The following is a 60,948-nucleotide window of genomic DNA, read 5'->3' on the forward strand; positions in this document are numbered from 1 at the left end:
AGATAAAGGATCCCCTTGTCTAATCCCTCTACTTGGAACAATACAGCCCCTTGGTTTACCTTTTATCTTTATGGAGTATGACACAGTAGTGACATATCTCATAATCATGGCCCACCACTTTTCATCAAAACCCAATTTCTGCATTATCTTCTCCAAAAAACCCACTCCACCCTATCATATGCCTTACTCATATCTAACTTTAAAGCCATCTCCCCTACCTTTCCACTCTTCTTCTTGCTAATGTGGTGCATAGCCTCAAAAGCTACCAAAACATTATCAGTAATTAACCTTCCGTGCACAAAAGCACTTTGGGTATCACTAATAATGATTGGTAAAATCTTTTTTAGCCTATTAGCAATAGCTTTTGAAGCAATGTTATAAACCACATTACATAGACTAATTGGTCTATATTCTGTGATATTCTTTGGCTCTTTACATTTTGGAATAAGTACAATATGAGTTTCATTAAATTTTGGAGGAGAGATACCTGAATTAAGGAAGTCCAGGACAGTTGCTGTCACTTCTACACCAATCTTTGGCCAAAAATGCTGGAAAAACAGTGGTGGCATTCCATCCGGGCTTGGAGCTTTTAGTGGGTACATCTGCTTTAGAGCCAACTTGACTTCCATTGCTGTGAACTCCCTAGTGAGGTTTTGATTCATGTCTGGACTCACCTTAGGCGTGACTGCCTCCAAAATTGTTGTGAACTCTGTGGGATCATTGGACTTGAATAGACTGTTATAATAATCAACCACTATGTCCTCCACTTTCGTTTATTGAGTGTAAAAATTAAAGAGTCCAAATCTAATTAGATTCTAAATTTGATTTCAATTGAAGTCTAATTTTTTGCCACAGAAAAAATCCAATTAGATTTTTATTGGATTCTTAATTTTGCGCTACGTATCCCATTTAATTTTTAATTTAGAGTCAAGTGAATTATTGAATGTAAAAATCAAAGAGTCCAAGTCCAATTAGATTCTAAATTGGATTTCACCTGAAATCTAATTTTTTGCCACATGTCCATCTAAGTTTTAAATTTTTGTGGTAAGTGAATTATTGAGTGCAAAAACCAAAAAATCTCAAACCAATTAAATTCTAAATCTTTTTTTATAGGAAAAATTAAATTATAAATTATATATATATAATGAGAAACCATTTCATATTTTAGAAATATATGGTTTAAAAAAAGTGTAAGTTAATATTATATATAATTTAAACTTAAAAAAAAAATTTTTGAATCGTATAATTATGACTTTTTTTAATAGTAGTCGTACATATGTACAAGACTACACACTAGTTTATATATATAATAATAGGTAAAACTGAGAGAAATTCAAACTAGAATTCTAAATTAGTGTTCCAATTTTGCGCCATGTGTTCGAAATTATTTATTCTTAAGGAGTTTTATTTTTTAATTTTAGAATTAAATGTGGGACTGCATCATCAATATTCATCTAAATGAGTTATTATGTACAAAAACCAAAGACTCTAGAATAAATGAATCGTAAAAAAAAAAAGTGTTTCATAATAATAAATAAATAAATAAATAAATAACATAGACAATTTACATTTTATACCTAATAATATTCTTACATTTTATCACTTGCTCCATGACACTAACTGTTGCATGCAGTTTTGCTGTTGGCGTATGAGTGTATTCCCTTATCTCATCCCCTTTCCCCTATATGTGTGTGTGTGTGTGTTTCTCAAATAAAAAAATCCTTACAAAATTTTTTAAAGAGTTAAAAAAATATAAAAATGATTACCAATAGTATTTAAATTATATATATAGAAATTATATTATGCATTTTATTGTATATCTTTAAGTATATCCATACATATGCATGAGGGTTATAAGCTAGTTAAATATAATAGATAAGATTTATATCCTTTTGATATCATATTAGAAAAGTATCATACTTAAGTTTGACAATAATATTATTATTAGTAATAAAAAAATTACCATGAATAAGTTTTTTCTATACATTGTTTTGATATCATGTTAGAAGCATCATACATAACTTTTTTTTTAAAAAGCCAAATCATCATAGATATATGGTGGGGGTGAGGGGGGGGGGGGGGGGGAGAGAGAGAGAGAGAGAGATTCAATCTTAGAGACCTTATTTATAAAGGACAACATTTGATAACTACATCTTTACTATTAATTTCTATATATTAAAATGAACACATTGAATGATAATTATAGTAGACCAAATTTTGTGGGTCTAAATTAGTTCAATTGATCAAGTGTTTTGTGGTCAAATAAGATATTTGGGTTCAAATCTTGTTTACATCATAAAGAAACCTATTGATGTCTCAGCTTAATAATAAAGAACATTTATAATAAAGCGGATACCATAGGTTTAAAATTATATTGTGTGTGTATATGTAAAAGTAGACTAAATCCTAAACCATATAGAGACTAACTAAGGATTACAATACTTGCACAATTTTATCGCCTTTGGTAAAAAAAAAAAAAAAAAAAAAACAATACTTGCACAATTAGAAATAGAATTACTGTACTTAGAGCATTCACAATGATGTTGTCAAATTGCCATTTTTAATAACTCACATAACAAAAGTGAAGCTGCGATAAAGGTGCTATTGCTAATTTTTTTAGCAATTGAACTATAGTAAATTGCCATCTATGGCAGTCTACTGTGGCCCAAAGCTAAACATATATATTAGTTATTTTATTCTCCTTCCTCCATATTTTAATTAAAAAACTATGTTCTCTCTCTCTCTCATTATTTTCTCCTTTTCTCTTCCTTGGCTGATTGTGTCCTTCACAGTCCTTCTCTCCCTTTCCTTTTTTTCTATCTTCCTCTAGTCCTTCACCGATTGGGCTTTGCAGCCGGTTGTGGGTGTAGTGGTGATGGGTTTTGCGGCTGGTTGTGGGTGTGGTTGTGATGGATTTTGTGGCCAGTTGTGGGTTGCTTGGTTTAATGTCGTTTTGTGCCTAGTAGTAGCAGTGGCTGGTGGTGTTGGATTTTTGTGGCTGATTGTGTGGGCTTGTTAGGTTTTTGTGGTAGAGAGGAAGAGAGAGGAAGTGAGAAAGAAATTAATAAAAAAATTAATAGTGTTTGGCTTAAATGTAAAAAAAAAAAATATATATATATATATATATATATGAAGAAGAAGAAGAAGAAGAAGAGAATTGACGTAAGGTGAGCTATAAAATGGTGTGTTAAAATAGATAAAGTGAGTTTTTTGAGATGCTAAAAGCTAAACATTTTAGTTTTACCATTATGAATACTCTTACAACTTGAATATGATTAGATACAATAAACTTGCATTTTAATTATGACTAAACTTTGATATCTCCAAGGCTAACCAATCTTTTGAGTTATCATGACTTTTGAGTGGAGTTTGTAGTATACCTTTGTATTAAAACCTCATTTCCTCTCCCTTGAATGCGTGTGCTTTTTCTTTTTCTTTTTTCCTTTTAAATAGTAATGCCGACCAATCTTTTTAATGAAATCTACAACAGTTTGATATTTTTATATATATATATATATATATATATATATATACACACACTTAAATGCTACTAAAAATATATACATTAATAAGGTTGTGGGGAGCACGGGACTTGAATAAAGTTGAATATTTTAACCCCTCCCAAAAAAAAAAAAAAAAGGAAGAAGAAAGTTGAATAATTGTGAGTGACAAGTATTGTAGTCTACTTCATATATGTGTTATAATCAATGGTTGTTTCATTATGATTTAAAACTTCCAAATTGACCTATGTCACAATTTAGAAGTTTTTAAATAAATATATAAGATGTGAAGATATAATATATACATATATATATATATATATATATCTGTGTGTGTGTTAGAATTTTAGGCCCTAGTTGTCACAAATTAATCAACTTTTAACCAATTAATTAATTATTTATGCTTTGGATCAAATTAATTAAAATATCACATAAGTATAAAGCACAAATAACACCATATTAATGATTCGGGAAAATCAATGAAACAACTGTTTCACAATAAAAAAACTTGGGGGATTTAACCTAAACAATCTTCAAGGTAACATATCTACTAGAATATAATTGAAGTTTGTACAATAGATTTAATCCTAAATCTACTGCTATCTCATTCAATACCTATTGGCATGACCTCACCTAACTTCGAGATCACAGACTTTTTCTATTCTAGATTGTTACACTCGAACTCCATTATTCATGACTCCGAGATCCAGTCTCAAAGATTTAACTAGTAACTGCAGTTAACTGATTGCAACAACTTCACTTTATCACCAGATTTTTTGTATGCTAGTAGTCTTTGGTTTATGCTTCAAGAGAGCTTGAAAAATTCCAGATCTGTGTACATAAACACTACCCTCTTGTGTGTGTAAAAATGTGCTCTAGAGTTTGTTTTTTTATATATACTTGAGTTGTACCAAAATCCTAAATCAAATGATTGAGAAAAGGAGTTGAGAATCACTTCTGCCTGAGTATCGATTGGTTGAAACATATAGTTCGATTGGTTGAGATAAATGGAATTCGACCTATTGAGTTGTAGTCAAAATGCAGTAGAAATACAATCCAATTTCTGCAATCTTGAGTCTTTCACTATTTTGTACTTGAGTTATCTTATTAAATATAGTCCGATGTAAATCTAACTAGATAAACTAAGTTCTAAATTGTTATGTTTGTTCATGATTGTCAATCTAAAAATATGGACTTTACGATATATATATATATAAACTTAATAAACTTAAGTGGATCATTTTGGAAGGGCAATTTGGGTTTAAAGGGATAATGCTGGATATAAGAATGTGAAGATGAGAAAAGACTATTTATGTTCACACAGAAACAAGTAAAAAAAAAATGATATATATATATATATATATATATATATAAACTTAAGTGGATAATTTTTGGAAGGGCAATTTGGGCTTAAAGGGGGTAATGCTGGTAGAAAGTTTGCCTTCAAATTTTGTTTCTGTGCAAACTTTGACTACAAATTTTTTTCCCGTGCTGTTCCCGTTCCTTGGTTTGAAGCATTTAATTTATTCCTGATCTCTCTATAGAGCACAAAATCAAAAAGTTTTCAATGAAAATTTTTAGTTAATCATAATTCTTTCTTACTTTTGGGGTCTTTCAATACATGGGGGGGCTTAGTACCCTTAAAAAATATTTAAAGTGAATGCGATAGATTTCAAATCCTATCTTATTTTAAAAAAATGTTTAAAGAATATTAATTGTGATTATATGACTTAAAGAATAATAACATATGACTTAATCAAAGAAAATATTTGTCTTCAATTATATAAACCAACTTGATGGAATTATCTTAAATGCAGGAAATAATACATATAATAAATCATGTTATATTTTTAAATACATCCTTTAATTATATATTATACATATATGTATTTTATTTTTTTATATTAAAAAATTATGGATATTCTAAGCTTGGCCTCCTTGAAAACAAATTCTGAATATATATAAATTTTACATGCAAAGCACATAATTCTTGAAAGTTTCAACAAAAACTAATATTTAAAAAGAAAAGAATTTACCTAATTTAATTATATTTTTTTAGAGAACCTATTTAATCATAATTTTTTAATAAATAATTTAATCATAATTTGTCAGTCTTTGATTATTTTATCTACAGAAAGTTCTATTTTAGTTTAGACTAAACCAGTTAAATGCTATTTGTAATTCTATAAATCAAATTAATATTATATATATATATATATATATATATATATATAGAGGATGAATGACATCCATCTCCCTTGAATTTTCACAAAATGAAAATTCCCTACAAATGTTTCAAAAAGTGACACTTTTTTTTGTGTGTGTAATATATAAGTTCATAACCTCTTATACTGTTACTTTTCTAATGAATTATTCCTTTATTTAAAATAACAACTTGAGAAGGTATGAATTTATTTATTAAATTTATATAAATCTTAATAGATAGAGTGTCATTTTCTTAAACGTACATTTTAAGAAGAAGGGTAAAAGTGTCATTTCATGAAACCTCAAAAGACATTGGTATAATTTGCTCATATATATATAAAAGGAAACTAATTAATAATATGTGAAGAATTTCTATGGTTTGAATCTCACCTGCCTCATCTCTACAAATCTTTTTTGATTCGAATCATAGAAATTCTCCACATATTATTTAAAAATACGTAGATGAACAATTAATAGTAGATAGGTATGCTACATACAAAAAAGAAAAAAGAAAAAAGTTTCATAATCGTTAAGATAAAATTATATATTAAGAACTTTTATTTTCTAGAGTTTTAAAGTTAACTTGAGGCCAAAAGTCTTGTAAATCAGTTGATACTTTTTGATGCCTCCCACAGATAAAGTTTAAATCTCCTCTTCCCAATTATAGAATTATAAAAATAGAAAAGAAAAAAAAAAAAAAAAAAGGAAAAAAGAAGAAGAAGAAGGATAAAAAGAAGAAGGAATTAACTTAGTTAAGGAATCCTTAAAACATTAACCAGAAAAAAACTTGATTATTAGTATTTAAGTAACATAATTGACATACTCTCGAAAAAAAAGAAAAAAGAAAAACTTATTGACTATCATTTTTTTCCCATCTACTTAGGTTATTGGTAAAATGATATAAGGGAGTTAAAAAATATCTCAAACCGGGATTGGAATTCCAAAAGATATAACTAATAAGTTTTTGGTGAAAAGGGGATTTCATTCAACTAAAAACCAGAAACATTTGAGCAGTAAATAACTAATAAGTTTCACTTCATGGTTAAAGACATTTGATAGCATCGAACTAAAAGGGAAGTAAGAATAATTATTTAAATTACAATAACTAATAAAGATTACCTATAATAATTATAAACACACCAGGAAGAGAAAAGTTGTGGCCTGTAATGTACGTAGCTTTATCATCAACAACAACTCTCAGGTAAAAAGCTCATCAATCAACTCAACTCAGGGAAAGGAAAAGCTTATCATTCAACTCATCTCAGGAAAATCTCACAGTAGCTCCAGTTGCTTTTATCAAGCAACAAGCATCAGAGAATACTTTCTTTCTAACGTTAATCAAATCTTAACATTAAAAAAGTATTTAGGTTGGGGTTGGAATTGGAATTGGGATGGTAAAATTTGATTTTCCTTGGTGGTGATAAATGTCAACAGAGAGAGAGAGTTTTTGTCGTGTAGTAAGCAACATGACATGGGCAACAGAGTTTGGAATTCACAACAAAGTATGGACCTAAAACCGACATTTAAGGCAAAGGCAAAAGGCCACCCCCTCTCTCTCTCTCTCTCTCTCTCTCTCTCTCTCTCTCAGCCTCTCACAATCACTACCCATGAAAAAAAATCAAGAATAAAGAATGGAAGAAAATTTGGGCTTGTAGGGTAGGTATAGGATAGGACAGCTTTTGTATTAATGTATTTTTGTAATAAATAAGAAAAAGAAAAACACACACAAACACAAATACAAACACACACACACTCTCTCTCCTCTCTGTCTCTTTCTCTCTCTCTTACTTTCTCTTTCTTTCTTCAAGTCTCTCATCGCATATTCACAGATGGGGGGTGAATCGTGGTGATTAATGGTACAAACTTGCTTTTTGGTGGAGTGAGAAAGAACCTGATGCCCTTTTGATGTGTGAGTGGGTGGTGCTGTTTCTCTCTCTCGCTCTCTCTCTCTCCATTCTTTTGGTTGTTTATTAGTCTTCTAGGACTTCATTTCTCTCCCATTTTCTGTCAAAAACAACATCCAGTCTCAGAAAACAGCTTCAAAACCACGAGGTCTGTTTACATATGTACAATCTGCTTTGGATTTTCTTTCATTTCCTGGGTTTGTTCTTCTCTTTTGTTACTAAAGTTGTTTCCTTTGCTGTTATCTTTTAGATTTGGTTTCTGGGTTTTCCTTGTTCTTCTTTTTTCAGCTTGAATACCAAAGTTTCTGTGTGATTTCATGATCTGTTTTTTGTGTCTATGATTTCTAAGTGGCTTCATTACTTTGACAGACTCATGTAGTCACTGAGAAGAAAAGAGAAAATGAATCTGGTTTTGCGGTCTTGGTTTTACACTGGATATCTTTGCATAGGGTCAGTTTCACTGTTCATTTACACGCTTAGACGACCAAAGATTTGGGATTTCTTATTTAATACTTCATAAATCTCTCTCTCTATGCTGCTTCAGATTTTGAGTTTGAGTTCCATATTCCCTTTTACTTTTCTCACTGTGTTTGTGGGATATCTTCTTTGATTAAACTTTTAAATCTCTTATGTTATATCATATGATCTCTTGCTTAAAAGGATTTACTTGATTGTTCAAGTATGCTATAGTAGATTGTAGAGTCTAAAATATTCAATTTTGAGAACTTTGTTTCTGGGTCTTTTCCACATAAAATAACACTGGATGACTTTGGAGTTGAACATCATATCTTTGCTTTGTGGTCTTATATTCTGTTCTTTGCTTGATCACTTGGGTTTCCACAAATTTTGGTGAATCAACTTGGATGCTTCAAATTCACTCATTCCCATCACATAAAATAACGTTCTGGAGGGGTCTAGAACCTCCCAGTCTGCCTTGTTCTTCTGGGTCATTCCTCAAACTCAAACTTATGCTCTTTCTCTATTATTTCTCTTGCAGGCTCAGATGGATGAAAAAGATTCAAGTGGGGTTGTTTGATCTCAACACTTACAGTTGGTGGTGGTGTTGCTGCTGCTTCTGCTGCTTTGTGTTGGTGGCTTTGTGGTGGGGTTTGGAGTGTAAGGAGTGAGTGAGAAAGTGAAAAAAAAAAAAAAAAGAGAGAGAGAGAGAGAGAAATAAAGGGCTATTGTTGTTATATATGCTGAAGTCTAAGTTAAAGATAAGGCCAGAGGTAGAGATTGTAGAGCTTGTGACTGTTGGAGAAACAGCACAAGAAGAGAGAAGCTTTTCATCAGATGTTATCCATTGCAAAACTTCCACCAGATCCCTCATGCTCTTGTGATATTCCACAACTGAATACTAGTAATGATGAGAGGGCTTCTCATAAGCTTGCCTTGCCAGAGGTAGATCTGTCCAAGCCAGCCCTACTAGCTGAAACCCCACTTCCCAAATTCTCCATAAGGTAATCTCTCTCTTCTTTTTCTGCTTTGATTGTTTTTGTCACTGCTCTCTCTCTCTCTTTCTCTCTCTCTCTCTCTCTCAACTGCTTCGTTTCCTATCTTTAGTGGTGATCTCTCAAAAGTTTTCCCATCTTAAGACTAAGAGCTTTGTTGAGTCAGATCCAGAGTTTACAAGTTGCTTCTAGTTCAGTCCAACATGGGCCCTAACTCATAATATCCATCTTGTCTCTATTTTTGATCTTTGGTGGCAATTTTGCTTTGCTTTGGTTAATGAACTTGTTCAAAGACTTTTAATTCCACCAGACTTTTACGCCTCTTCATGGCTCATCCCTAAACTTTTATCCGTCTAATTAAATTGAGTTATTTACTACATATTTAGTCCCTTTTCTTGCTTGATGTTGCTGGTGATTTCATGTCTCTTTTGCCTGCCTAAGATATTGTTGATACTTGGTACCCTACTTGCAATCTGTACTTGTTCCTTCTAAGCATATCAAGCTGCAAGCTTGAGAGTTTTCTTGTGCTCACTAGATCATGGAATCTCCTTCATCACTTTGGGCAATTCTTGGCCGTTTATTCAAGATTTCACTGTTCATAATGGTCCATGATTCTCTTTCTTGAGTTAACATACAATATATAACATAAGGGTGTAAAAGTGTTTCATTTTCCATTGGTTTCTGTCCCTAGCTAGTTAGACACGTATACCTGTGGTATCGATTCTTTGAGCTTCTGAGACTTTTAGAGTAACTTGATTACTTATTACACGTCACTAAACGATTAACAAAAAATAATGGTATTGTACACATGCAGAGATTATGTTTTTAAGGCTCGAAACAAGGATATCGAGACCAGTTGGCCCTTTTCTTCTGAAAACCTGCAACTTTGCTTGAAACATGGCGTGAAGGATGTGCTGCCACCATTTCAGGCTCTTGATAAAGTGAGGAATCAATCCTTTAAGAGATGTACGGTTGAAAGTTGTACAGTTGAGAATAAAGATAAAAACTTAAGCAATTTTGATGGAGAGCCAGCTGGGCCTAATGATGATGATGATGATGCAGTTTTATTAGACTTGTCCAAAAACACCCAATTGAACCAGAAGCCAGCAGAAGAAGATTGCATAGAGACAACTTCATGTAGGTTTGAAGGAGAAAATGATTTCCCATCCACAACTACAAGTGTTTCTCAATCTGATGATATAGAGTCACTTCCCACTAATAGGCCATCTATCTCATCCTTAGAAACTGATCATACTTTGCCTGAAGCCTCAGTTGAAGTTGAAGAAGCTGCAGGTCTTGTTCCTCCACCCCACAAGACTGAAAGCACAATTAGATCCTCTGGTAAGAAGTGCAGATTGGTTGTGAAATTTGGTGCCAACTCTGATCGTAGCTCCACTGAAGACATCACTTCAAATTGTACTACTGTGTCAGAATTAACAATGGCTTCAAAGATATGCCCTGTTTGCAAAATTTTCTCATCATCCTCCAACACCACCTTGAATGCTCACATTGATCAATGCCTTTCTGTGGAGTCAACTCCCAAGTGGATGGCTGATCCTAAACTAACCAGGCATAGGATTAAACCGAGAAAGACAAAATTAATGGTGGATATCTACACTACGGCTGCAAGTTGCACGCTAGAAGAGCTTGATAGAAGAAATGGTACGAACTGGGCCACAGTTGCAACCTTGCCTACTCGGGATAATGACAAGTCTGATATGCCTGCTGAAGGGAGAAAGCAAAGAATGTTGCCGGTTAATGCACCAGATGCTGGTGATGTAGGTGCAGTCTATATTGATTCCAATGGCACCAAACTTAGGATTTTATCCAAGTTTAATGATGCACCATCTGTGTCTAAAGTGGTGGAGGATCTTGGACCAAGGAAACCTCCTAAAGGAGGCAAAGGAACCAAATTCCTTCCATCCAAAAAGAAAAAGCGTCGGGGAAACAAACATCACAAGTATCTTAAACTTGCTACTCAAAGCAAAAAAAATTTCTCTCACAAGAGCCATTCTACTCAGGTACACCACTCTTTACTTTCTGTATATAAGTATTTTTCCCCTTTCTTCCTGAGTTACTTTTGCATATCTTCATTGACTGCTTTTATTCACTTTGGAGACTAAAAAGAAATATCTACACCCAGTGGTATGCCTCAGAATTTAAATTACAAGTTTGAGTGTATATCTCACCAACTGATTTGTATTTTATGTTTTGATGCCATAAAAAAGGCTACACATGCTACATGACTAAAAACTATATTACATTCTTCTCTATAGGCTTGGGTCAATATGCTTGGTGCTTTTCTTTTAGGTGAACTAAATCCTATAGCAATAAAAAGTACTTGAACCTTTTTTTTTCTCCTTAAGCCACTCTTTTTTAGAAAATAATTCCTGTAATTCATTTTCCACTTCTATTACAAGTTGTTGTCACCTTTTTGTTGCATTATTTGAAGCCTTAGCATTCAGCTGTATCTGGTTTTTGAATTGTTGTTTAACAGATTTATGGGGATCAAGGAGTTTATCATGGAGAGGAAGAAAGGTGCGAGAAGAATGAACATCAAATACAGAAGCAATTTAAACCTAATGATTCTGGACATGTAAGACAATGGGTGTGCTCCAAAAGAACTGTAGTTGCAAAAAAGATCAATAGAAAAGACGATCATCAACCTCCAATTGAGAGTGATCAATTTTGTTTTCGCGCTTCTCCTGCGGAGAGAAGTCAGGTCTCTAAACCTTCAAACATGTCACAAAATACAATTTCTTCTCCCGAAAACACTGAGAGAATGAAGAACCCATTTTGTGAAGCCCGAGTTAGTGACAAGGAGCGATCTCCTGGGAGAAAGAGAGTGGGAAGTCCCTTGTTTGGAGCCAGGAGCAGTGACAATCTTGAGAGTTCCCTTCCACCAATGAAGAGAAATGTCAACCAGTTGAGCAAAGACAGCAATTCTGTTTGTGAAGGTTGTATGTTGACACGTCCAAAGTCTACAGGAAATTGTGTATGTTTGTTGAGCAGCAAGTTGGATGATATTGCTGCAGGACCAAATCAGAATTCTGATGCTCCTCCTGATGCTAGCACAAATTCATCTAGGAGTTTTCATTCCCTATCATCAAAAGCCATGAAAGTCTCTTCGTTAAGGAAAACTGTGTTGGCTTTCAGAAGTGGATCATCTGTGACTGAATCCAGACCAGATGTGATCAAGAAGTGTTCCGTCCTTGGGAATTCTCAAGCGCAGTTGATGCCAGAAATAGATGAAGAGTTTGCGGCCTGGTATTCTGATCAAGCCAATCAGCAATATGATTTGATGCACAATCAAATTGAAAATCAGTCTGGAAGAGAGGAGACATCTTACAAAATGTCTATTGGTAGTAGCACTGTACTAAAAATCAAACAAGATAGAGCACTAAGTATATCTCAAAGGGAGGAAGCTATGGCTTTGAAGAGTTCACAGTTAGCTCCTCAATGTCATGGATATGATGAGGATGAAAACATGGATTCTTCTGATAGAGCTGGGGATGATTTTCTGGACAAAGATGATGATGGCTCAGAATTTGCTCGAAAGCAGGTTTGGGTCCACGGGCAGGATGTTGTCATGGAACCAGCTACCAATGACACCATTGGGGAGAATGTTACAAGTTTGTGTAAATCTGTGGATTCTGAACTACAACATAAGCTGGGAAATTGTTCTGAGAGCCGGTCCTCTGTCCGATCTATTGATCATTATAAAGGTCCCTTGTGTGCAGCTGAAGCATCAACATGTCCAACAGATCCAAATTTTATTGATGGACAGGAGATATATTGTAGTGCTGAAGTGGGAAATGGCTTGATTGGGAAAAATGTTCATATTGGGGAGGAAATGGATTCTGAAATTGGGCAGGCAAACTTTTTCATAGAGGTAGATCCAATTCCCATTCCAGGGCCACCAGGATCATTTTTGCCAAGTCCTGGGGGGGATATGGGCTCAGAAGATCTTCAAGGGAACTCATCATTAACCACAAGCCGGGTTCAATCTTCTCAAGATCAGCATGATTTCATTGATGGGGATTCATCAGATTCTCCTATTTCTGCAACATCAACCATCTCCAATCCCACAATGGCTGAATATGATCAGAAGTATTGTGAACGGTTATCATCTGTAGGACCTCAATCAGTTCAAGACAAGATAAGGTCAGGCTTCTCCGGTGCTGGCATTGAGCCTTCAGTAGAAAGTGCTGCAGTAGTTCGACGGACAAACAGTGCAGGAGTAGAAAGGGTTACTTTTGATGGGGAGAATTGTAAAGTTAATAAGATTTCTATTGAAAAGGGACCTCTCAGTATCAAAGGTGATGAGCCATGCTGTTGCCAAAGGAAGGAGAGAACTTCTCAAGGTATTGCTTTAAATTTTCAAGATTCACAATTATTAAAACGAAGGGCCATAGTTTCCGTGACAACACCCACCATGGGAAAGCAAATGGGTTGCAATATGAACACAAGACCTGGAAATTCAGATGCAAGGTCTGAAATGTTTTCTCTGAACAGTTGTGCAAGTTCAAAATCTGAAAAGATTGTTCCCCCCATCACAAAATCCTCTGCAGGTCCCCTTCCTTTGAAGGGTTCCCCAGATGCGGGAGTGAAGTTTTCAGGTCGTGGAAGTTGTGATTCTCCATGTACATCTGCTTCTAATCCTGTACTCAGGCTCATGGGGAAGAATTTGATGGTGGTCAACAAAGATGAAGATGCATCGGTGCCACTTGGTCAGGCCCAACCACATTCCCAAATCAATCATCTAACCTCAAGGTTTCCAACATTTTCTGATGTCTCTCCTGTAAATATGCAAAATCAGGTCTACCATTCCTATCATCATATGGTCCCTCAAGTAGGTCAGGATCCACATAATTTGGCGGGGCAATGTTTTGATGGAAGGTTGCCAAACAGTTTTAGAAGCCAGACTACGCTGAAAACACCACAAACATTTGCACGAGGACCAGCAGGCTTGTTTCCGGACCACTGTAAGGATGGTGGTTTCATTGCTTCCATGGAGCCTCATGAGTATAAAGGTCATCACAGTACCGTGGCAGCAGCTCAACAAAATAAATCCAAGAGCAGACCAGTTGGAGCATCCACATACAATATAGAGAAATTTATAACAGTTCCTCCTGATCACTGCCAGCAGATGATTGCTCATTCTGTTGCCAATGCCAATAAAGAAATTATCATCCTTGATGACATTCCGGATAGTGAAGCCGATTTGGCCACTGATGTCTCCAAGTATCCTGGAGGGTTGAGGGAAAGGCAGGTTACTTCATCTGCAGGCATTGCAATTCCAGTGGTTCCAAACTATAACTTAAGGCATCCGAATCCATTCTCTTATTATCAGTCACAGGACCCTTCTCTTCTCAGTGAATTACCAGTGGTGCATAATGCCACCTCTCATGCAATCCCCTCCAGAGGAGCTAATGCAAGTCCTGCTAGGTGGAGTTGTACTTCAGAAGGTTCTGGGGTGCTGCAACGAGGCCCTTTTTTTTCTGCATCTCCTTCAACGGGTCATCTGAGGTCTGCACTATATAATTCTCCAAGCTTGTCATAGTTGGCGATTTTTTGTTTGTGGTGGGGCATTTTCGTACCTGGTCATGATAGCAGGTTTTGCTTCAATCTTATAATGAAATATTGAGCTGCTCATAGATTACTGATTGGCTGAAACTTTTGGGGATAACAAAAATAAAGGTGGTTGATCAAATCAAGGATGGTACCTGCACAAGTTTAGCTGTTGAAATCTCTCAGCTTGAGTTCGTATATATTTTAGTGTACTGTGTGTCAGGTCCAAATATTACACAGCTTATGAGGCTTCTTGCTTAGGCAAATCTTAAAGCTACCCAGAGACTAGAAAATGTATAAGCAATCCATGAATAATAGTTGACAAGGAACCTTAGCTTGAAGTCAATGGAGTTGAGCGTTCCTTTTGAGGAAATGTATTATGTCTGTTTTTTGTTAATTTTATTTTGTTAGAGCTGCTTCTTTCTCTTTAATGTGTTCTAACCTTCTAATTTTATAGCAATACTTTTATTGGTCTTCAAAATCAATCATCATCTACAAATATTTACCTTTGGATGTTAGAGGCAATTCAGAATCTTTTTCTTTGTATTTGTTCACATAACAAAGCAGTAAAATTCAACTAGAATGATGGGGGTTAACAACACATAAGAAAGATTCTGAATGTGGAAGTTACTTCTGACCTCTCATCTTGGTAAACCTAAATTAATATCAAGTTGATGAGAAGAATGCTGATATCTTTAGTTCTTTAACATGTCAGATTTACAGTTGTTTTAATTCAGCTTGTGTTAGTGGGGTGTATCAGTGTTTTAGTTGTGTTGTTGAAATCACCTTGGTAGCTAGCTGTTTCCTAGAATAAATGGATTAATGGGTCTAGTGATCTGGCTCTAGTGATCAGTGATGATATAGCACTTTCACAAACAAGGGTCAGTGTCATGCATGGTTCTCGACAGTACTGATTAGTGACAAGGATGATTGTATTTCTAGTACAAGCAGCTGGTGCTTTAGTTTAGATATACACATAAGATCATGTTATATAAATTTATATAATTAGCTTTTGGGCATGCTATTTTATTCACACATAAGATCATGCTATATATAATTAACATCATGCAGTCAAAACAAAATATGTAACTATATATATTTAGTAAGAAAAGAAAATGAAAAATGAAAAATGAAAGAGAGAAGAAAATATATACAACGTTCACAATTGAAGGGAGTAGATAAATTCGTGAGCCATATATATAAATACATGCAGATTATGCACGTACAGTCATAATGGACTGCCATATATAGTCTATAATGATCCTTTTTTTTTTTTTTTCTTCTTCTTCTTCTTGTTAGTTTTCTTTGATATTTTATGTGTCTCGTTATTTGTGCTGAGAGAAATATCATATATGAGAGGCTCCACCATAATATATGTGTGTGTATATATAGTGCAGACCGAGAGTGTAATGTGGGGTCTGCAAAGACAAATGCATCGGGAAGAAGGACCCCATTAGGAACCCAAAACTCGTTGAAGAGTTTCTCTGTAGTTTTTACTTCTACCAGAGTTTTTTTCTTTTCTTTTTTTTTCTTTTTGTACTCGTTTATTTGTGAATGATCGATTTGGTTGGATCTTAGAATGCAAAGAAGAAGAAGAAGAAGAAGAAGAAGAAAGGCTAGCCATATATATACATATATATGCGTGTGTGTTCAGAACTCATCAGAAGGTAGCATGCATGGACGTCTGGCTGACCATGAGATATCATATATATTATATAGCCGTTAAAGAAAGCAGTGATATGAGAGAGAGAGAGAGAGAGAGAGAGAGATATAAAGAATGGTCAAAGACAAAGAGTACTCAAAAAGAAGCTTAGGTACAAAACAAAACAAAATAAAACAAATAGAAAAAACAACAAAAAGAAATACAAAATGGCAGTTGGGTTGGCAAAGGCAATATCTTTTTGATTAACTATACTACTACTGCCACTCCCTATTTTGCTGCATGCGCTCTCTAGTCTACTCTAATTATTGCTTGATTATAAAAACAAACTTTCTTAATAACCATAATTAAAGCAAATTTTATTTATTTATTATTTATTTGTTAAATAATAAATAAATAAAGAATTAGGCAAAATGGATGGAACGTGGGGGGATGTACATTTTGCATGGTGAAAGCTGGACACTTCAAATTCAAAGCACTCTTTTTTTACTTATTTATTTATTTAAATTTTACAAAAACGAATTCTCTAATTAATTGTGCAAATGTGGGCCACCTCTTGTCCTTTCTTCTCTCTTCTTCACTTTATTCTTTGGACCCTTTCAAAAGTTTTTAACTTGTAATGAAAAAAGTGGGGAAGAAGTATTTGTTCTCTCTCATATCATAATAAGCCTCTTATAATAATTATGATTACATTGACCAGTCCCTTAATTAGTTACACTTGCTATAATACTAAAGTGTACAGACAGACCTAGCTCCCCCCATAATAATAATAATAATAATATAATTTTAGTCACTTTATATGTATATATATGTATATAGCTATAACATCGATCCCCTCACATGAATGGAAAATTGGTCCCTTTTAACACAATGGCAAAAACTGCTCCACCATTCCATACATGTATGTATATAATTAAACATTTTAGTACAACTTTTCTAAAACCGGGAATAAATAAAGAGAAGGAGATTTGGATAAACAATATATATGTGTTGCTGTTGGGGTCTTATCATCAATCCTATCATCAATACTCAATTGATCTGTGCTTTTTACGCTAATTCATAGCCAGAATTCAAGATTCTTCCTTTCCAGATCACCTAATTACCATTACGCATTACCTCTCTGAATTTACCAACACTCAAGTCTCAAGAGTCAAGAGTAGTAGCTGTAGAATGTAGTGACTATTGGGTACTACTGCACTGGGTAGGTAAAGCATTGTATCTTTTCGATATTGGAATTCTCCGAATCCCAATTCCCTACCATGCAAAATTTGAACACCATACTCCCAAGTCATTGTTATATCTTTTGAACTAGAAATTTAAATGTGTGAAATGTTTTTATTTGTGAACATACCTCTTTTTTTTTTCTTTAAATTGTGGAAGTGGAGAACTCTTGACAATACAACATTCTCTCAGGTAGGTTGAGTTTATAAATTTATGATTTATAAAAAGTGTAAGCTAATATCATGTATAATTTGAACATCTTCTAAAAAAAAATGTATAATTTGAATTGTATAATTATAATTATTTTTAATTGTACATGTGCATATACACGGGACTACACACTAGTGTATAATAAATGCTAAGACTAATTTTTTTTTACCCTTTCACAAATATGTGTTAATAATTAATAACTAAATTAGAGTTGAAATTATAATTTTTGAATTAATTAGATAGAATTATTTTTGTTTATAAACTTAATAAAATGTATTGGTAAAATTATATATATAATTTTATTACAAAATAGACTATTTATATTATCAAAAAATTACAAATAATAATTTTTGATATCTTATAACTTATTTACAAAACTACATAATTTAATCTCAAGCCTATATAAGTATGTTTTAGACATTTATACACATAAATATATAATATTATACAAACTTTAATCAAGCCCCATATTCGCTAGTTTGTTCATGAGTACATTATTATGTTTAAGCTAGGCTTGTTTAATAATTTAGCCTAATTTAAACTTTAATTTGGCTCATTTGTTAAATAAACAAACATAAACATGTTTCTCTCATAGTAGAGTCCAAATTGTTTATAAATAATTCAGTTTATTTACAGCCATATTCCCCTCCCATTTCTTCCCTTCTGCCCCTAGGAAAGATTATGCGTACAAATTACATTTTATTTGGCATATTTCCGTGTCCACAACAATATGTACGTACCACTGGTTGCAAAACATCCAATATTCTCTGAATTTGAAACTTTTTATAGTGGGAAAAGAAAATTATTTTACCTATATGAATTCAAGGCAGGTGTTCTGAACATTGGGGAAGTGTTAATATTCTAGGAGAAACCAAAAGCAAAGTCTTTCTTTCTTTTTTTTCTTGAGAAGATCCTAAAGCAAAATTAATAGTTGCATAATGACTTCTTTGGTACTAAGTTGTATTAGTCACTGACTCACTCATGTATATTGTAATCAATAGTGAACAATGTTGGATTTAAATACATCCCTAAAGACTATAAATTTGGATAATTTTTTTTCTTTAACATGTAGTATTTTTTATTATTATATAAATTGAATGGATAAGTCTAAATTTTTAATGCTCGATTCGATTCGTCTTATTTTATAACCATACTTAATTATAATAGCTAGCAGGAACTTTCAAAATGTATGAAGTATTGGTTGTGCATAAGGAGTATAATGATTAATGAATATTTTAAAAAAATCTTAGTAGCATGCAGTAGTCTTAACTCAAAACTCAATGGTGGTTTTTGTATTTGTTGTAGAGAAAATGAGTGGTGCTATATATCAACAATGAGCTACATTTAGTAGTTTTTTGACTTTGTGATCGTTAGCCAGGTTTTCATGTTCCTTCTGAATCTGATTGATCCCCAGGACCCAGGTAGGTTCATTGCATGTATTTCGAATAAAGAAAAAGAAAGAAGAGGTTCATGTACGTTCATTGCATTTGCATGTATAGCTAGCTAGGAATAAGATAACCGTGTCCTAAATTGTAGGCTATGGGTCCCAACAAGGGTCAATTTGTATTTGAAAGTTTGTACTAAGTAGCCCATAAGATAAAGACAGTTTAATTGGAGAGCATCCACAGGCCCTAATAATAGAAAGTCGGAGCCCAATTAGCACCATGAAGAAAACGAAACCAACCAGTCCTTCTGGTAGTGGGTCAAAAGCCTAAACATTTTTCATGGACCACCACAACAACAACCACGACAATACCATTAGGTCCATTACCAACATCTTGGTCGTAGTCAACGGCAGTCGTTTTCTATCTTCATAATTTGCACGTGCGTGTTTTCTAATTCTTGAAGGTTGAAAGTTTAAACAAACAAACACCCCAAAACGGCCGCTGTTTTTTTCTTCTTTTTTTTTACAAATTTTAACTACAAAATTAGTTGTAGTCTAAAACTACAACCTTATTCAATAAATATAATTAATATGATAAAGAAATATTTCTTTATATTAATTATTTTAAGTAGTTCATTAATTATTTAAGTATAATAAAATTTTGTTATCAGTTTTCTAAGATTTATATGGTAATATATATATATATATATTTATATTAATTATTTTAAGTGATTCATTAATTATTAGTATAATAATGAAATTTTGATATCAGTTTTCAAATATTTATATGATAAAAAATTGATTACAAACATAACATTCTTGCACAAATTTAGTTACTTTTGCTACCTTAGAAACAAGGTCCAACAAAAGAAAAAAAAAATTAATAACACACAATCAAGAATATACCTAGGGCATGTTTGGTAGACTGTAATAGACGCTGTAATGTAATAGTTATTCCTATGGTTTAGTTATTCTTTAGTTTGGTTATATTTTTATTACAAAGAATAGTCATTCCTTATGAATAGTTATTCTTCAAAATGAGGAATAACTATTATTCTTTAAAATTTTGAATTAGCTATTCCTTAGTAAATGCAATAATTTCAAAACTTAATATATTTCCAAATAAACAAACTTTCTATATACATCTAACAATTATAAAAATAAAAATCATAAAAAATAACACATATCTCTCTTAAATTTAAAAATAACAATTTTTAAGGAGATATAATTGTATGAGTAAGATATTTCCTAAAATAAATGTTAAGTTTGATTCTAATATTATAACTCACAACCAAACTAATGAATATGTTTAGTTATTACATTATAACACACTTTATTACAGGTAATAAAGATTACAATTCATATCGTAATCTCCATTTAGTGTACTAAATGTACCCCTAGTGTAATTTTACAAAAGTTACGCATGTTATCTAATGTAGATCTCTAAGCAATTTAAAAATTCAAAAAACACCATCTTAGTTAAATTATATTAAAAAAAAAAATTATACAAGAAATTTTTTTTTCTAGCCTAATCTAAGTGTATATGTATGTAAAACTGACTTCTGAAGACTTGAACCCCGGTCCTTACTCCCCACACCCTACAAGCACTTATATTTGTAGAGTAACCATCGTGCCAAGGGTGCGTCGTGATCATCTTACTTAATTAATATAGCATGTTTTAGTATTCACTCTTATTTATTACAATAAATTATGAAATTCTATTCTATTTTAGTATTTTCTCTCTTTTGCTGAACCACTAAAAAAGAACTCATATTTTCTCAATCCATGGATTCCTCTCTTACCATATTTAAAAGAAGAGTAATGTTAGAAACACAAACAATTTTACAAATTTTTTATAAAGTATTGATATGGCGTGGTTCACATTTGTTTTATTTATTTATTTATTGAAGGATATTTTTATTTATCAAAATGATATTTGCATTTTTTAGTAAGCATGAAACTAGCTTATTTTTATCCGTCACAATATCATGCAATTTTCAAATTTGTAAACACATATAATATGATCAAATTATTACACCTCTCTTATTGTCTTTATGCTTTGTTTAGAAAATAGAATACTAAATATTAATTTTTTTTAGAAATAAAATTATTGAAATATTGGAGAAAACTAACAAAATACATTGCACATTGTGTGGGAACTTGGCTACTTATCCTTAATTAATCAAAGGCCTTCTAAGTTAATTGAAAAAATTACCAAGGTTTAATTCAAAATATTCATTATTCTTTCTCTTTTCCTTTCATTATTTCTACAACTATAACACCTCCTTACAAGGCATTAACATAATATACATTCTAATTGATACTTAGAAGAATGATTATAATTTATAAAGTATAAGCATATTCATAATCTTTGATTTTACTAGTTTCATTGCAAGGGTAATTTGAATGGACAATGCTAAAAGAAATTTATAAGAAAATTTGGTAATTATACATCTAACTAAGACATGATTACAATGTAAACAAAACTGAGTTCTCCAAAACATGGAATTTTGATGGAAGAGTACATCATATTTTGCTCCTCATCCTCACTAACTTGGCTAAAGTGTCTTGAGCCGCCAAGGTTTGGGCATGGTTATGTCCAAGCATCACTGTTCTGATACTAATACAAGTCCTGCATAGGTCTTCACCACTGTCAAAATGTCCACCTCTCAACATCAACTTCGCTCTAGTCTCAAGTAATGTAGCCTTCAACAATGTCACATCCTGCCACACATATTCATCCACCCTTTGACTACCTTGCAACTTGTTCTTCCAACAAAGTGAGCCATGACACCAATCTTGTATTTGAGATACAAACGATTTCTCTACTTCTTCAAGTACATTTGTGCACACCTTTAATAGCTCCAATGCTGAGTTACATCTTGAGAAAGTTGTGAAGGCGTGAATTGCAAGAGGGAGTGCTGTTCTTTTGATGTAGAAAACCATGTCGATTGCCTTCAATTGGACCAGTGGAGGTTCAGATTTGAATCCAAAGACAAGGAAAGCAGAAGCCCATAAATGGTCCGAGTTTATCAATGGATTGCCTGCTCTCCTCATACTTTGAACTGTGGCCTTGGCAGCTTGTAAACCTTCTTTTCTTTTTGCAAATACCTGTGTTATGGGATGGATTTGGATCCAACATCCAGACTGTTTGTTGGCTCTTCGTGCTAGTCCCAATTTAACCAAAATGAGGGCTGAATCTTCTTCACTCTTCCAAGTTTGTGATGCTAAACAACCAGTGCAGCAACCAAATGTGAGAGCCAGACAGCTGGTCCAGTTCTTCAACCGGTTTCCTAAGGCAGGCATATTCTTAGCAGCAGTTGCTAATAAACTCGATGAAATGGGTGCCGGGGCAAACCAACCACCAACTAGAAACATTCTTGAGGCAAGAAGATTCCTTCTAACATTAGTTTGCTGTAAGACTGCAAAGCAGAAGTGTAGTGCCTTCATGAGGAAAGGATTGTTCTTACAATACTGTTCCTCAGTGATGCTTATATTAGAGCAAGGAGAACCTTCATTGAGTTGCACCTGGTTTATAGCTTCAAAAAGAGTAGCAGGACCAATTGCAAGCTCAGACAGTAGTGAACCAATCAACCACAGGCCAAAGCTCAACCTTCCCAACTTCTCATCAAATTTCCCCAGAAACTCTAACTCATCAGCTGGATAGTCTTTCTTCCTTCTTCCTCTTATCAAAACCATTGCATCAGACAACGGCAATGGTAAAAGCTGCATTGCATCAAAATTCATCACCTTGGATAGCCTCGTTGTAATAATCACATGGGACCCTCCAGTGTTCCTTGGGATCAAATCATGCAAATCCTTCCCTTCCCACCACTCTTTCTCAGTCTCAAGATTATCAATAATCAGTAAGTATGGCATGTCCCGGAATAGCTCCCTCTTGACTCTCTTAAAAGCTTCAAATTCTTGTTCCTCAAAGCTCCTAATGCGCCCTCTTTCCTTTTCAACATCAGCACTTACATCCAATCCTAGATTGAGAGACAGATTCAATATGTTTTGCCTAAAGTATCTAGCTTCCCCACCTACCCACAAAACCATCTTATACCTCTGTGAATACCTATAAGCAAATTCCAGTGCAAGCTCAGTTTTGCCAATGCCAGCAACCCCATTTATGCAAATTACATTGCTGCCTAAGCTCTTGTAGTTCCCACTCTTGGACTTTTTGTACTTATTATTAGACCTCTTGAATGAATTCCTTCCTAAAACCGGTTCAACCCAAGCCTCTAAAGTTGGTTCTTTGCTCTTTCCCATCTCCAAACTAATATACCTCCCTCCTCTACTTATAACCACATCACTTTCCTCATCTGCCAGGCCTTCAGATTGGCCACTGGCTTCACTTCCTTTGATGGCCTGCAAAGAACAATCTTGCTCCTGACACTCCCCACATCCAAATAAGAGAGTTTCAATCTCTGAAATCTCCTTGTCTCTTCCAACAAAAAACCTGTTTCTTGAAAAGGGTAGCTCTTCAAATCCTTCTACTACTACATCTCTCTCAGCCACACTCTTTCTACCAAGCTTTGCTCTTAAAATAGCAGCAGCTTTAGAGACACAGCTTCTCCAGTTACCCTCACTGGCTTCCAGCTTGAATTCATTGGACTTGATAAGTCCATCAATTGCCTCTTTACATTCTTTATCAATGGAATTGCAGTTGAGAAGGCCCACAATCTCAGCAGGGCCAGTGTCAAAGAAGAGTGGGATAAGGTTCTTCTTCTGAGCAAAGAACCTGATCTCTTCCAAACTGAGATGGTTAAGAAAGCTGGAATTAGTAACAATCACAACCCCATAAGTGGCAGAGCAGATAACTCGGTCAGCAATCTCATGGCTTTGAGTATCAGAGTATTTTGCTCTGTCTGCAACAAAGCAAGCAATTCCCTGAAGCTCAAGCTCAGACTTAACCCACTTAGAGAAACGCACCAAGTTTGGATTTTGACCATGAAAACCAACATAAACATCACAGCTCCTGAGTTTGGCATTGGAAGCAGGAGAGACTTGTCCTTTGGCAAAGGATATCCGTGGAACTGGGAAAGAAAATGAGATGCGTGGAGGAGCTGCAGGGTCACAGGTCAAAAATTTGAGCTTTGAGTCAGCTGGGTCATCTGAAAATTCATATTGGTCAGATGGGGGTGTGTAGGAACTGCTTGGAATGTCATCTGACTGTGAGATTAGTGGTGATGAAAGTGTAAGGGGAGTTGGGTTGTTGTCTTGGGGAGTTGGGTTTTCTTGGGGTTTTGGATTCATAATCATGGCCCTTGGAGATATATAAGGTGATTGCAAGGCTGAAACAAATGCTGATGAAGGTGGGGAAATAAGAGAGGGAGAGTTGTATGGGGATGATTCTATTGAATTCTTTATATTTGGAGATGGCAAATCTGAACTAGAGCCAGAGGGAGAGGGAGTAGTAGTCAAAGTCTCTCTTGTTTTACCTGAACAACTTGCTATCTTGATGGTAAGGCCACTGGAAATCATGGTGCTTGTGACTATAGTCATTGAGACATCTGGGGTTTGTTGAGCAAGTTTGGTAGATTTTGATGCCACCTCTTCCATTTGTACTCTTTTATGTTTTTGCTGTTGTAGATGGATCTCACTTTGGGGAGGTGAACAAAGTTTCAAACTTTCACACAATGTTATTTGATTTCACTGCTACACATTAGTACTACTGCACTACTTTCTTCTTTGTACTTGAATATTGGCATAGACTTTAGCATGATATCATCACTGGTTTTTCATTAAGATCCATTTTCAGCTGAGAAAGAACCAAAGACCTGACCAACTGACCTGACCATTCGCTGTGGATTCTTTTGCTCCAAATTATGCTGGCAGATACTGTCAGAAGATGAATGAAACAGTAAATAAAAACTCAAACAGGAGAAATTTGCATGTGAAATGAGTATATCACTTCCTCTTGTGGGCCTCTCTATGGTCAGAACTAGAGCCTTTTTTTTACTTCTGCAGTTGGAGTAGATTTGACCAAGAACAGTAATAACTCAGTAGGACAGAACATTAAGATTCATATAATCTTCTATTGGCATCTAATAATCACTTTGTGTAGACAGGAAGCATTCAAGTTTAGGCCCTGAGACAAATGGAGGCCGTATATGAGCATTAGATACAAAGAATATGGAAAACAAGATAAGTTCTTTCTTTGATCTTTACAATAATTATGAAATGAATGTAAGTGTCAGAAACCAAAATAAAGCAAAAAAAACAAAAGAGAAAGCATCATGAAACTATAGAGGTGTCATTGAATTTACCTTTCTTTGTTTCACTTGAGGCTAAGAGGGAGGCCCTCCTTTGCTGCAACTCCTGAGAACCCATATCTCTCTCTCTAAAATAAAAGCTGTACTGAGGCTGGGAATTTGAATAATGGGTTGGATCTGTGATGTTTTGAACATATTATATTGAAGAAATGCTTAAAAAGGAGTTGATAAGTGTTAATGATGTAGTATTTCAATAGTATCAATTTAATAATGTCTTGGGCTCGGGCAATTTCTTTTTGTTTTATGTGTTGTACATTTTAATTTCTCTCAAATCTAAATCTAACATGGGTTCTCACTTGACACAGAAGCCAAAGATTGGTCAGAAAGGACTCAGAGAAAGGGCATTGGGAGAGGAACCATAACTCAGAGCTTTGTTGGTAATGTGTTTTATAGTAGTAAGGTTTCAGTTTCATATTATTGCATTAGAAATTTTAAAAAAACAAGATCTATCATGTATCTATCTATTGTATTGTATAATGTGCAAAGTCAGGTTTTTCGCTCTGTATTTGTACATTGTGTAGTCATCTGACATATTTTAACTATTTGCACCGGAAATTGAGCCAAAGACCGGTCCAACTGAAGACTGAACATTTTACATTTTTTTTTTTTTTTTTTTTTTTTTTTTCTGAATAAAGACTAAACAATTACTATCGATATTATAAACAAGGAGAATATTAGCATTCTAAAAAGACTGAGCAGATTACAATTATTATTATTTTTTTTTTCTGTTTTAAGTTTGTAAATTAGTAGAACTCACTCACTATGCTATAATTTTAGTTACAAGAGCATCCTCATTAAGAATGCTAAATGCTATAAATGTTAAATTTTAACATCAAATTTGTAAAAAGCACCAAAAAGCAAACTACAACAAACATATTAAACTTGAAAAAATAGCTGAGCTAAGCTGTTACAGTGAGCTTTCAATCATCTTTGAAAGCTCACTATAGCTCCAATCTTATAAAAATATATTATTATTTTAATACTTGTGGTGGAAAAGGTGGTTTGTGTAGTTCTTTATTATTTGAATGAGTAGTTTATATTATTTTAAATGAAATGGTAAAAAAATAGAACCTTTAATATTAGGTGTATTATAAAATGAGTTGTTAAAATTGATAAGGTGATTTTTTGAGATGCTAAATGCTTAAATTTTTAAAAGCTTTGATGGAATTGCTTTTTAGCCGCTGTTGGGGCTAACGGGTATTCTTATCTTATGGTTAAGTTTTAAACAAATTTTAAGTCAAAAAAATAGAGAGAGAAATTAGGGACATGTTTAAGTGAAGGTGATAGAGTTTGTTACACGTGTTTTGTTTGAATCTGAACATCATTTCAAGTTCTATTGTCCATATTATCTCACTCCATGTGCCTCATCTTGAACTCAAAATCTACCCTATCCAATTCCAAATACTTTTTATGGAATTCCACCACCTCTATTTAGTATTTACAAACACATCATGATGTTCTTCTTCCTCTTCCCATCTTTTTTGGTTCCTTCAAAATTTTTAAAATGGCTTCAGGTTGTCTGTTAATTATTTACATAGCTTGGGGTTCCTTTAACGCAACTTATTTTTAGTTTATTCAGCTTATTTGGCTTCTATATATATATATATATATATAAACTATTTTTTTAAGAAAATATATATAATTGTACTCTTTTTTTTTTCCAATTTACTATTTTATATAAGCTCAGTAAACTAAGGAAATACAAATATCTTATTGGCTTGTTTTGTAATGGTTAAGCTAATCTGGAAAGCAGTGGTGAGTTAGATAATGTCGCAATCCTCGATGATCACCCTGGGGCCAATGTCCCTGTCTTCCCTCATCTTCCCTATCTTTCCGTCAAAAAATTCTTCCTCTTTCTTTTGTTTATCTTATCTTTTGCAATTATGTTAAAAGACAAAATTTAGGTACGATATTTTAGGTGTTTTTTAGGTTCCTCACTTAAGATTGAGCCATGTGACTATTTAACTAAAATATACACTTACATCCCATGAGAAAAAATCCACATGACAGAATCTTAAGAAAAAAACTTAAGGAACAGCATATAAGTACGGTATCTAAATGTTGTTCAATATTAAATAATTAATATATGCACACTTATCTGTCAATCTGTGCAACTTTCAATTGATTTTAAACTTCACACAGCTTCAACTAGCAAAAGCTGCTTCAATCAAAACCAAAAGTGTCTGCTCCACCAATACAATCATCCCCTACTGCTTATTACAGTATTACAAACTAGTATCATATTAATGTTTTCAGGGAGAAAAATGATGGAGAAAGAGATAAAGAGGCAAGCACTAATTTAATAAAGGTGACATTACGTAACTGTGGAATCTCCAATTTAATGTAACATCATTGGCAGGGAAAAGTCCTAGGAAAGGCCATAATGCTAATGAACTAGCTAGTTACTGCATTTTTAACTAATATTCAATTAATCGGATAGAATTCTTATAGTCCCACCAGCACCAGCATTGTGTGGAAACCATATACTGCATATTATGCATAATTTAAATAGGCAGATGAGTCTGCAGCTTCTTTAATTGCCACATATTCACATTATTCTTTTTGCATGTGCTCTTTGATTTTTCTAATGAGCTTACTAGTGAAGTGAGTATCACCGGCAAACAAATAATTTGGTTGGCAGGTGGCGGCATATGGGACATAGATGTATTATCTCTATTGGGAGAGAAAGAAAAAAAAAAAAAAAAAAAAAAAAAAAGCTGTGGGGACAATATTTTCACAACAAAGTTTCAGTAGCAAATTGTTAATGATAGACTTGTTACTTAAGTTTTATTATAAAAATATTGTGCTAGTAGACCCATAGCACTACTTTTCAGAGAATTAGACAATATCACTAAGCCACTCACCATTATACAGTAACACAACTTTTAAAATAGGCGGATTAATTAATTGGGGTACATCATCAATAACTGGATATACAAACTTACCCCTCTCTCCCTCTCTCTCTCTCTCTCTCTTAAATAGAAATTTAGGAGTTTATAATATAACCACACTTTCATTCTTTCAGACCAGAAGTGTAAAAACATACTTGAAGGATGAACAAACAAAGCCTACTATAATTAATTGGATGCATAGGCAAGGCTTTTGCTCTCGGATTGCTACTTGTACATGCATGTTACGAGACAAGTTTTACAAGCTTGGACAATGTACATGGGCTTTTTTTTCTGTATTGGTTGATTTCCAAGAAAAAAATGGACGATAATTTAGAATCGGGTGCTCAAACTCATAGTGATTTTTGGATAGGTTATGAGAAAGTGCAAGACCAGTTAAAGGGAGTTGAGGGATCCTAATGTCCAATTCATTGTTGGTTTGTTGTGATGAATTACAGATAATTTGTTTGCTTTTTGCAGCCGCAGCGACTGCCACTGCCACTGGGAGAGAATGGGACCCTTAAATGCCCCTCCACCACCGTAACATACAAAAACGTAATATAAACCCATAACATAAACATATGTGTGCATGAGTGCATCACATCTCACAATCCATAACTTGAACAGGTGTTTTCCTCTTCTCTTCTTCTTTTTTAGTTTAAGATTTTATATTACATTCACTATAACATCTTTTTCCTTTATTGTGAAGTTTCTAAAAGCATGTCCATCCATTTTGAAATAAGCAAATTAAATTTTATTATGTCATAGATAGAAATGCAAGAAGTAATATACATTTTTTTATAAACTTAAAAATTAACATGATAATTAATGTGATTGGTATCACATCAATAACATAATAAATAAATTTTTTTAATTAGTCTTTTTGTATTGTTTAAAAGTAATCAATTTCTTCTCAAAAAAACAAGTACTCAATTTGTAAAGCCTATGTGATAAAATATGTAAAATCTCTAGTGTAAACAAGTATATACATATACTATTTTGGAACATCTATATAAAAAAAAAAAATAAAAAAAAAATCCATATTCACTTGTATTTACTATTTTGCTTATAACATTATTACGATAATTACCTAGTGTTGACTGGGAGTCTTATAGCACAACTCTCACTTCCTTGATTACCAAAAAAAAAACTGACACTTCCCCTTAGAAACATCCAAATTCAAATGCCTCCTTCCCCATTGTAATTATTGCATTATCACCACAAAAAAAAAGAAAAAAAAAAAGAAAGGTCTTAATGACCTTTGAGTTTGGATTAAGCCGGAGAGGTGTATTAACTCTTCTAATTGGATTTTTGGGAATCCAATCGATCCTTCTTAGGTCCAACATGAACTTTCCCTTTAGTGAGGGTTATTTTGGTGAATGGCGACCTGACTTCTGACTCAAGAGTAATGAGAATGGCTCTCAAGTCTCAAGGGTAGGTTCCTGTGAAATTATGAATGCCATTATGGTGGTTTGGAAATTGGAACACATGCCCCGTCGTTGTTGTTGTGTACAAATTGACAATCAATGTCATATCTATTGTCTAACCTATATAGGCAAAGTCTTTGGGACCCTTATTAGTAAGTGTCACAATTTTAGTGACAAGTGTCACCTGTTAATTCGGTGGCATATTGATAAGTAGAACAACAAGAAACATGCCGATCATCATCACATGAAAGGTCATGGTTACGGAGTTTTCTTGGAATTGAGTGCCTCTGGAATGTCCAATATTATTGTTGCCAATCATTCATGTAAAAAAGATTTTCGATTTGGCCCAGAAGTGTTAAAAAGAAAAAGGAGAGATTACGTAAAAAAAAAAAAAAAAAAAAAAACGGGTTCAGACTTCAGAGTACCTCCCTTGTTTCAATTTAGGTCTTAGGATTTTTATTTTATCAAATGTAGATCCAAAATTATGAAATCATTCAATTTGAAGTCTTTCTCTATCTCTGCTATTTACTAACTTTAACCAAGCAAAGAAAAACAGAGTGGATAGAGAAAGAAAACTCCATTGTGTGAGAGAAAGTTTTCGCTAAAAATGAGAAAGTGATTGTTATAAAATTGAAATTGCTTACCTCGGTGAAAACAAACAATTTTATTTACACTTTCCCCTTTTTTGTTCTGCTACTTCCTAGAATAACATAAATGAACAAGGGTTTCTAATTGAGGTGGTTTCATTAGTTTAAGACTTTAATTGAAAAAATTAAAAACTTGACACCTATTCTAAAATATAGCATAAACTTTGAACCATTTTTATGCAATTTTACTAAAATAAAATTATTCAATACTACATAAATAATACTTCTTCATCTCATATGAATAATAGGTTTCATCATAAATTTATTTAGTAAGACTCACTCGTTGCTGGTGACTGGTGACTGGTGAATAGTGAGAACTCAATAGATTTTAAGGATGTGTTGTAATCCTGGAATTCTAAGTTTCATCCACTACACTATCAATCAATAAGATTTTTGGAGTCTCTCATTTATAAGGAGTGAAATAATTTAGCCAAAAGTTAGGACATCACTTCCTTATAAATCTATATATCTCTATAAGCTGAAACATAGTATTTATTGTTGCTATGCTCCGATTGAACCACATCAACAGCCACATCATCCACCAATTTTCAACATTCTCTCTATTTTTTTTTTAATTCTTTTTTTTTTCTTACTAATTTCCCAACTTTTTGTTATACTTTCTCTAACTTTTTCCCTCACTTTTTACTTTTTAATTTTCCCACTACTATATACCTTAATATCACTTTTCCTCTACCCCTTTATCTTCCTTTATTTTTTTACTTTTCTTATTCCACTCCTCTTACTATAAATTTACAATTCTTTTTTCCATTTTATTCATAGTTTTTTCACATACAAAAGGTTATTTCACTCTCTCATTTTCCACACACAAATTGTAATTTCTCTCTCTTTCTCTCTCTCTCATTTTTTTTCCTTCATTTTTTGTGGATTTTTTTATATATATTTTTCTTGCATCTCTACTTTAGGTTGATGAATTTTTTTATTATTTGGAACTCTAATTTGGGTTGATGTATTAAGTTTTGTGTTTTTAAGTTGTTATCTTTTTTATTCTTTTTGATTTCAAAGATGTTATTATATTGCATTATAAAGATAGTATATAAGAATATAATGTTATTTTATTACATAACATAATATGACTTGGATAATTTGGTGTTTATTACTATATGTTTTATTTTTACTTTTTTTCTTCTTATATTATTTTCTATAAATTTCTTACTATTCTCTCTCACATTCTTTTTTGAAAAGTGGTTATTTTATTTTTTATTGTTTTTTATTTTTTCTTGCAACTCTGCTTTATATTGATTAATCGTTGTGATTTTTAAAACTATATTTTGGGTTCATATGTTTTGGTGTTGTATTTTTTAGTTCCCAAACACAAGTACTCTCTCTCTCTCTCTCTCTCTCTCTCTCTCTCTCTCTCTCTCTCTCTCTCTCTCTCTCTCTAATAAAATTTAGAGATAAATTATACATATTCAATATAAATTTGATGAGTTTTGATTATCATGATAATCTCTATTGAGAGAATGAATAATTTGAATAATTTTTTTTTTTTGATGGGTTGAATAATTTATTTAAATATACATACATACATACATATTTATTTATTTTGTTTAAATGTGCAATCAACCCTATGCAATTCATTTAAAAGTAACGACGTTAAAACAATGAATAATTGCCCTAAAGATTACATTTGTATATTCATAGTTTTTATGTTTAGAAATATTTTTACTTAAATTTATCCGTATCGAAGTGGACTGAAATGCTACATTAATATAGTTTAATAAAAGCGTAAAAAAAAATAAATTTTATACTTAAGATTAGGTGTTTTGAACCCGAACATGTATTTTCTCATTATGTAAGTGCATAAAAATAGATCGAAATGAACCAAAATGAATCAAAGTGATTTGAATGGACCAAATTGATAGAATAGGACCAAATAGGAACAAGTTGGACTGAATAGGACCGATATAGACAGAATGGACCAAATAGAATCAAAGTGGACTGAATAGGAATAAAGTTGACCAATTGGACCTAATAGGACTGAAGTAGACAGACTGGACCGAAGTGGGCTAAATATCACCAATGTGGACCAAATAGGGCCAATGTTGATTGAATGGACCGAAGCAAACTGAATAAGACTGAATGAACTGAATCAAACCGAATAGAACTTTAGTGGACAGAATGGACTGAATAGGACCAAATTGGACCGAAGAGGACATAATGGACCGAATAGAACCAATGTGGACCAAATAAGACTTTTGAATATTTATCATTTTTATTGCATTTTTAGGGCTCATATTTCTAAATTTGAATCTCTATTTTATTATTTTCTTTGTATTTGTTAACTCAAAACTAAAGAGTTTAGCCCAGATATAATAAAATTTCATACTTTTTAACCCAAAAATTAAGGGGAAAAAAAAAAGAATTTTAGAGCTAAACTTGATAAGAAAACATACGAAAAAAATTAATTTAAAGCCCAATTAGTCTAAAATGGATTGAAGGTGGATCAAAATTGACCGAGTGGACCAAATTGGATTGAGTGGACGAAATTGGACTGAAGTAGACCTGATTGGACCAAATAGAAATTGTTTAATTTTTATCACCTTTGGTCAAAAAAAAAAAAAAAAAATTGTTTAATTTTTAGAGAAAACAAATTATCTTAAAAAAAATTTTAAAGAAAAAATATACACTATATTACAATACAAAATAATATTTATTCTTACGCATCGTGTGAGTTTGCGACTAGTTATATATTAAAAAAAGAATCAAGACAAACATTTTTCCCAAGTTGCATTTAATTAATTAGCTAATCCATCGCATGAGTCTAAGACTAATTGTTGATGCCCATTTTTGCAAATCCATATCCAAAAACCCATGTGCAAGAAAGCCCAATGAAAAGCAAGGCCCAAAGGCCCACAAAGAACACCAAAGAACAAGAGAGGTCCAAAGAAAGAAATGCAAGGGAAAGCGATCTGCAACAAAATGCAAATCTGCCGCAGAATATAGATCTGCCGCAGAATACAGTTCTCTAGCAGAATGGCTTTAGCAGATAAAAACAAATTGGCCCACAAAGGCCCAAATCCTTTTGTATAAAAGATAGACGTGAAAACTAATATGAAAAAGCACGGTGAAAGAAACAAGGAACAGCAGGAAGTGTTACCAGCAGGAAACGCGTGAAGGAAGAGTCAAACTAAAGGAAATGACAAAACACAGCAGGAAATGCGTAAAGAAATAATACAGCCACGCAGCAGAACAAAACAAAGCTAATCTGTTACGGTAGAAACGGCGTGGGAGACAAACACAGAAGGGCCGGGGCACCACTAACCTGTATCCAACCAATACAAGGGAGGTGAGCCTACGGTCAAGGGGATTCAGAGGGTGTGGTTTGGTGGTGGTGGTGGTGGGGGGGGGGGGGGGGTGGGGAAAGGGGTCTATATTTGGTTTCCTACCGTGACTTCGTTTGGATATATATCTTGCTGGGATGGTACCTTACCCAAAAGAAGTAATAAATGGTTGGGACCATCTGATGCATGCCATAGAGCTAGGTAGTGAGATAGCCCAATCCTCATTGGTTAGTTACCTAGAGGTAGAGGTATACAGCAGGAACAAACAAAATGGAATTTTGTCGTGGAATGAGTAGTGGTGCAACAAACATGTACTGAGTAATGGCAAGGGCAACCAATGGGTGGGTGGGTGGGTAACCTTGAAGGGATGCCCACAACAAACCAAAAACAGTTGGTGAAGCCCTAGGGGTAAAAGGGAGAAATCCCACTAAATCAGTTTGTTATAAAAGGAAGAGGTAACCATGGCAGAGGAAAGAAAAAGGAAAAACAGGGAAGAGAGAAAAACACCGAAAGAAAGAGACCCAACGGGGGGGGGGGGGGAAAGCACTTAAGGGGGGAAACCCATGGTAAGAGAGTAGTAAGCAACTAGAGAAAAGGACCCAGGAAAAAGAAAGACCAAAAAGGGGGAACAACCCACGGTAGGAGAGTAATAAGAAACCAAAAGTAAAAAAAAAGAACGAAGAGAAAGAAAGAAAGTGGTAAAACAAAGAGAGAAAATACAGCAGGAATAAGGGCATGCATCAATAGACCATCTTTTCCCTCCCTCTTAGCAAACCCACTCTTTGATGTCCCTAAAAGTAATAGCTAGTAGCCATTTAGGCCTATTCTCCAAAATGCACAACTTTGATGGCAAAAGCCTATGACAAGGTTGTTTAAGTTGGGGTTTGGGTTCTTTCTTGGTTTACTTATCCTATGGGAAAATTAAATACTTGATTTTGATTGCAAATATATTTGATTTCTATCATTATAAATTATATCTGTTGTATTTAATCATTCTGCCGAAGCACCTTTTTATCACGCTTGCTGCATCAGTTGTCCTGCTGTGGTATCTTTACTTTTTGTACTAGTTATTATGCTGTAACACCTTTTCACTATATTTACCATGTTAGCTATTGTACTAACTAAAACTTTTCTGCTTAAGCTTTCTTCTTTATTTGTTATTATTAGTTTTACTTTTGACACAAACTAATCATTATCCTGCTATAAGTATATATGCATATATCTTGTTCCTCATTTTCTGCAAAATATATTTTATATATGTATATGTGAATACGTATGAGTATATATACTCATATATGTATATATATATTTGAGAATATGCTAACCCATTTAAACTAACATTTGTTTTGATGGGTATTTTCTTTGGGTTTTAGATTTGTTTCTGTGCATGAAGTAGAAAAGTATTTCTACGGTAAAAACGAAGAGTAGTCATTCACATTGCAAAAGACTTTACTACATGGCAGAAGGCTTTAAAGCACAGCAGACAACTTCAAATGCACAGCAGAAAGCTTTACTGCACAACAGGAAACTTTATTGCACAGTAGAAAGTTTTGCTACATAGCAGAAAAGTTAGTCTTGCAGCAGAAATTGAAGAAAAGTTTCTTTTGTGGCAGAAACTGGAGAAAAGTTCATTCTGCGGCAGAAACAGAGGATAAGTCCACTTTGCAGCGTCTTTCCCTTGGACTTGGACTCCGCGTTTGCGCACAACCTGGCAGTGGCAAAATGGTACTTTGAAACTCATTCTGCGGAGCGTCAGGCCCGACTTCCTTCTTAAAAAAAGAACCCTCTACACTAATTATATATTAAAAAAGAATCAAGACAAGCATTATTCTCAAGTTGCATTTAATTAATTAAATAATCCATCCACATGTCTTTATCATCAAGTCGGGCACATAAATTTCATCATAAGAAAAAAAACAAAGTTGGGCAGATAGAATTAGAAAAGCAAAAATCAATTGGAGTATTCAGTGCTCATTCTAAGGTATTGTCCAAAATTGAGAATGAAATTGAGTTCCTCTTCCAAGTGACAATACCTAAACCACAGAAGCAGGCCCATGAAGTGAAAAACTAGAAGACAACCATGAATGATGGGCCTCCTATCCTATTTTAAAATTAAAAAATGAAATTCCTTTTTATACATATGTATATATATATTTTTGATAAAAAGTCTCATATATATATAGCTATAAACGTAGCTATAAATGTACTAGGGATGGAGATGGAGATGGAGGGTGATTTGGTAAAATTGAGAAGTAGTTGGATCTGACCTTGTCATATGTGGTCGTGTTCCAGGTGGAATGGTCAGTATTGTCCCCACATACACATACGAGGACGTTAATGTGGCCCACCTCCATCTCTACCACGTTCATTTTTTTCTTAAAACAACAAAAAAAATAGTAATAATTATCTTTTTTTGTTGTTGTAATAAATGTTAGAATATTGTCAATAACTTCAAATGCTATAAAACTGCAAATCCAACCAAACTTTAGGGTTTCCAATCCATGTCCTCGGATTTCTCTCTATCCTCTTTCTTACGAATCCTTCATTTATGGGGGACAGTCATAATATTATGGTACGTACCTTCTCATTATTCTCTCTCTCTCTTAGATTCTTTCATTTCAATTCAATTCAATTACCCATTTCATTCATGTCAATTGAATGTACAGTTTCAGAGTTTCATCATAAAGTTGTTAGCTTTGAATCCAATTATTCCTTTTTCCACTTTTAATTGTGCTTAAATTAATAAATTAACTTATACCCAGTTAATTTTGGATTGGAATTTTATTATTTTTCATCTCAAATTTGGTTATAATAGTAGTTGATCTTTCTCTTTTTTTTCTTTATTTTTTCGGTTAAACTTTTCTAGATTTGGACCATGAGATGGAATGAAAGTTGTTCTTCTTGATTGATCTTGATCTGACTGAATTTTGGTGGGTTGATTATTTGTTATGGATTTGGAGAGTGAAAGTTCAGTTCTTGAATCTGTGGAAGATAATGAAGTAACCCGAGAAATAATGCCCCATGATGATGACAATGAGATAAATAATAATGGGTCTTGTCCTAATGAGATTGATAAGTTGGTTTCTGGTGAAAATTCTAGTGCTAATAATACATTGGTAATAGATACAGAAGGGAAATATTTTGAAAGTGAACAACCTGTGGATTCACCTCCACTAGATGCTAAATCTCCTGGTGGGGGGTCACCTCCCACAACAAAAGGATATGGCTTGAAGAAATGGAGGAGAATTAGGAGAGAGTTTGCTAAGGATGTAAGTCCAAGTATAGATACTGGTAAAATTTTGAAGCGGGGTTTGTCTGGTGCTGCGAATCCTACTAAAGCTCAGCATATCCCTATTGAGATCAAGCAAAATAGTGAGGGTTCAGTAGGATCTGCAAATGTATTTAGAACTCACGGGTTTGCAACCCATGGTTCTACTTCAGATTCTAGGTTTGCAGCTGGGGCTGCTTTTGCTGCAGGTACAGATTCGGAGAACAGTGAGGATCGGAGTAGCAAGTCTTCCACAGCAGCTAGTGTTCCGAAGATGAAGTATGATCTGCCTGCAGTGTTGGGACATCCACGGGAGAAGAATAGGATGAAGAATATTAGTGGGAAGAGTTCAGGTAATTCACCTCAAAAGAGTCAGCAAGGAAAGGGACGGATTGAAGGCAGTAAGAAGGCTCGAGGAGAAAGGGTCAAAATTGAGAAGGAAAACTCTCATTCCAGCATGGAATCTGACTCAAGAAGCTCCAATTTTGTCTTTGTGCAGGGTGTGACTAGTAACGGAAAACAAAGTGGAAGGTCAATGAATTATGATGGGGAAAATAGTGATGAAGCTCTCCCAAGTGAGCGACAGTTTAATCAGGAAATTCAACAAGATGATTTAGCTGCACACTCATCTTGGGAGGCTAAGGAAGAAAAAAGTGAGAACCATCGGTCCTTCACAGATCAAGATGCTTTTGTTGAATCTATCTTTAGCCTCCAGTCTGTGCAAGAAGCTCTGGAAAAAGGTTTGTTTTCTCTTCTTATGACAAGTTGACAACTTTGATAAGCAGTATTACAATGCTTTGTATGCCTTACTAATGTACAATGATTACCTTGCCCTTGCAATCATATACAGTGTCCTATGAGTTCATGTTTATATTGGTTTGGTCACTCTTAGTTTTGATGATCCCAGCTGAAGTTGCCTAACATATATTGTACCACAGGTTTTTTTTTTTTTACAAAGTTTCTTTTCTACTCATGTACTGTGGTTTGCAATAGAAGTGAGCTATGAAAATTTTGATACAGGGAAAAAAAATTGTTATCATTTCGTAACAGATCATGCTAGAGTATGTATTATATGTGATCATGGTTGCATCTCTTTTCAAATCTGCAAAAAGTTTATCCTATTCACCTTGTTTGGTTTGTCTGTATAACAAATTCTGGGGGATCAATTTAGTGTAGAACTCATATGTTTGGGGAATTCAATTGAACATATGCCCAAGTTCTTTTTGTTGCATGAGAAGGGATTTAGTTGTTTGCGACTAAATCTGAGGGAGGATTAGAGTAGATTGACAGGTGGTGATCTGTTGGATGGGAGGCAAAAATGTCTTTGGACTACATATATAGTTAGGCAAATTGCATTAAATTGTTAGGAAGGGCAGAGAGTGAACTTGGATGGATGGTAGACTTCATGGTTAAACCATAGTAAAATTTTTACAATGGAATTTGTGATCACTATTTGCCCTCTAATAGAGACCTTTTGTTTAGTGCCTCCTGGAAACTACAAAAGAGGATGTTTGATTTACAAATGACATAAATGGGCATTTGGAAGTTGTAGTAGATGTTGGATGCCAGAGCTAGATATGGGGGGCTTGTCAAGATTTGCTTTGGATGAAAGATTCTGGTTTTATTGAGAAGGTGGCAATGATTTGTGAAAGACTTCAAATTTGTGTTAAATTCAGGTTACTAAGAATTTGGTGTATATTTCGGGCTCAGGTTGTTATTTGATGTATGTGGGCCCAGTGATAAAAGGGATTAGATTTATATTATGTGGTGGTGATTGGCTGGATTGTGGTTTAGGCTGACTCTTGGTTTTGCGGGGAGAAATTGGGGGAGAAAATAGGGAAGACATCCCTGAGCAAGAGGGAATTTTTAAAGGGTTTTGTGAAGAGTATAGATTGGTGGCTTGATATGATATTTGGACTTTTTTTTTTACTAAGTTGATGTAAGTTGCGGCTCTGGTACCAAAATAAGTGATTTGCATTGGGGCTCCAATCATAGGCAAATGGCCATTGCAAGGAATTTAAGCTTCGTGCTTAGTGCACAAGGAGGAGATAGATGCAAGAGGAAATGGATGAGTGAAGGAGTGGAGGAGAATATCACAGGAATTTGGGTAAGGAAAGAAGAGAAAGGGGAAGATTAGAAGAAGCAAATAAATTTTTTGAAGGTTAGAATAATTAGATATACTAATACTGCATGATATTTAAAGAAGGAAAGGTCAGATTTTCTTTCACATACTTGGTATACTAGCTTTTATTGGGGTTCTGATCCCATCCCATGAGTATTGACCATGGATTTTTCTAGCCGATCTACTAATTAATTTTTCAAGTGGTGGATCCATGCTACCGGGGCCTTGCTTATCCATAGGGAGAAGGAATAGGGAATAGTGGGCCCTCAAGAGCACTATTGAGAGAAAGGTCCTGCACCTCATTCGCTATGGGGTTCACCATTTCTTTCTGCTAAGCCCAAATCTTTAGCCATCAATACATTTCTGATATGAAGTGAATGGTGGGCATAGGATTTAATTTGTAGAGGCCATGACCTGGGAATATATTTTTAAAAACTTTGTAATTTGTGCCTCATTATTTGTTTGAAATCACATCATGTTTTCTGCTGAAGTTCCTTGTGCCTGTTATCTGTGAAATGGTTCTTAATGAAAATTTTGGCAATGGCTGTTCTGTTGCAAATTGAAGATTTTAAGTTTAAACGGGTTTGTGTTGTACTCTTGCAGAAGTTCAGAATTTCAGGGAGATCGGAAACATACCTACATCACCCACTGACGTTTCAAACAAGGGAAGTAGCATACCAGCAGATTTCACTATTACTGATCCAGAGAACTACATACCAAACTCATCCAACCAGCTGGGATCTGAAAAGACTAGACAAACTGCTTTGACTTCCTTGGAAGCCCAAGTATTAAGCTTGACAAAGAATGTAAAACTTTTTGAAAGCAAATTGGAGGAGGCAAGGTCTATGCTTGAGGCAAAGGACTCCAGGATAACTGAACTCGAAGCCACTATAAACAATAGCAAGTCACCAAGGGAGGAATCAGGAAGCACCCAGGAGGAAAAATGCAGAGAGACACAGACTGAGCTTGAGGGTCTCTTCAAGCAAAAGATTGAAGCTGAGGTTGAGTATCTGGCAATATCAAAGACAATACAGAAAATGAAGGTTGCTGCTAGTGATCAGTTCACAATCATAGAAGAACAAAAAACTCTGGCTGGAGAGCAAGCACAGGTTCTGAACAAGCTTGGAGAAGCAGAAAGCAAGGCCACAATGCTTCAAAAACAAGCAGTGGCGTTAGAGGAATGTTGTGGAGATATCGTAGGAGCTGAAGAGGTTTTGAAGATGCAGGGGAGGATGTATAAGGTTACATCGTGTTTTTTCGTACAGTTGATATTGCTTGTTACGATGTTTTGGCTTTTTGTATTGCAGTTTTCGCCTCGTTCTGGGGTGGTTGTACCCACATAAGTCTGAACAGTAGGTCTTTTTTCTTTTTCCTTTTTGTGTAATCTGAAAATCACTAGAGCAAATATTTGAATGTTAAGGTTAATTGTTGTTGTGCAAACTTTTTCATCCTCTGTTGAGTTGGGGTAGATGCGGTTGTACGAATGGTTTAATGTCAAATTATGCACATTTTGTAACTCTTTAGAGCAACCACATCAGCTCGTTTAAATTTTTTGTCTATTTTACACAAAAAACCTACTTTTTTTATTTTACACATCCACTTTTACAAAACACCCACATTAGTTAATCTATTCTCTCACCTCTTTCATTTAAATAATCAATTTTCTCAATTATTTTATTATTTCTCTCAACTAATCCCTTTTTATACGCGTGCTCTCTCTCTCTCCATTTTTTCTGATTTGTTGCTCTTTCTACACCCATCTCTCTCCCTCTCGGTCTATCTCTCTATACCCATCTCTCTCCCTCTCGATCACAAGCACCAATCCACAGCTGCTCCGATTCACAGCTGCATCGATCCACAGCTGCACCAATCCACAGCTCCGATCGTTCCAGTCAAGCACCGATCATTCCGATAAGCATCGATCTGTCTCTTTGTTGTTTGTCCCGATCCACAGCTGCATCGATCCACAGCTCCGATCCACAACTGCACCAATCCACAGCTCCGATCGTTCCAGTCAAGTACCGATCATTCCGATAAGCATCGATCTGTCTCTTTGTTGTTTGTCCGTTTGGGTTTGTTTGTGTGTGGGTGTGTTTGGGTATCTCTGTTATTTATTTATTTTATTTTTTTATTTTTTTTCGAGCAAGTGTATCTCTGTGTTGATTTTTTTGTGTGGATGTGTTTGTGTGTGGGTGTGTTTGTGTGCATCTGAGGAAAAAGAAGAAGATGAGGATAGAAGAAGTTACTGAGTTTGTTGAGCACGGAGAAGAGAGAAAAAAGGGAGCGAACGGGAAATTAATAAAATAATAAATTGACGAGCTACAGTAACCGTGTATATTTACACGATTACTGTAGCTCGTGTAGAGATATACACATTTTTACACAATTTTAGAAGCACTAATGTAGAGCATTTTTGGGTCAAAATGTGTAAAAAGAGTTGTTTTTTGTATTTTGCAATATTATACATGGACTGAAGCAAATGCTCTTATTATACTAATTTTTTGTTGGGAAGAGCATCACAAAATTACAACTTCCATACAAATTCGATACTAATATTCAGCTAGCTGGAAAGGATCTCTGTTTGTAAATATGTGTGTGTATTAATGGAAGGCAGGGCATCATGTGTGCTTGCATGTTTGTGTGTGGAGAGATGCATGTGTTGCAGAAATAGAAGGCAAGTACAAAGTGAAGATATGTTGAGTTTTTTTTTTTTTTTTTTGAGAAAAAGTTGGTGATTATTTATGGCGGTTCATTTTTCCGTGCTGCAAGGGAATGAAATGTTGGGTCCACGTCTTTCTTCTCATGCACGCGGTGATGGAACATGAAGTCGGTAAAAATTAAAATGATACTCCTTTGTATCTTTCTTGGCCTTCTATGCGTTAATTATAATAGGACAAATTATACCAACCCCTTAAAGTTTTCCAAACGTTTCAAGAAACACACTACTTGTTATTTGTATAAATACGATGGGTAAACCATATCCTCTCCAATCTCTAACAGAATATTCTTTTCTTTTCTTTTCTTTTTTAATTGAAAATAAATAATACTCAGGGCCGGCTCAACGAATTTGGGGGCCCTAGGCGAAAGTTTTAAACGGGACCTTTTATTATAAATTAATATATTTTTTTTTCAATTAAAATTTATTTTTCTTTCTTTTTGAGAGGCAAAATTACTAATTAAATTTTTGCATTCAAGTTCCGCTAACATTTCCTTTTCAATTAATAATATAGCTAATTCATTTAATCTTTCCTGTGACATAGTTGATCTTAAATATGATTTTATTAATTTTAATTTTGAAAAACTTCTTTCTGCGGAAGCAATTGTAATAGGTATAGTTAGTAATATTCTGAAAGCAATACATGTATTTGGAAAAGATTCTAGCCTCTTTATATAATTTAGTACATTAATTGGAGAGTTATCATTTATTTGCAAAACTTCTTTTAAAACTTTTAGTTTTGAATATAAATCTAAGCCATCAATATCAGAATAAGTTTCATGTGTGAGAAAACATTCAAGATTAAGACAATTTTTTTTCAAACTATCATTATCTAGTGATTTTAGTTTTTCAAAATTAAATAAAAAACCAAAAATATTTTCATATATTTGAAATTGTTCAAACCTACTTTCAATTGAAAAAATAGCTTGATCTACTATATATAAAAAATAATTAATTCTAAAATATTCTTTGGCGGATTGTGTTGTCTCATCATTGACATTCTCATCAAATTGTTTCTTCCTACGAATTATACGTTTTTCACGAAATATAGGCTCTATTTCCATTTTGCTTGCAATTTCTTTAGATGAATTCATAGCAGATGTAAATTCATCTTCTCTATATTTTTTTAAAAAAGACATGAGACATTTTAATTGATCTATAGCAATATCAATATGCATGTCTTTCGATTGTAAATTTTTACTAACAGAGTTAACAGCAAATAATATATCATACCAAATAGTCACAGATAGCAAAAACTCAAAACTTTCAATCTCATATGTTGCTAAACAATCAGCTTCACTTTTTGTTTTGGGATCTTCACTTGTTTTTGCCAATTGTAACAAAGCATCTCTTATTTCTAGAACTTGAAATTTTATTGCTTTCACACTTTCAATTCGACTTTCCCAACGTGTTTGTGACAATGGCTTAAGAGTTAAACCTGTCACATTATCTTGTAAAATTTTCCATCGTTTTGTGGAAGAAGAAAATAGTGTGTATATTCGTTGTACTACTCCAAAAAAAGAAATAGCTTTAGGACAAGAATTAGCCATATCACATAGGACAAGGTTGAGATTATGACAACCACATGGTGTGTAAAATGCTTTAGGATTTATATCAAGAATTCTTTTTTGTACCCCTTGTTTTTTCCCTTTCATATTAGACCCATTATCATATCCTTGTCCACGTACATCATTAATATCAAGTTCAAGATTTTTTATTGCATTTATAATTTCATTGAAAGTCCTTTTCCAGAAGTATCATCTACCTTTAAAAATTCCACAAAATGTTCGTCTATTTTTATCGGACTTATTGAAATATCCACACATCTTAGTATGAGAGTCATTTGTTCTTGATGACTTACATCGGGGGTACAATTAAGTATAATTGAAAAGTATTTTGCTTCTTTAATCTTTTTTATAATTTTACTTTTAATTTCATTTGCTAATAATTGTATCACTTCATGTTGTATATTATGTCCAAGATAATGATTATGGATTGCACCATTTTGAATACGTTGAACATGTTCTTGCATTATTGGATCAAATTCTGCAATCATTTCAATTATACTTAAAAAATTTCCATTATTTTCTTGATATATCTTTTCGTTTTTTCCTCAGAATGCCAAATTATTTTTACCAAGATTTTTTACCACCGCTATTATTCTTAATAACACTTTTTTCCAATGATCTTTCTCTTTCTTAATTTGTTCTTGGACATTTTTATCAATTGTTTTATTCTTCAATAATCTTAGTTCTAAATCAATCCAAGTATTCATATTAGTAATATGCTCATTAGTTGTTTCGTGATTTTTAAGAATAGAACTAATATTTTTCCAATCCTTAGTTCCTCCATTAGCTAGTTGATTTGTATTAGATTTTGAATTAAACAACTTGCAATAAAAACAAAATACTTTATCTAGGTCTTTCGAATACACTAACCATTTTCTATCATGTTTCTCTCCATTTGGTAATTTTCGAATATAATGCGTAGTAGAAAAATGTCTAGAGTTCTTATCTATAGGAAAGTTTAGATCATCAACTCTTATTGGACCATTTTCTACTAACAAATCTCTTAATTTTATATCAATAGTTTTCCATTGACTTGGATCAAAAATATTTGTAGGAATATAATTAGGTTGATCATTAATATTTTCACTCTCCTCTAAATTATTTTGAGCTTCATTATCAAGAATGGTGACATTACATGTTTGAACATTATCATGACCACCTTCATTATTATCATTTTGTTGTATATTTTCATTATCTTCTAACTCTTTTTGATGAATTTCTTCTTCATTTATGAAACTTTCACTCAAATTTTCTGCAAGATTTTGTTTTTTACTAGTAATAAATTTGTCCATAGCTCCTTTTTGAGATTCAATTAGTTCTTCTCTTTGTCTTTTCTTTTTTAGTTTTTCATATCCGGATGGATATTTTCTAGTAGACATTTGTAATTAAAAAATATTTACGAATAAATGAAATACAATCTATAATAATAATAATAAATTACAATTTAACTAGAATAATATAAATTTAATGTATAAAACAATAGAACCTGGTTTATAAAAAGCACAATTGTATTTGTAGCTTTACTTAATATGATCACTTTACACTTTAAACCTGCACAAAAAAATTAAAATTAATATTAATACAAAATAAATTATTCTAAATTTATAATTTTGTTATTCATACTCTTCACTAACAAAATATGTAGAACTCAACTTGATTCACTCATTCACTAATACTAAAAGTTCATCACGGCATCACACTAAAAAAATCTGATTTCTTAAAAAAAAAAAAAAAAAAAAATCAAAAATCAAAAAGCAAAAGGCAAAACATATAAGGCTTTCTCTAGAAGCCACAGCCACTGAAGCTCTTTTTCACTTTTTGTAAAGTGAAATCAAGGGTCCGGATGATGCTTCTAGAGATATCTTAAGGGTCCGGATCATCCTTCTAGAGAAATCTATTTCTCTTTTTCACTTTTTGTAAAGGCAAATCCTTTAGTCTCTGTGTTTGTTCTCTTGCCGCAACTGCTTGTGCTTTTTACTCAGCAGCAATGAGCAATAGCAGAGCTGAGCAAACTCCTCTTCAACCCAAATAAAAAAAAAAAAAACCCAGCAAACTATGAAGAAGACGAAAGAGGCAAAGGAGGAGAAAACAAAAAATGAACCTGAAATGAAGATCTATGAACACATCAAGTCTGTTGCCAACACCAATTGATGAGTAAGTCAACAAAAAAAGAGAGCGTTTTTTGTTTTTTTGAATCAAGATGGAGACTGGAGAGAGTCAGAGAGTGGGCGATTTTTTTCTTCTTTCTGCCTTTTGTAATATTTTCTTCTACAAGCTAAAGATTATTGCTTTTTGTAATCTTTTCTTCTGCAAGTTAAAGATTTGATGATGGGATTTCATGTCACTTCAATGTAAGTAACGGGCAATTTTTTTTTTTTTTTCAAGATGAGAAACGGGTGTTTTGTGATCTTTTCTTCTGCAAACTAAAGATACGGTGATTGCATTGGCTTTCATGTCACTTCGGTGAGAAACGGCCCCTTTTTTTTTTTTTTTTTTTTTTTTTTTTTTTTTTTTTTTCTCCTCAAATGAGAAACGAGCCTCTTTTCTTCTGCAACCTAAAGATATGGTGACTTAAATGTGAGAAACGGTTTTTTTTTTTTTTTTTTCCTTCTTCAGATGAGAACACAATATTATATACTATGTTTTTTTTTTTTTTTCATCAGATGAGAACACAATATTATATACTATATTATTACTACTGGGGGCCCTCTTACAAGTGGGGCCCTTAGGCGGCCGCCTAAGTCGCCTATAGGTTCAGCCGGCCTTGATAATACTAATAATAAAAATTCCTGCAACATAAGGCAAAGCATAGCTTCAGGGGTTGCAAGAGCCACAAGTGGCTATCCTAACTTGTATAATGACGTTAGCTCAAGCTACATGATACCGCACATCACGGATGCCATTGGTTCATTTCGTACTAGAAGTCAAGTCCCCTAATGTTCTTTAAATGTTGTGGGAAAGATTCAGGTGTTGTAATCATCAATGAAGCACCTTATTTTACCATGTTTGATGTTTCCCAATCCTCTATGCTCTATGAGTGATGGTTGTTGATGGCCATTTCGGAAGTCCAAGAAGAAGGGAGAAGCCCAACAACACGGACAGAAAGGAGTTGGCAAACGGATAGAAAACTCATTAAGCCCAAGCGGCAGGAATAATGGATCACAGGCCCATGAGATAAACAAATGAGTCTTGAAGAGGTAAATGGGCTTAAAGGAGCCCGGAAAGAGAGAAAAAGCAAACCATGGGCAGTATATGATGTGGAAAAGTGAGAATGGGCCGCGGCAGGCCCAAAGTAATGAAAATAAAAGAAAGTAAGGTGTTGATGGCAAGCCCATGAACCCCAAGGATGAGGAATAACGTAATTGGGCCGGGGAAGCCCAAAGAATTCAATAAAAGCCCATGGTAATGCAAAGTTAGGAAAATGGCCGAGGAAGCCCAAGGAAAGCAAACGGGCCCGGGACGCCCAAGGGAAAACAAATGGGACATAGGAGCCCGCTAGTAATGTAACACAAGAACCAATGGTCTTGCTGGGCCATTAGGGAAAGAATAAATGGCAGGCCCAAAGAGGCCCAGCCAGATTGAAACAAAACAGCTTCGCAGCAGGAATGATAAAGTGGTATGGCAGAAGATAGTAGCAGGAAGAAGGGTGGGCTGAAGAAAAAGCAAAGCCCACCATCAAGCAAGGCCCAGCCAAGAAAAGGACAAGCCATAAAGGAAAGAGAAACCAGAAAATGGTCAAGAACGGACGGCAGACTGTGCAGATCAACCACGGCAGACACATGAGCAACAGGCAGATTTTGGACATACATGGAAAAGAGGCACGCGCAAGGCCCAGACCTCATCAGCCTGTACCTAGCCAATACAGGACACGGTGAGGTCATGGGTCAGAGGTAAGAGGGTATGGTTTAGTGGTGGGGAGAAGGGAAACCCTATTTTTGAGGTTCCTACTAAGGCTCTTTTGGGGGAAGTGTCCTGTTGGGATGACATACCACCCAAACGGGTATAACTGAGTTGGAACCACTAGGTGCATGCTATGAGGGATAGGGAGAAAGAAGGCACCCACACCGTAGCAAAAAAGGGTGTCACGGCAGACAAACAAACAAAATAGCTTTCTTTTGTCTAGCGATGGGGAGTGACACACAGTTGGACCAGTGGTGGTCGGCAGGTACATGTAGACCAACCAAAGGTGGTTAAGGGCTAGAATAGTAAAATCCGGTCACGACAGGCACTATAAAGAGGCCCTTGCCGTGTACAGGAATGACGACACAACAACAACAGTAAGCACCGCAGTATTGAAAACTTGAAAGTCAGGAAATAGAAACAAGGATTAAGAAAGAAAAAAATAGGAATATTAGGGAAGATGGAGAAGAAAAGATAGAGAGTTAGAACGGCAGGCATGCACCAATATGTTGATTTCCTATCTCCCTCTCAAAATCTTGCTCTCTGCCGGAAATGAAAGGTGTTCTTGGGTACCAACCATTTAGGTCCACTTGCCTCAAAGTGATTAATTTCTACGGCAGGATCACCCTGAGAGATTATTCACTTCGAGAAGAGGTGTTCTTTCCTTTCTGGTTCTGGTCCTGCGGATCAAACTTGATCTAATTTATTTACTTTCTCAATCAACTCACAGACTACCCACTCAATCCCCTTTACTTTTCTTATAAAATGATTGTTGCTAAGACTATGATTATCTTTTGTTCTTAAGAAAGGTTTATCTATTCACCTTAATAAAGATCTCAAAATATTTGATTTTATTATTATTATCATGTCTGCTTGCCGCAATTCATTTGAAACAGTTCTGCCCGCCATAAGCGTGCTCTCAGCAGATGAGGCATAGTTTATGCACAAGCTGGACCAAGTTGAGTTGCAGTTGGACCTGACCAAGGATACGGCATAATTTGTGAAGAAATGTCACAATTGCCAAGTGCAAGCTAACTTGATTCACACTCACCCGCAGACCTTACATAGCATGGTTATCCCATGGCCCTTCCACACTTGGGGGCTCGATTTGGTAGGACCAGTTAATCCACCATCATGTGGATACATATGGATACTAGTAGCTACAGAATACTTCACTAAGTGGGCAGAGGCAGTGCCACTCCGAAAAGCCACAGGAGGAGCAGTGGCAAATTTCATCAAGGAAAACATAATTGTGAGGTTTGGAGTGCCCCACAGGATTATCAGTGATAATGGCACACTGTTTGTCAACAGTGATGTAAGGAAAATGCTGGAGTTCTACCAAGTCAAACATCATCGTTCATCGCCTTATTACCCTTAAGGAAATGGGCAAGCAGAAGCGACAAACAAGGTTCTCATAAAGATCATCAGTAAAATGAGCTAAGAGTACATAGGGGGATGGGCAACACACCTGCCAGACGCCCTTTGGGCTTATAAAAAATCACCAAAGTTTGCCACAAGATTTTCACCATTTTCCTTGGTATATAGGACAGAGGTAGTAAGCTCGGTAGAAGTGATGACTCCATCTTTGAGAGTTATGCAGATGCAGGGGAAGGAAAGAGAGGGAGAAGCCTTTGCGGCAGAAATGTGTGAAGATCTAGAAGGACTTGATGAATGAAGGGAGGAAGCCCAAAAGTGTAGCCGCAGATACAGACAAAAGATGACTGCCTATGGCAGGATGACTAAAGAGAGGGTGTTCGCAGAAGGACAACTTGTGCTGAAAGTGGCAGATTATGTCAGGCGAGGTATGGCAGGACCATCTAAATTTGCACCAAAATGGGAAGGACCCCTTGTGATAAGAGAGACACACCCGAGTGGATATTATCGTCTAGCCTAGATGGATGGCAAGGACTTAATGGATCCCATTAATGGGAAATGGCTGAAGCGTTATTATGCCCAAGTTAAGGTTATGTAGTTATCCCTTTCATTCAATGAGTTCAAGGTTTACCTTTTGTTCTTCTTTTTTTCCCTTCAAGGGACCATGTCACAGACAAGTTTTGTAACAAACTTTTATGAGTACACAATGAAAAGGACATGAAGTATTATAAAAAAAGCATTCCATGTCATAAGGTAATAGCATAAATAGCAAACAAGTGTAGCATTTTAAGAGTTACAAACCCAAAATGTAGCAACTATGCCAAATTAGCTAAATAACTGCTGTAAAAGAGAAGTATGTAGATAAAGTGTACTAAGTCAGGGTAGTAAAAGAAGGAAAAGAACAAAAAAAAGGGGAAACTACATCAATGAAGTCCAGAGATAAAAGACTGGTCTCCAAAGCGACTAGACCCACCAATGCTAGCAAGAAGATGCTCGCGACAACCTTCCAAATCTGCCACCTCCTTCTTCAAAGTCTTAATCCGTGCGTCAAAAGCGTCTACAACAGGCTAAACCTTTCTCATGAAAAAGGCTCGGGCAATCTCACAGAGATGATCTAGAATGAACTCCACAGCAAAACCCACACTCATCAGCTCCTGAACTGCAGCCTTCCATTGCAGGATCCTCTTTGAAGAGACAATATCAACAAAGTTATATTCAATATCATTCATTATGCTTCCCAGCAATTTCAAGAAATGCTCCCTGGCAAAACGACCAAGACAGAATCCTTGCATAAAGTCTCCCCGGCTACTGAAAACTGTCTCTAAGTGAAAAACGCAATCCTGGGGAACCCTAAAGCCATGGAAGTCCACATAAGGAGGACCGGAAGCCTAGAAGTCTGCAGGATCGAGGTCGTTAATCTCGGGCTAATCAAAATGTACAAAAAAGGCTGCGGCCTCACCCACGGGGTCTGGAATCATGGCAGAACTACTGCCCACCTCAAACTAAGAAGGGACAGTAGGCAACGGACCTAACAAAGAGTATGAGATGAGAAACCATAAGTTAGGAGCAATAAACTTGCAAGAAAGAAAATAAGGAAGGAGCCGAGAAACTCACCAAGACCCGTGAAAATGGAAGTTGTGGGTACAGCAGAAATAGGAACAAAAGGTACGGCAGAAACAGGTACAGAAGGTATGACAGAAACGGGCACTGTGGGAATGGCAGAAAGAGGTGCTATGGGTGTGGCAGGATCAGTGGCTGGAGGCATATCAACGTCTGCTATGACTTCTGGCCCTTCAAAAGTTTCTGCAAGATACGGAAAAAGACATACATACTGAAGGGAAGGTACGGCAAAAATAGGAACAGAAGGTACGGCAGAAACAGGTACAGAAGGTATGGCAGAAACGGGCACTGTGGAATAGCAGAAACAGGTGCTATAGGTGTGGCAGGATTAGTGGCTGGAGGCATATCAACGTCTGCTACGATCCCTGGCCCTTCAAAAGTCTTTGCAAGATACCGAAAAAGACATACATACTGAAGGGAATTGCAGCAAAGGGGAGACGCAAATACCTACACCTAAAGAAGGGACGACAAAAAAGGGGGAGGAATGGACTTAGTCAAAAAAAACAAAAAGAAGGAAGAAAGACACATACCCATGAATTCGGTTTCAGCGGGAGCATCCTCCTCGTCGTCAGAGTCAGAAATCCTCTTCTTCAAAACAGGTTCATCGTCCGAATCCTCAAGGACGTCCTCAAACCCCTTGGAGGACAAGTCCACGTCAGGACCATGTGCGGCAGAGTTGGGAATGGAAGAAGGAGTAACCACCAGTGAAGAACTATCCTTCACAGCCTGGGATAGAGCTACAAATGGGTCACTGGTGGAGATGACCAAGGGTGTGGCAGGAGAGGAAGCCTCAATCTGAACAGTAGCAAGAGGAGTGACCACCTCTTGGGAAGAGTATATCTCGGCGGGAACGGGAGTGGCCTCACTAACCTTCCCAGTACGAGTACCCTTGTCTATGAGTACCAGCTCAGTGGGAAGGCTAGGAGCCTCAGCAGGAACTCCGGGTGCAGCAGCAGAAGGAACAGGTGTTGCAAATACTATGTCAGCCCCATAAAAAAAGCCTCCAATGTAGTGGCAGAGCCACTTGATGACCAAGGGGGGCCTGGGCCCCCCCCAAAATTTTTGAAAAAAATAATATTTTTTTAAAAAATATCCTAAAAGTTATGTAAATTTTTAAATAACCTTATCATTTTGGCCCCTTATACTTGATAATATACATATATATTTAAGAAAGTCTAAAAACAAACTTAATTTTCATTTAAATAAAATACAATCCATAAAAACATAGGTCAACAAATTACAATAATTAAACATTCATCATCTTTAAAATGAACACATAAGTATTTTAACAATTATCTCAACAAATAAAAGGGAAAAATTGAATTATGAAGTATTGTATATTATTATTTTACATTTCACACACACACACACACACACACACACACACACAAATTTATATATGGCCCCCCCAAAAATAAATTCCTAGCTCTGCCACTGCTCCTATAGGCGCACCCATAGAGGTAGAAAGTTCATCCACTGTAGAGTGGTATATAGAAAGAGGCTTAGGCTCATCCTAGAAGAGAAAAGAAAAGAATGTTATGATCAAAAGAACTTTTAAGTAGATGAGTCAAACAAGCATGTGGCAGATGGAATGCATGCAAAGAAAAAAAAAGGGGGAGAAGAAGAAAAGAAAAGAAAAGGAGATGTACCTCAAACTCAGGTTCATCAAGTAAAATGGGTCGGGTGGCTGATGCATCCTCCTTATGCTTAGATTGCAAAGGGGAAAAGAAAATAAAAGATAAAGTTAAATAGAAAGTCAGCACACGTGTAGTGGCAGGAAAGTCAAAAGTATATAAAAAAAAAAAAAGAAGGGGGCAAAATTAGAAGTAACTTACTCTCTGCTCAGCAACAAACGCAGGGTGAGAGGCTGTCTTTCTCTTGCTGCCTCATGTTCTGCTAGAAGGGGGAGCATTTGTAGATGGCCGTGGAGCAGCAGGTTTGGGCTTGCTCGCAGATTTAAGCTTGGTAAGAGCTTTCTTACTCAACACAGGAATATTTATCACTTTAACTTTCTTCTCCTAGCCTGAAGGATAATCACCGGTGTGCCAATACCACCCTCTTTTCTCCTCATCCCACTCGAAGATACCAGACCGATTCTACTTCCTGACATACGCTAATACAGACTTCGAAGGCAAAAGCAACTGAGCATTGACCGAAATAATTGCGCTAAGCCCATCAGGAGGAACGAGAGAAAAGCCACGACTACCTATCAACTCTTTTTCAAACGAAGTCATCATGGCCTGCCAATATCCATGCATGGCAGGGGTACAAAGACCTTCCCTTAGTGAGCCCAGAACAGTGACTGCAGTAAAACGTTGACTCCAAAATTCAAAGGCAGTGGGCCGTAGAAAGAGTCGAACAGAGGTGGGGGACTTCATAAGAAAAGAAAGGTCATCAGGGATGTCCTAATCTAATCCGAACTGCCTTTTCACTCGGTTGGCAAGATAATGAACAAATCTAATCCCTTCGTCGGCCAAATAAGGCGGCCACCCAGCATTGGTGGCCGCCAAGTAAATGATTTTGGTCTCATCAAAACCGATCAAGGGAGTGGTAGTCCCGGCGGTATCAACAAACAAATCCATGGCAGAATCCACACATGTATAACCAGCACCCAATTTCCTATAAGCTCTCTAAGAAAATCCTACACCTTGATCAAAGGATTCAACAGCAGAATGACCAATCGGTTTCAGACCAACCCAGTGAAAGGCCAATGGAAAGTTTGATGCAAATCTGCCACAAAAATCAGTAATGGCCTACGGATACGATTGGTACTTGTCTCTGGCAAAATGAGAGGGCCTACACTTTGACAAATGCTTAGCACAATGCTCGTACAGCAAGCGTTGCAAGAACATAGGGGCCAACAGCAGACTAACCCCAGCAGAAATCTTAATGGCCAAGCAGAAATATAAAGGTTTCACGGCGTAATGAGGGTGAGACCCAAAAACAAACTTGTAAAGCCAAAATGCAACAAAAGTCGCACAGCGGGCAGACTTAGAAAATTTGGAAGAAAAACTAACCCAGTAAGACAGCTTGGCGTTCTCGCTCATCTTTCTCTTCAACTCAGCTTTCACGGCCTCTTCTTCCGGGGAAAGCTCTAAGGTGGTAGGATCAACGTCTCCAAGGATAGGCAGGAGTAATTGGTTGGCCACATCTTCTAGGGTCACGGTGACCTCACCGCAGGAAAAGAAAAAGGTATGGGTGGTGGTACACCACCGGTGGACCAAGTGACGAAGGTTGAAGAGGTCCCGGAAGTTGGACAAGCAGTAAGATGAAACTATGGCTTTCAAAACACCAGCCCGTTGTAGCAACCCTTTGAAGCCAGTGTCAGATAACTCACTGTCCACCCACTCTCTCCAACCCAAGGCGATACCGGACTCGAACTCAAAATGGATGGGCACAGGGAGAAATGTACCCTGGCGAATGATTAGATCGGGGATCGAAGAGGCCAACGGAGCCTAGGAGATGTCCGTACTTCGCTGGCAAAGAGAGAGCCACACACGGCCCGATGGCGACGGCACATAATCGCCGGAAATCTTTGGGAAATGGGGATGAACGTCGTACCAGGGATCAATGAGTGGAGCGTACTCGCTTTCTGGATCACGCTCCGTTTCTCCCTCGTCAAAGTGGTCCGACTCTGAGTATACCGTCTCCTTATCTACACCATGTGCGGCAAGAGGATCGGAGATAACTTCCTTTCCTTTACTATGGGAGGAGCTTTGGCTCTTCACCGGCGTCATTGTGAAGAAATTTGGTCGAAAAATATGAGTGAGGTGTTTGAGGAAGAGGAAACGGAGAAGAAAGGGAAAACGGAAAAGGAGTTCTAGAAAGAAGGAAGGAGTTTGTGTTTGGATTACAAAAGGACTTCTTCTTAAATACCCAGGTCATTAATGCCGACACGAAAGGATGCGACGGGTCAGCCATCAGAAAGAGGGTGAAATTAATGAAACGACTGCTGTGTTTCAAAATAATTGCCAAGTTGGGAAATCCGAAGAGACAACACTGTTTGCGGCAGGAATATATATATATATATATATATGAATATATATGTGTGTGTAAGGTAGGGACCACTATTCAAAAAGCTCGCAAAAGAAAAGAAGATGGAAAGACAGGAAAGGCAGAGGAGTTTTTATTCACATATGAAGCGTTCTTAGTCGGCTAAATGTTGATGGCCATTTCGGAAGCCCAAGAAGAAGGGAGAAGCCCAGCAACACAGACAGAAAGGAGTTGGAAAACGAATAGAAAACCCATTAAGCCCAAGCTACAGGAATGATGGATCATATGCCCATGAGATAAACAAATGGGTCTTGAAAAGGTAAATGAGCTTAAAGGAGCTCAGAAAAAGAGAAAAAGCAAACCATGGGCATTATATGATGTGGAAAAGTGAGAATGGGCCGCAGCAGGCCCAAAGTAATGAAAACAAAAGAAAGTAAGGGGTTGATGGCAAGCCCATGAACCCTAAGGATGAGGAATAATGTAATCGGGCCGGGGAAGCTCAAAGAATTCAGTAAAAGCCCATGGTAATGCAAAGTTAAGAAAAGGGTCGAGGAAGCCGAAGGAAAGCAAACGGACCCGGGACACCCAAGGGAAAACAAATGGGACACAGGAGCCTGCTAGTAATGTAACACAAGAACTAATAGTCTTGTTGGGCCATTAAGGGAAGAATAAAAGGCATGCCCAAAGAGGCCTAGTCAGATTGAAACAAAACAACTTCGTAGCATGAATGATAAAGTGGTATGGCAGGAGATAGTAGTAGGAAGAAGAGTGGGCTGAAGAAAAAGCAAAGCCGACCATCAAGCAAGGCCCAGCCAAGGAAAGGACAAGCCATAAAGGAAAGAGAAACCAGAAAATGGTCAAGAACGAACGTCAGACTATGTAAATCAACCACGGCAGACACATGAGCAGCAGACAGATTTTGGACATACATGGAAGAGAGGCATGCGCAAGGCTCAAACCTCACCAGTCTGTACCCAGCCAATACAGGACATGGTGAGGTCATGGGTCAGAGGTAAGAGGGCATAGTTTGGTGGTGGGGAGAGGGGAAAACCTATTTTTGAGGTTCCTGCTAAGGCTCTTTTGGGGGAAGTGTCTTGTTGGGATGACATACCACCCAAACAGGTATAACTGAACTGGAACCACTAGGTGCATGCTATGAGGGATAAGGAGAAACAAACAAAATAGATTTCTTTTGTCTGGCGATGAGGAGTGACACACAGTTGAACCAGTGGTGGTCGACAGGTACACCCAGACTAAACAAAGGTGGTTAAAGGCTAGAATACTAAAATCCGGTCACGGCAAGCACTATAAAGAGGCCCTTGCCGTGTACAGGAACGACGACACAACAACAACAGTAAGCACCACGGTATTGAAAACTTGAAAGTCAGGAAATAGAAACAATGATTAAGAAAGAAAAAAAAGATAAAAAAAGTAGAAGAGGAGTATTAGAGAAGATGGAGAAGAAAAGATAGAGAGTTAGAACTGCAGGCATGCACCAATAGATTGATTCCCTCTCTCCCTCTCAAAATCTTGCTCTCTGTCGGAAATGAAAGGTGTTCTTGGGTATCAACCATTCAGGTCCACTTCCCTCAAAATGATTAATTTCTACGGCAGGATCAACTTAAGAGATTATTCACTTTGAGAAGAGGTGTTCTTCCCTCTCTGGTTCTGGTCCTGTAGATCAGACTTGATCTAATTTATTTACTCTCTTAATTAACTCACAGACTACCCACTAGATCTCCTTTACTTTTCTTATAAAATGATTGTTGCTAAGACTGTGATTATCTTTTATTCTTAAGAAAGGTTTATCTGTTCGCCTTAATAAAGATCTCAAAATATTTGATTTTATTATTATTATCATGTCTGCCTGTCACAATTCATTTGAAACAGTTCCGCTCGCCGTAAGCGTGCTCCCGGCAGACGGGGCATAGTTTGTGCACAAGTCAGACCAAGTTGAGTTACAGTTGGACCGGTCTCAACTCCCTTACTCAGAACATTCGGCCCAATACTGCAGGACGCAGTCCAGCCCACTTTAACCACAAAAAGGCCTACTACAATGGTTAACTACGATGGCATATAGAGAAGACAGCTCATGCTGCAATCCTTTTTTTTTTTTTTTTTCAATTAAAGTAGTTAATAGGCATGGATAACTGATAATTAAAAGGTACCAACATAAAAATATTTTATTTCTGCATAGACAAAAATTTCAGAGTTGATGCAAGGAATTGGTCTTTAAATTTAAAATGAATATACAACAGACAATTTTTTTTTGCAAAATCTGATATCCATTCTACAGGCAAAGCAGAGGTGCATTGCTGATAGTAAATAATAATACTGTTAAGTTATACTCTCCAATTGCTTGAAAAACACAATTTGGAGAGGTCGGAGAGCTGAGTTCACAATGAAAACCATTAATCATTTATGATTCTTAAGTTAAGCCAACTATTGCTACCACAGCATCAGTTCCAGAAACACATTCATCTTCAACAAATGGAATGGTTCTCCGCACTGTCAATTTCATTGGGCGGGTCCCATTGCCTGCAAATAGCAAGATATAAAAATGTACCCACACTTGCAAGTTATTTTATATTACTCAAAAAACTCAGATTCTTACCTTCAGTGGTTCTATCCCCTTCAATGCAAACAGCAGCATAATGAGAACCAGCCAATTCTATGAGAGCAAATTGCCAATTGCTTGTCAGGTTCTTGGAATCATCAAAAGAATCAACAACTACATCAAATGCCTGACAGCATAATAAAAACCGAAAGAGATTTCAGAAACTTCTTTGAGGAAAAAATGTTTATGCAATTTCTGTTTCATATAACATTTTATGAGAATTTACTTCCCAATATCTAAAAATGTATGTGTTTGTAGGAGTAGGGGGGGGGGGGGGAAGCGGGGGAGAAGAAAATTAATAATTGTATGAAGCACTCAATCGATAAGCATGAAAGGAATGACATATCCTACAATAATATCCCAACATCTACCTAAACAATCTCAAAGCCACCACCACGTCTTATGTAAAAAAAGTTCAGATTGAATTTCCTATTGAGTAGAATACTATCTTTGAATGCTTTGAAAACTTTCAATTAAGCTTGTCTTAAGTTCAGTCAGATACCTCAGAATCTCTATGCTCAGAAAGATGTCCACCTGTAGCAGTCCTAAATCGAATGGTAAAGGTTTTAAAAGGTGCAGCTGAGAAGCCCCTCCCCAATGCTTTCACATATGCCTCCTGAAAGTGTGATCCATAACATTAATAAAACAGCTTCATGAAGAGAAACATTACACTCAACTCTCAAAGCTCAATCATTCTTTTTTTCATTTTTGGTGGTATTTTACACACACCCAATCAGTCTTTAACCTATGAGGAGGTGCCCTTTGAGCAAGTGCTCATTGGCTGCAAAGCTCAATCATCCTATCGTTTTGATTTCCTGAGTTCATGTAGAAGTGTATGCATACTCCAGTATATCCAACTGTTCAAATCCATACTGCCTTGCATTATTTCCTAAAAAGCATGTAAATTCTAGGACAATCTTTTAGACTCTTCTTTCTTTTGCCTGATATCTATTGGTTTTATTTTTTAACTAAATACATAGAAAGAATAATTCATATAGTTTAGTCACATACAAAGAAAACCTGGTAATCAAGCTGGACAGGCCAACATATCTGAGCCCAACATAATGAAACACAGGCATATGCTTGCGAAAGAAGAAGAAGAAGAAGATGATGATGATCACAAATGATGACAATGATAAGTAGACAAAATTTCCAGAAGAATTTATCCACCTGCATCTTTATGAAATCCAAAGAAATTTGAAATATATTTCAAGCGTGTCACGACTCAAGTGTTGTTTCTACTTTTTATTTTTATAAAGAAAATAGGTACTCAATCCTAGTTCCTTTAAAGGTGAAACTTCTGCTGCCCTACATTGAACTGTCTATAATAGAGTAAAACTTCCTAACAAGTTAAGAACATATTAATTTTTCTACAAGATCTACTGTTTTTTTTTTCCTTAATGAAAAGACATATCACTAGAATTACTGCTTGAAGATGGAATGGTCTTCTAGCAATGTAAACAAAATTGACTGCTACCAAACTTTATAACATACCATGCATTTGCTGCAGAAGCTACCATGAAACTAATTATTAGGATTTATTAGATTTTCACCCATCTACAACAATGAACTGAAGGTACTTGATGCATATCAATATTCACACAACCTAACTCACCTTGAGAGTCCATAATTTTATAAACTCCTGACGCTGAAATTCAGGGTCTGAAATGGCAGTTAAAAGTCCCACTTCATAAGGAGAAAAGTACCTTCGAGCAAATGCTAAGATATTATTCTTCAACTTCCGTTGCTTCTCTTCCACATCAATACCGATCTACAATAGGAAAAGCAAATCATGTCAGCTTAAATTTGCCGTTTCTTCAACACAATAGATAATTCAATAAATACATCAAACAAAATCAGAACAGAATATAACGATCACGCATGCAGAAGTTATAAGTGGCCCATGAATATACAGAAAACTTACTGCTGAATTCACAGTCACTCCACAAGCTATCATAGAAGAAGTGTGTGAAATGTTGAAATGCAATGGCGGTATGTGTGAGCCATCAACATCTTGCCAGTCTACCTATTCACATATGCTATCAGAAACAAATATGAGAAAACAAATGAACTTTAAAGAGATATGCTAATAACGAAAAGCAAGGAAGGTACAAAAAAAAAAGTAGAGAACAAAGTCTTATTGTACATCAATGGTCAGAAAACAAACTCACCTCAGGCTTCCCATATATATTCTTGTTAAACTTCAAGGATCTTGGTTCAACTTGACTATTTGTATGATCTAGTAACAAACAAATTTGTTTAAATATACACCAATCTCTATGCAACATATTCTACAAAATTGGAAACAAGAATGCTTCTTATGTCAAAAGAGTAGATAGTCAAGTAATTAAACAAAAGGACGTGGATAGCATTTAAATAACTAAAAAAGCTTTGTACATACATGTATATGGCTCAAAATCTTTATAAAGCAAAGCCTAGGTTGCCATCCACTTTGTGCCACATTCAGACTAAAAAATTTGGCTGTCAGTACAACTAATCTAGACCAATGTTGAAATAAACAATTTGTTGTGTACCACAACAAATACAACAAAACCGTGGACTCTACAATTTACATGTAAGAAACACTTCACCATATTTGACCTCAATGGCGACAACCTAAATGTAAGAATTATTAAATGAAATTTAACAAGAAGAACGAATGATAAAAGTGTTAAGCAAAAAAGGACCTACATCTTGCAATGGTAGTGCGAACCAATGCACGGGCAAGCAGGGCTCGTCTTTGGAGCTGATCTCCACGCATACGGAAAACATTTTCTTTCTCACATGGTGATAGAATTTCCAAATATTGATTAAGAAGGCTTGCATTCTTCACTTCATTAGGTAATATATACCATAAATGGGTCTCCCTAGAAACCCAAAAAAATAAACAAAAAAATGTTTTCACATTATTGGTGTAGATAATAAACTTTAGAAAGACATATCCAAACAATAGAACATATGCATAACAGAGTCAATCAAGCCTCATAGAATACTGATAAAGCCTATGTTCAAATGTATCCCCAATAATGAAATGGTACAAAACAACCGAGACTTAGTCCCAAAATTCTGGGGTCGGCAATGGACCTTCAACAGACTAGTTGCATTCTTTTCCACATAGTAGGGAAGGCCCAATGTGTATCTGTAGTGGATCCATTCATAATAGAGTAACTAAATTTTTTACATTGGACATCAATCCTACTCTTTTTTCCGGGCTTGGGACTGGTTGTGAACAAAATATTCAACAGTAAGCAGAGAGACAAGGCGGAGTTAACGAAATGGTACATAGTGTATAAAAGTAAAGGGCATAAAGTGTGTCATACATTGGAGATGGAAGCTGTACTGGGGCCAGAGAAGCAGCAGAGAAGCTCCTTTGAAAGCAACGTATATTCATCATGAAATTTAGTCTATGCCTCAACAGCAACAACATGCATACTTAGCACAACAGCATCGGCATCAGTACACAAACCCAGAAATTTGTAACCATCCGCAAATCACCAATAAACCCAGAATCAGTGATTCAAACCAAAACCCAGAATTAGTAATTCAAACCAAAACCCATAAACCTCCAAAGCCGATGGACAACAAAACCGAAATCCTCTAACACCGATCCTAACTGAAACCCACAAACCACGGCGAACCCATGGCTACAGCATCACTGCAAAGGCGAAGAGAGAAGAGAAATCTGCAAAGTGAACCCACCCACCACGAAGGGAAAGGAGAAATAAGGATACCCACACCGAGCGCCACGGCACCGTGAAGAAGAAAGAAAGAAAATAGAAATTAGAGATGAAAGGTGAGATAGAGAAGAAAAGTAAAAAGGAACTAACGGCTTGCAACGCCGTCTAAGTTTATGGATTGGGATGGACAAATTTTAAAAGTTATAGACTTGATCGGTATTAATCCAAACCTCAGGTGTGTTTGTGCAATTTACCCTTTTTATTTTTATTTTCAAGGTCCTGCCATAATTTACTAAAATTAATTTTTTTTTTTTAAAAAAATTAGAAATTCTAATCGATCCTAATATGTGTATATATGTTTAAAATTTTCTCTAGAGACTTGAGCTTCGGTCTTTGCCTCTCACACTCAAAGTAACCATCGCACCAAGTATGTACGATGAAATATAAA

At 35.5% G+C, this 60,948-nt stretch overlaps 4 protein-coding genes across 9 annotated transcripts; 2 read left to right on the forward strand and 2 right to left on the reverse strand.

The window, feature by feature from the left end:
• The first annotated feature begins 7,434 nt into the window (after positions 1-7,434).
• LOC126694074 (uncharacterized) lies at positions 7,435-15,062 on the forward strand. Of its 4 annotated transcripts, XM_050390111.1 has the most exons (5): positions 7,631-7,757; positions 7,979-8,059; positions 8,607-9,069; positions 9,875-11,081; positions 11,558-15,062. In XM_050390111.1, exons 3-5 carry the CDS (start codon positions 8,903-8,905, stop codon positions 14,621-14,623), a joined length of 4,440 nt encoding a protein of 1,479 aa, XP_050246068.1. In that variant the 5' UTR covers positions 7,631-7,757; positions 7,979-8,059; positions 8,607-8,902; the 3' UTR covers positions 14,624-15,062. The 4 variants fall into 4 exon arrangements, with proteins under 4 accessions (XP_050246065.1, XP_050246066.1, XP_050246068.1 ...); XM_050390108.1 differs by lacking the exons at positions 7,631-7,757; positions 7,979-8,059 and adding an exon at positions 7,435-7,614; XM_050390109.1 differs by lacking the exon at positions 7,979-8,059 and having other exon boundaries at positions 7,609-7,757.
• Positions 15,063-21,465: 6,403 nt separating this feature from the next.
• Positions 21,466-25,820, reverse strand: LOC126694076 (uncharacterized). Its single transcript, XM_050390113.1, has 2 exons — positions 25,376-25,820; positions 21,466-25,197 (listed from the first exon to the last, which is right to left on the reverse strand). Exon 2 carries the CDS (start codon positions 24,666-24,668, stop codon positions 21,633-21,635), a length of 3,036 nt encoding a protein of 1,011 aa, XP_050246070.1. The 5' UTR covers positions 24,669-25,197; positions 25,376-25,820; the 3' UTR covers positions 21,466-21,632.
• A 10,229-nt stretch (positions 25,821-36,049) lies between these two features.
• Positions 36,050-40,551, forward strand: LOC126694077 (WPP domain-interacting protein 1-like). The gene is made up of 3 exons (XM_050390114.1): positions 36,050-36,217; positions 36,512-37,653; positions 39,639-40,551. The coding sequence occupies exons 2-3, from the start codon at positions 36,594-36,596 to the stop codon at positions 40,376-40,378; spliced, it is 1,800 nt and encodes a 599-aa protein (XP_050246071.1). The 5' UTR covers positions 36,050-36,217; positions 36,512-36,593; the 3' UTR covers positions 40,379-40,551.
• A 15,806-nt stretch (positions 40,552-56,357) lies between these two features.
• On the reverse strand, positions 56,358-60,616 carry LOC126694078 (uncharacterized). Of its 3 annotated transcripts, none has more exons than XM_050390117.1 (8): positions 60,144-60,616; positions 59,515-59,690; positions 58,995-59,062; positions 58,748-58,849; positions 58,439-58,594; positions 57,326-57,439; positions 56,821-56,877; positions 56,358-56,744 (listed from the first exon to the last, which is right to left on the reverse strand). In XM_050390117.1, exons 1-8 carry the CDS (start codon positions 60,248-60,250, stop codon positions 56,724-56,726), a joined length of 801 nt encoding a protein of 266 aa, XP_050246074.1. In that variant the 5' UTR covers positions 60,251-60,616; the 3' UTR covers positions 56,358-56,723. The 3 variants fall into 3 exon arrangements, with proteins under 3 accessions (XP_050246074.1, XP_050246073.1, XP_050246072.1); XM_050390116.1 differs by having other exon boundaries at positions 56,821-56,911; positions 60,144-60,614; XM_050390115.1 differs by having other exon boundaries at positions 56,821-56,950; positions 60,144-60,610.
• Positions 60,617-60,948: the final 332 nt, after the last annotated feature.

This window comes from Quercus robur, chromosome 8 (genome assembly GCF_932294415.1).
Source record: "Quercus robur chromosome 8, dhQueRobu3.1, whole genome shotgun sequence".
NCBI classification, from domain to species: domain Eukaryota; kingdom Viridiplantae; phylum Streptophyta; class Magnoliopsida; order Fagales; family Fagaceae; genus Quercus; species Quercus robur.

What these genes read in the sequence shown, in the direction of transcription:
- LOC126694074 (XM_050390108.1), top strand. Translation starts at nt 8,903, where the DNA reads ATGTTATCCATTGCAAAACTTCCACCAGATCCCTCATGCTCTTGTGAT. An exon ending in CTTCCCAAATTCTCCATAAG is followed by an intron (nt 9,070 to 9,874) that starts GTAATCTCTCTC and finishes GTACACATGCAG; the next exon opens with AGATTATGTTTTTAAGGCTC. An exon ending in ACAAGAGCCATTCTACTCAG is followed by an intron (nt 11,082 to 11,557) that starts GTACACCACTCT and finishes GTTGTTTAACAG; the next exon opens with ATTTATGGGGATCAAGGAGT.
- LOC126694076 (XM_050390113.1), bottom strand. Translation starts at nt 24,668, where the DNA reads ATGGAAGAGGTGGCATCAAAATCTACCAAACTTGCTCAACAAACCCCA.
- LOC126694077 (XM_050390114.1), top strand. Translation starts at nt 36,594, where the DNA reads ATGGATTTGGAGAGTGAAAGTTCAGTTCTTGAATCTGTGGAAGATAAT. An exon ending in GCAAGAAGCTCTGGAAAAAG is followed by an intron (nt 37,654 to 39,638) that starts GTTTGTTTTCTC and finishes GTACTCTTGCAG; the next exon opens with AAGTTCAGAATTTCAGGGAG.
- LOC126694078 (XM_050390115.1), bottom strand. Translation starts at nt 60,250, where the DNA reads ATGTTGTTGCTGTTGAGGCATAGACTAAATTTCATGATGAATATACGT. An exon ending in TCGCACTACCATTGCAAGAT is followed by an intron (nt 59,063 to 59,514) that starts GTAGGTCCTTTT and finishes GTTTGTTACTAG; the next exon opens with ATCATACAAATAGTCAAGTT. An exon ending in CTGAGCATAGAGATTCTGAG is followed by an intron (nt 56,951 to 57,325) that starts GTATCTGACTGA and finishes TTATGCTGTCAG; the next exon opens with GCATTTGATGTAGTTGTTGA.